The sequence below is a fragment of the Hyperoodon ampullatus genome (genome assembly GCF_949752795.1).
Source record: "Hyperoodon ampullatus genome assembly, chromosome: 4".
NCBI lineage: Eukaryota > Metazoa > Chordata > Mammalia > Artiodactyla > Ziphiidae > Hyperoodon > Hyperoodon ampullatus.
The window spans coordinates 31,328,974-31,399,791 of NC_136917.1; the positions used below are offsets into that span (position 1 = coordinate 31,328,974).

The 70,818-nt window shown below is 49.8% G+C and overlaps 4 protein-coding genes across 5 annotated transcripts in view; 3 read left to right on the forward strand and 1 right to left on the reverse strand.

Annotated features, from left to right (window-relative positions):
* KANK3 (KN motif and ankyrin repeat domains 3) overlaps nt 1-1,507 on the reverse strand; it is a 9,625-nt gene extending 8,118 nt beyond the window's left edge. The window contains exons 1-2 of the mRNA XM_079703189.1: nt 1,312-1,507; nt 1-539 (exon numbers count right to left, since the gene is read on the reverse strand). The exon at nt 1-539 is cut by the window's left edge and continues 736 nt beyond it. Coding sequence (XP_079559315.1) covers nt 1-539; nt 1,312-1,345 — 573 coding nt within the window. The 5' untranslated portion in view covers nt 1,346-1,507. The remainder of the gene's footprint in view (nt 540-1,311) is intronic.
* A 31,493-nt stretch (nt 1,508-33,000) lies between these two features.
* On the forward strand, nt 33,001-38,342 carry ANGPTL4 (angiopoietin like 4; the record flags this gene model as incomplete). Of its 2 annotated transcripts, XM_079703834.1 has the most annotated exons (7): nt 33,001-33,336; nt 33,512-33,622; nt 33,749-33,866; nt 36,066-36,179; nt 36,507-36,602; nt 36,691-36,972; nt 37,694-38,342. In XM_079703834.1, the coding sequence occupies 7 exons, from the start codon at nt 33,001-33,003 to the stop codon at nt 37,873-37,875; spliced, it is 1,239 nt and encodes a 412-aa protein (XP_079559960.1). In that variant the 3' UTR covers nt 37,876-38,342. The 2 variants fall into 2 exon arrangements, with proteins under 2 accessions (XP_079559960.1, XP_079559961.1); XM_079703835.1 differs by lacking the exon at nt 36,066-36,179.
* A 9,757-nt stretch (nt 38,343-48,099) lies between these two features.
* RAB11B (RAB11B, member RAS oncogene family) lies at nt 48,100-58,534 on the forward strand (the record flags this gene model as incomplete). Its single annotated transcript, XM_079703471.1, has 5 exons — nt 48,100-48,139; nt 55,166-55,361; nt 56,223-56,416; nt 56,768-56,848; nt 57,503-58,534. 5 exons carry the CDS (start codon nt 48,100-48,102, stop codon nt 57,646-57,648), a joined length of 657 nt encoding a protein of 218 aa, XP_079559597.1. The 3' UTR covers nt 57,649-58,534.
* An 8,740-nt stretch (nt 58,535-67,274) lies between these two features.
* Nucleotides 67,275-70,818, forward strand: part of MARCHF2 (membrane associated ring-CH-type finger 2) — a 14,272-nt gene continuing 10,728 nt past the window's right edge. Inside the window, exon 1 of the mRNA XM_079702937.1 lies at nt 67,275-67,359. The gene's annotated coding sequence lies outside the window, so the exon portion shown is untranslated. The remainder of the gene's footprint in view (nt 67,360-70,818) is intronic.

The following is a 70,818-nucleotide window of genomic DNA, read 5'->3' on the forward strand; positions in this document are numbered from 1 at the left end:
CGCTGCCATCTGCTCGCGCACCAGCTGCAGTTGCGCGGGGCCGGGCGAGGCCAGGGCCGGGTTGGGGGCGGGACTGCTGCGGCCGGACCCGCGCGGGCTGCGCGGGATCGCGCGGCCGGGGCTGGGCACGCACTCGTGCGCCTGCGCTAGCTCCAACCGCCGGCTGGTCTCCAGGAGCGTGTGCTCGACGCGCGGATTGCGCACGGGTGCGCGCGGCGATAGCGGCGGCAGCATCAGCCCCGACGGCGCGCCCGGGGAGAGAGCGCCCGGTGCTCCGCCATCGTCACTGGCCAGGGACTCGCAGGATGTCCAGGCGCCTGGGCTGCGCGCGCCTGCGAGGCCGGCCCGTGGCGCGCGGGGGCGGCGCGCGGGCTGGGGGCCCGGGGCGCGGCGGGCGGCGGGGCCGCGCTCCAGCTCCTCCACGTACTTGAGGAAGTCCAGGTCCAGGTGGAAGCCATAGGGCGTCTCCACCGAGTAGGGCGAACTCGGGCTGCGAGCTCCCCCAGTCACGCTGGGGTACAGGCGAGGGCCGCCCAGGTCTGTGGGCATGACAGGGGCGTGGAGGGGCGTCAAGCCGGAGAGACCCGGAGAGGGCGTCCCCACTGCCCCAGGACACGCCTGCACGACTCCACCTGCACCAAACCCTGCACACCTGGATTGCACACCCAAGACTTAAACGCCTCTCTGCTCCCCAAAAGTCGAGGGTTCACGCGTTAATTGAGCACCTACTATGTACCAAGCACTTTTCTAGGTGCTGCGGACATAGTGAACAAGACAAGCATCCCTGCCCTCTTGTAGGAGACAGATAAACACAATCGTACCAAATGGTGCTTAGGGCAATAATAATAATTCCAAGATGAAATAGAGAATAACTGACAGACTTGGGCTCTGACTGTCAGGGCAGATTTCCTGAGGAGGGGACTTACAAGCTGAGCCCTGAATGAGGGGGAGGAAGCAGCTGAGACAGGAGGTTCCTAAAAGAAAACAGCCCATGCAGAGGCCCTGGGGTGGAATGACCAGGGTGGGCCTGAGTAAGAGCCAGGTGGAGGCGAGGATATGCAGAGCAGAGTGAAGGAAGGGAGTGTGGGGAGAGGAGTAGAAGATGTGGGGAACCTTCTGGGCCACCATGAGGAGATGGAGTTTTATTCCACCTGTGACAGGGCACCAGAGGCAGATTTTAAGCCATGATATTATCCACCTTTATAAAGGGCCCTCTGGCCACTCTGCAAAGGAGGGAGCTGCAGGGCTGTGTCTGCCTCTGGGTACCAAGTGTGGATCTGTACACATGCAAATCCCATTTTGCACACTTACCAGGCAGGTTCTGATTCAGGGCAAACTTGGCCATGTTTCCTGGAGTTAGCCCCCAGAGGGGGTGAGAGTGGGACTGGGCCCTGTCCCTCTGGCTGTGCCTCTGGGGTCAGTCCGGACTCTGAGTGAGTAAACAGACCCAAGAGGTCCTCTCCACCACCACCCCAACACCCCCCCACACAGGCCCTCTCCTCCCTCCTCCCTCAAGTGGCCTTGAAAGTTTGGAATGGGGACTTCCCTGGTGGCGCAGTGGTTACGAATCCACCTGCCAATGCAGGGGACACAGGTTCGAGCCCTGGTCCAGGAAGATCCCACATGCCGCGAAGCAATTAAGCCCGTGCACCACAGCTACTGAGCCTGTGCTCTAGAGCCCATGAGCCACAACTACTGAAGCCTGTGCACCTAGAGCCCGTGCTCTGAAACAAGAGAAGCCACTGCAATGAGAAGCCCACGCACCGCAACGAAGAGTAGCCCCCGCTCACTGCAACTAGAGAGAGCCCGTGTGCAGCAATGAAGACCCAACGCAGCCAAAGATAAATAAATTAAATAAATGAATTTATATTTTAAAAAAGTTTGGAATGAATGACTGTGGGGACCCTCACATGCCAGGCCTCAGCCTACTGGGCAGGAGGAGGCAGGAAGGGCATCAAAAGGAGAAGAGAGGGGAACTCCCTGGTGGTCCAGTGGTTAGGAATCCATGCTTCCACGGCAAGGGCAAGGGTTCGATCCCTGGTTGGAGAACTAGGATCCTGCATGCCACATGGCGTGGCAGAAAAAAAAAAAAAAAGAGGATGATGATCAAGAGAACAAGAGCAGGGCTTCCCTGGTGGCTCAGTGGTTGAGAGTCCGCCTGCCGATGCAGGGGACACGGGTTCGTGCCCCGGTCCAGGAGGGTCCCACATGCCGTGGAGCAGCTGGGCCCGTGAGCCATGGCTGCTGAGCCTGTGCGTCCGGAGCCTGTGCTCCGCAACGGGAGAGGCCACAACAGTGAGAGGCCCGTGTACTGCAAAAAAAAAAAAAAAAAAGAGAGAACAAGAGCAGCTGGGGCGGGGACAGGGTGAGGTGCATTCCAGACCTGCTGAAGGTGAGGGTTGGAAGCCCTTCGAGGGCTCATGTACATCTGAATTTATACCAGGGTCACTTGTGAGATCCTTTAGGAATGACGGAGAGTTGTGGGCCAGATGCACCAAGGATGCAAATCAATGGATACCAGTCTTCCTGGGATGTCTCTACTGGAGTGCCACAGGGCTCTGCCCTTGGCTTGTAAGGGATTGTAGTGGAACCACAGGTACCCAGGTTGTCAGAGCTGTGGCTAGGGAATTCCCTGGTCGTCCAGTGGTTAGGATTCGGTGCTTTCACCGCTGAGGGCCCGGGTTCAATCCCTGGTCAAGGAACTAAGATCCCACAAGCCGTGCCATGTGTTGAGGCCAAAAACAAGAAAACAAAACTACAAAAACAAACAAACAAACAAAAAACCCAGAGCTGTGGCTATGCTTAGGGCTAAAGGGATAGAGACACTTCAGGTGATGTGATGGAAGCTCTAAGAAACTGGGGAGATTGAGCCACATCTAATAATGTGATATTTAACAAGGACAAATATTGAGTCCAGAAATTTGATTCAGAGAGCATAGGGCAGGAAAGATGGGGCTTTGAAGAGCTCACGTGAAAAACCCTCAGGGAAGGGAAAGCAGCTTGTATCGAGTGCCTACTCTATGCCTGGCCTGACTAAATGTAACCCTCCCCCCCACAAGTATAACCCTGCAAGGTAGGATGTTTCCCCGTTTTCCAGATGGGGGAAATGAAGGCATAAAGCAGTTAAGTCAATTGCCTATGGGAAATGCCCTCAGACTCGGCTTTCATCTTCTGGGGCGGACCTCTTGCCTGCCCAGCCCTCCACCAGCAGGTGCCTGCCAGACCCGATCTGTACTCTTCCTGACCTACTGCCCATCTGTGCTAAAACCTTCCCAGTCACCCTTCTGGTCTCTTGCACTCCAGATGACCACCTGCGTGCGTAATAACCACCAGCAACTGAGCACCCATTGGTCTACCTGACTCATCCTGCTCCACAGCTGGAAGAACCCTCCCACTCACCACTCTGTCTAGCCTGGGTCCCTGACACCTCCCCCAACCCACCCCAAGGAGGGAGAGTGACGGGGAACTTCCAGTCCTGAAGCAGCTGTTTCCCGTCCCCTCACACTGGCTGTAAGGGGCCGGCCAGCAGGGCAACACGGAGGACAGCCAGTACCTCTCAGGACTTGTTTTCAGGAAACTGCCAGGGAAGAGCTGGGTCATGGAAAAAACCTGGGCTGGGGCTTAGGGGTCTGGCCTTGCCTCACACACAGCTGGCTGTGTGACTCCGTGGGGTCAGCCCCCCCCCCCTCCAGGGACCTGGTTACACCCAAATCTGAGACCCTGGGAATTCAAAAAAACAGCTGTGAGTCATTCCTGAGACCCAAACCAGCTGGAGCAGCCAGACCCAGAGACTGACCTGAAAAATGGGTGGATGCCCCAAGAATGGTAAATAAAAATATGCCAATGACTTTTGCCATTTACAATGGGCTAGCCTCTATTCTAAGCAATTTATGGGAGTTAACTTAAAAAAAAATCCTAGGTAAACCCTTTGAGGTAGGTTATTCTTTCCCCCATTGTGCAGATGGAGAAACTGAGACACAGTGATTAAGTGACCCAGCCAAAGTCGGACATGGGCAGAAACAGGATTTGAACCCAGCAGCTTTGCCAGTGTTTCTGCATTGACCCCTCCACTAGATGGCTTTCTATAAACAGCCCTCCCCTCCCCAGGAGGGGCAAAGAGGCAGAGGGGGTCGGCCCTCCCAGCCTGCACTCCTGCCTGTCCCCTGCGTGTGTCCCCGATGGAAAGAGCAGGCCCAAACCGTGGCGGCTCCAGGGGCTGCAGTCTCACCGGAGTGGAGGCGTGCAACTGCCCTCCCCTCTCCTCCGCTCCCTGCCCGAGCTGGCAAGCTTAGATCCGGATCCTCTGCCTGAGACCCCCTTATTAGGCCGTCAGAGCCGACGCCACACGCCCCCACTCCCGCCCCAGGGACTATGTTGGGACTCAGAGTTGTGCTCACAAAACCTGAGGGGTGGGGTACGAGGCGGGCAGTGCAGATCCCGGTCTTGGGGAGGGGGCGTCTTCCCGGACTGAGGCTCTGGGTGGTGGCACCCCCTAACTTTGGGGCGGGACTCTCAGACCCCTGAAGTGGGAGTGGAGGCTGATGATGGGGGGAGGGGGAGGTACTGAGGTCAGCACCCCCAACCCCCCTGTCCCCTCAGGACGGCCTCACGGAGACAGAGCAGTTTCCTACAGGAAACGCTGCCGGGCGGTTCCATCCGTTGTCCATTGTCTGCCGGCCCAGGGGCCATCCGTCCCTCCCCCAAACACCGTTTCCGAATCACCCCCCGCCACACACACACACACACTCAGGTCCAGCGCGAGGGGATGGACCCGGGTCCCCAAGCTGTCCAGGAGCGACTCTGTGAAAGCATCCCGAAGTCGGTTGCGGCGCCAGGGGGCGAACAACCCCCACACACACACACTTCGCTCCTGAAGGGCGGGAAGTAGGAGACCTCAAGAATCCAGAGCCCCCCAACTCTGCTCGCCGCCCACCCGGGACTCCCAGTGTGGGAGGGGCCCCAGCCAGAGGACACAGCGCCCGCCCCGTCGCAGTGCGCTGAGCCCTCAAAGGGGCCAGAAGCGCAGCGCCCCGTCCCGCTGCGTACCCTGACCCCGCCCAGGACCCCATCGATGCCCCGAAAGCTGGCGCTTTACCTGAAGCCGCAGCCGCGCCCGCACCCGAGCCCGCCCCCTCGAAGCTCGGGGACCGGTTATCAAGGCCTTAACCCTAACTGACGGCCAAGTCAGCCAACCAGCGTTCCATGCTCTCCGAAACTGTCCAATGGTGAGGCGGGGTGGACCGCACTGTCCCGGCGCTGAGAATGTGGGGAGTGGCTTAGGGTGGGGCCTGGAGTGACTGCCCTTGAGGGCGTTCGGGTCCGTAGTGGGAAGAGCAGAGGCCGAGTGGTGCCCAGCTCAGCGCTAAAGGGCTTGGATATGATCCACAGGGGACAGGGAGCCTCGGGAACACTCTAAGCAGGACAGTTACCCGGTGGGATTTGTGTACTTGGAAGATACCTTGGGTGGAAGCTGGAAAGACTGACGCTCCTGTTCCAGTGTCTGGGTGAGGGACCTGGACCCTGGATCTTTCCCACCGCAGCGCCTTTGCGCATGCTGCTCAATCTTCCTGAACTGTTCTTCCCTACACCTGTTCACTTGGCCACCTTCTCCTACCTTTGGGGGCTCAACCTGTGTGTTCCAGTCTCCTAAAGGCCTAATGTGGACCTTCTCCAGTCACAATCTTTCCAGTCACTCTGTTTTATGAATCTAATATCTACATACTTTCAATGTCTGAAAAAAATCTATTTTTTATTTGCTTCTTTGTTTGCCATCTGTCTCCCCATAAGGACAGGGAACTGATTGATTTGGGCCACTGTTTCATCCAGTGCCCCAAGCACACAGTAGATACTTAATAAATGTTTGTTGAAGAAACAGACTCACAGACATAGAGAATAGACTTGTGGTTGCCAAGGGGGAGGAGGGGTGGGGGAGGGAAGGATTGGGAGTTTGGGATTAGCAAATGCAAACTATTATATATAGAATGGATAAACAACAAGGTCGTACTATATAGCACAGGGAACTATTTCAATATCCTGTGATAAACCATAATGGAAAAGAATCTGAAAAAGAATATATATATATATATATATATATATATATATATATATATCTGAATCACTTTGCCGTGCAGCAGAAATTAACACAGCATTGTAAATCAACTATACCTCAATAAGTTGTTTTGTTTTTTATAAATTTAGTATTTATTTTTGGCTGTGTTGGGTCTTTGTTGCTGCACGCGAGCTTTCTCTAGTTGCGGCGAGTGGGGGCTACTCTTCATTGCGGTGTGCCGGCTTCTCATTGCGGTGGCTTCTCTTGTTGCGGAGCACAGGCTCTAGGCGTGCGGGCTTTAGTCGTTGCGGCACGCAGGCTCTAGAGCGCAGGCTCAGTAGTTGTGGTGCACGGACTTTGTTGCTCCATGGCATGTGGGATCTTCCGGGACCAGGGCTTGAACCCGTGTCCCCTGCATTGGCATGCGGATTCTTAACCACTGTGCTACCAGGGAAGTACTACCTCAATAAAATTTTTAAAAAATATTTGTTTAAAGGATGATTTGAAATTACATTGAACTCTTTAACCCATTTGGAAAATATGATCAAAAGTGAATCTACAGATTTTTCCCCTATTAATTTAGCATTTATTGAGCACCTATGGTGTTCCAGGCACTGTGCAGGTCCTTGAGGGGAACATAATCCCTGCTATCCTGGGCCTCAAAGCTGAGAGGAGGAGACAGATTTTCAAGCTATGGTTTATGGTAAGGGGGTAACAGGGATGGGAGTTGGAGTCTATGGGAAGAGAAAAGGGGACACATCATTGTCGTAGAGGATCTGGGGAGACAGCCTGTAGGGATGACACTTAAGGAAAGGTACTGCAGACAGGAGAAAATGCACATGCAAAGGAAGATATGGTGAACTTTGACTAAGTCATGATGTTGGCGGGAGGGGAGCATGTCACCAGCGACCCCAGAAGCCCCTCCAACAGGCTGCATCCCAATCACGGTGCCTCCTCGCTCCGCAAAGTAACCACTGTTGTGACTTGTGTGATAATCACTGCCTGGCATTTCTGAATAGTTTATCATGGAAGTTTGAATGTCTAGACACTGTGGTTTAGTCTTGCACATGCAAAAAGAAAATAATATATCTTTTAAGTCTCTTAATTCATGGGTTCCCCTCTATCCCTTCCCTGCCTTGCAATAAATCGATTGCACAACTCAGGCTGTTTCCCACGGTCTGGGTGGTGCTGATCCCATCCTCGTGGTGCACGCTGGCATGGTTCTCTGTCCTTCATCTTCCAGGCAAATTTGCAGTTGTTTCCAGAACTGGGATTAGACTAGGGTTTGATGCCTTTGGCCCGATTGTGGGTGCTGTTCGTCCCTTCACCATCAGGATCACACTCTTTGTCTCTCCTTGCATGAGGCCAGCAGCCATTGAGAACTAACTTGGTGGTGAATGCAAAATAGCGATGTCCTCCTCCTCCTCGAATTTCGTCCTTGTTTATTAGCTAAAATTCTTCCCTTGCAGATGTTTCCCCTTATGTTCCATTTGGTTACCTAGTGGCACGTTCATGTAGGAGTGCTTGATTCTTTCCCTTTAGAGACCACTTACCTAAATAGTGAATTAATTCCCCATAATCCTCTGAAAGTGATAAATTAGGCTGGTTCTTTTTTTCTTTTTTCATTTTTTTGATTGAAGCATAGTTGATTTACAATATTGTGTTAGCTTCTGGTGGACAGCACAGTGATTCAGAAATATATATATTCTTGGGACTTCCCTGTTTGAGCAGTAGTTAAGAATCTGCCTGCCAGTGCAGGGAACACGGGTTCGACCCCTGGTCCTAGAAGATCCCACATGCCACGGAGAACTAAGCCTGAGCGCCACAACTACTGAGCCCGCTCTCTAGAGACGGCGAGCCACAACTACTGAAGCCCAGGCACCTAGAGCCGGTGCTCCGCCACAAGAGAAGCCAAGCCACCGAAATAAGAAACCCACACGCACCACAACGAAGAGTATATATATATTCTTTCTCAGTCTTTTTTTTTTTTTTTACCACGCTGCAAGGTTTGTGGGACCTCAGTTCCCTGACCAGGGATTGAACCCACATCATCGGCAATGAAAGTGCAGAGTCCTAACAACTGGACCAGCAGGGAATTCCCCAGATTCTTTTTCATTACAGGTTTTTACAAGACACTGAATATAGTTCCCTGTGCTATACAGTAAGTCCTTGTTGTTTATCTATCTTATGTGTAGCAGTGTGTATCTGTTAACCTCAAACTCCTAATGTACTCCCCCCTTCCCCTTGGTAACCAAAAGTTTGTTTTCTATGTCTGTGAGTCTGTTTCTGTTTTGTAAATAAGTTCATTTGTATTATTTTTTAGATTCCACATATGATATCATATGATATTTGTATTTCTCTGTCTGATTTATTTCACTTAGTATGATAATCTCTAGGTCCATCCATGTTGCTGCAAATGGCAATATATCATTCTTTTTTATGGCTGAGTAATATTCCATTGCATATATGTACCACATCTTTATCCATTCATCTGTTGATGGACATTTAGTTTGCTTCCATGTCTTGGCTACTGTAAATAGTACTCCTATGAACATAGGGGTGCATGGATCTTTTGGGGTTTTTTCCTTTTAATATTTATTTATTTTTTATTTTTTGGCTTCATTGGGTCTTAGTTGTGGCATGTGGGATCTTTCCTTGTGGTGCGCAGGCTCAGTAGTTGCGGTGTGCAGGCTCTGTTGTTGTGGCGTGCGGGCTTAGTTGCCCCACGGCAGGTGGGATCTTAGTTCCCCACCAGAGATCGAATGGGTGTCCCCTGCATTGCAAGACAGATTCTTAACCACTGGACCACCAGCGAAGTCCCACATGTATCTTTTTTGAATTAGAGTTTTCGTCTTTTCCAGATATATTCCCAGGACTGCTGGATCACAAGCTAAACCTATTTTTAGTTTTTTTAGGAACCTCCATACTGTATACTGTTCTCCATAGCGGCTGCACCAATTTACATTCCCACCAGCAGTGTAGAAGGGTTCCCTTTTCCCCACGCCCTCTCCAGAGTTTATTATTTGTAGATTTTTTTTTTTTTGGCTGCATTTTGTCTTCATTGCTGCGCACACACTTTCTCTAGTTGCGGTGAGTGGGGGACTACTCTTCGTTGCAGTGGGCAGTGGCTTCTCTTGTTGCCGAGCACGGGCTCTAGGCGCACGGGCTTCAGTAGTTGTGACTCTCAGGCTCTAGAGCCCAGGCTCAGTAACTGTGGCGCAGGGTTGCTCTGCAGCATGTGGGACCTTCCTGGACCAGGGCTCAAAGTCATGTCCCCTGCATTGGCAGGCGGATTCTTAACCACTGAGCCACCGGGGAAACCCTATTTCTAGACTTTTTGATGATGGTCATTCTGACCAGTGTGAGGTGACACCTCATTGTAGTTTTGATTTACATTTCTCTAATAATTATAGGCTGGCTCTTTCTTTAAGTAGTTATGAGCTTATGGATTTAAATACGTTGTGCTCCAATCCACTATCCTTACTGGTGGGCCCACCTGGCCAGTGGGAGCCTCTACTGGTTGGAACTTTTTGGAGCAACTCTGATAGTTTTCTTGCTGTCTCCTATGACCAGAGGTTCCAGGCACATCCTGGACATTTCCTGTCCCAGACCTGGCATCAGCCAGAAACTCTGGGGGCTTTTTTTGGTGGGAAATTATATTCGTTCGGGTGTTAGAAATGCTCATTTGCTATTGGGTTGGCCATGTGTCTAGACTTTCTTGGTCAAAAGAGCTAAAAGGAGGGGAATATATATATTATATAATATCTATATATATAATATAGAGAGAACATATAATATATTGTCCTATAACACATAATTATATATCATGATATAATCTGTATATAATATATTATAATATGTATGTAATATATTATAATGTACATTTATGCATATACATATGATATATATGTCCATATTCTATTATGTACAATACTTTATGAATTCATTCTCATATTTCCAGTTCAATTTCAGGACTACATGATTTTTACTCAACCTCTTTCTGGTTGGTAGAATAACATCCCCCCAAAGATGTCCATATACTAATCTCTGCCACCTATGAAAATGGTACCTTACCTGGCAAAAGGGACTTGCAGATGTGATTATGTTAAGGATCTTGAGATGGGGAGATTGTCCTGGATTCTCCAGTGGGCCCAATGTCATCATAAAAGTCCTTATAATTGTTGGCAGGAGGATCAGAGTCAGAGAAGGAGATGTGAAGACAGAAGCAGAGGTGAGAGTGTTGTGATTGCTGGAAGGGGGGCCACCAGCTGAGGATTGCAGGCCTCTAGAAGCTGGAAAAGTCAGGGATATGGACTCCCCCCCAAGAGACTCCAGAAGGAATGCAACCCTGAGGACACCTGGATTTTTAGCCTGGTGAGACCCATGTTGGACTTTTGAACTCCAGGACTGTAAGATAATCAATTAATGTTTTGAGCCACTAAATTTGTGGTAATATGTTACAGCAGCAATAGGATACTAATACTATCTGTTTCTTCTTTCTTCCATAAAAATCCTGGTTCTTAAGAACACAGATGAAAACAGAATTAGAATGTCTCAGAATCATTCATTTGCTTTAATGAACACTGCTCACACGGTGGTCTCAAAAAAACAATGCAAATACTACCATCAGTATGTTACTAAAACTGTTTTAAAGTATCTCTTGCATATACTCTCCCCTTTTGCCATCATATAGATATATTTGTACTGCATCTACACTGAGAGAACATTTATCCATTACATACATCACCCTTCCTTGTTTAGTGCCCTTCGGTCTTAGGTTTACAAGTAATGTTATGTTTCACACTCTTTGCAGTCATAAACACATGTCTCTCTAGACATTTGTTTATCTGAACTGGAATCCTCAAGACCTCATGGAAACCATCTTCCCTTAGCTCTAACATGTTGATAACAGTCTATATCCTTTATATGTGAAAGTCAATTTTGCTGGATATAAAATCCTTGGCTCCCATTTTCTTTGCTAGAATATCTTTAAAACATGTCACTCCATTTTCTTCTTGCATAAAGCATTGCTGTCAAAAGTCTGATGAGAGGGACTTCCCTGGTGGTCCAGTGGTTAGGAATCTGCCTTCCAATACAGGGGACGCGGGTTCAATCCCTGGTTGGGGAACTAAGATCCCACAGCCGAGGGGCAAGCTGCGTGCCTCATCTACTGAGCTCCCGCGCCTCAATGAGAGAGCCTGCCTGCCGCAAAATACAGAGCCCACGTGCTCTGGAGCCTGCGCACCACAACTAGAGAGACAAAGCTCACATGCCACAACTAGAGAGAAGCCCACGTGCCTCAACACGTGCTGCAGCTAAAACCCAATGCAACCACAAAACAAAACAAAACCTGTATATTAATTTAGATATAATTGACATTATAAAATAAGATTCAGTCATTTCATCCATAAACATGACATATCTGTTAATTAATCCAAGTCTTATTTTAACCTCCTAGTAAAGTTTTAGAGTTTTCTTGAAACAGACCACACCCTCCTCCTTAAGGTTATTCTCTTTGGGGGAGAAAGATGGCTGCTTTTTTTCTTTTTAATGTTTATTTACTTATTTATTTAGGCTGCGCTGAGTCTTGGTTGCGGCACATGGAGTCTTTAGTTGTGGCATGTGGAATCTTAGTTGTGGCATGCATATGGGACCTAGTTCCCCAACCAGGGATCGAACCCAGGCCCCCTGCATTGGGAGTGTGGAGTCTTCCCACTGGACCACCAGGGAAGTACCAAAGATGGCTGCTTTTGTAGACAGAAGCTCTGTTTCTTATCTTTTCCTAATTGGCTGCTTTCACCATATTGGAATGCTATTGGTATTGTGTATTTGTGTTCATTTGTTGTGTCCTACCTTTCCTAGAAACACTGAACGAGATAAAAATGGGGATGTGAGAGAGAGATGGAGCTGGAGGTGGAAGGGAAGCCAGATGGAGGTGAGACTTGGGAGGTGAGAAAGACAGGGCTTCAGCCTGGGTGGAACTATAACCAGGTCGAAAGATGGAGGGACCAGTCTGGGGGCAAAGGCATTATCCCTCCTCTGTACAAACCCTCTCACGGCTCCCATCTCACAGAATGTAAGAACTAAAATCCTTAGAGTGGCCCACAATGCCCTGCATGACCTGCTTCTGTCACCTCTTGACTTCCTTTCTCCTCCCACTCACTCTCCTGCTCACTCCTTCTGCTCCACTAGGAATAGTTCTGCCTCAGGGCCTTTGCACCTGCTGCTCCATCTTCCTGGAATGCTCTTCCCATAGATGTCCACACAGCTTCTGCCTCACCTCTTTTGATCTCTGTTCAAATGTCACAATGAGGCTCCTCTGGCCGCCTTCCCATGCTTTCTCCACTCAAGACACCTCTTTGGCCTGCACTAATTTTTTTCCCCAGCACTTATAACCTTATTATACATGTCTATCTCTTCCTCACTGGTATGTCAGCCCCATATGAGCAAGAACTTTTCAGTCTGTCTTCTACACTGCCTGGTCCCCAGAGCCTCAAACAATGCTTGGCACACAGAAGGTGCTCTATAAATACTTGTTTGCTGAATGAAAGGAACAAAAGGTGAATTGGGACTCCATGTGGACCAAGGATATCCGAGCAGCATTGGAAGAATGTCCCAGCCTCTCCAGCTAGTGTGGAAGTATGTAACAGGGAGAAGGCACTTTGATTGGGTGGGTGAAGAGGAAAGGTGTAATTATCTTTGATCTCTCTCTCTCTTTCCCTTTTTTTTTTTTTGCACAAAGTGTAAAGGTTTTTTTTTAATGTGTAACATAGGCAAAATTATTTGTCAATAAATTTTTAAGGAATTTCACATGTTCTGATTCTTTCCACTGCCAATCACCTTAGTGCCTCCAAAGTCATAATCTTCAAGATAAGACAGGCCTTTCAAAAAGAACAGTTGTCATGTCAGTTGGTCCACAATTCTTTTAGTTGGGCTTCTTTGATCTCCAATGGAATATGGACACACTTCAAAATTCCCCACCTGTAATCTTTAGGATCCAATTTCCTCAAGCAAGTTACTTTAGGACCACGGTTAGGGTCAGGAGATGGATCTGCCTGGTTCTGAATTTGACACTCTAAACATGCATTATGTTCAAATTATACTCACTTCTAAGCTATCACACCCTAGAACAGTACAGATCTTTGGGATATGCCAATAACTTTTTAAAGTCCAGACACTGTGTTCTGAAGGTAAAGAAAATGGCCTTAAAGAAAAAGCCACTTCAGGGACTTCCCTGGTGGTCCAGTGGTAAAGAATCCACCTTACAATGCAGGGACTCCGGTTCGATCCCTGGTCAGGGAACTAAGATCCCACATGCCGCGGGGCAACTAAGCCTCCAGGCCACAACTACCGAGCTCGCGCACCTCAAAGAGAGAGTCCATGCGCAGCAAATTACAGAGCCCTGGGGCCGGCTCACCACAACTAGGGAAGAAGCCCATGCACCACAACCAGAGAGAAGCCCACGTGCCACAACAAAAAGAGCCCTTCGCTGCAAAGAAAGTTCCCGCACGCCTCAATGAAGACCCCGCGAGCCGCAATTAAGACCTGACGCAGCCAAAAAAATAAACAAAATAAATAAAAATTTTAAAAAGCCATCGTTATTTCATATCAACATTAAAAATAGAGCACTAGGGGCTTCCCTGGTGGCGCAGTGGTTGAGAGTCCGCCTGCCGATGCAGGCGACACGGGTTCGTGCCCCGGTCCGGGAAGATCCCACATGCCGCGGAACGGCTGGGCCCGTGAGCCATGGCCGCTGAGCCTGCGCTCCGCAATGGGAGAAGCCACAACAGTGAGAGGCCCGTGTACCGCAAAAAAATAAAAAACAAAAAATAAATAAAAATAGAGCACTAAATCAATGTATCTGATAATTTCCCTCATATCTTAAGCTTTCAAATTATCAACTCTATAGTGCCGGAAGCAATCTTTATGTTTATCAATACACCCCCATCACTTGAATCTGTTTTAGGTATCATGTTCCTTCTTATCCGTATGAAAACTCATACTGAACAATGAGTTCTGGGTCTCAAAAGAGGATTAGATCTCTTAAATAATCTTTTTTTTTCTCCAGATTCCTAAGACCATTGATGGTAGAACACGTGACCCTTCTCTGTTCCACCCTATACCAGGCTGAGGCTTGAGCCAGAGGAGAGGAGAGCTAGTCTCCTGGCCACTCCATGACGCACGTGAGCCTCTTGGGAGCCACCTTCAGCTCCTTCGCCAGTTCAAGGGCCTATTGGAAACTCCGAAGCAGCCCCCGCCCTGGTCTGGAATGCCCAGCTGTCCCAGGGAGTCTGTGTCTGCCCCTCAACACTCACATCCCCACCCCTGAGGGCTCATCAGCCCCAGTTGAGGGTCTCAAAGGGCAGCATCTCCTTCTGCCCAGTCCCCCGCTTCGCCCTCCACCCTCCTCCCCAGGCTCAAAATCTAACTGGTCCGTCCACATCCTATTAGTTTCACCACCTGAGTAGTTCTGGAATTTATCCCTGTCTCCCCATCTAGTTACTCAAAGACCCCACCATCCCAGGCCTCCCTGCTGCCCTCCTGCCCCCCACACCCGTCCCCAGCTTTGAACAATTCATATTTATCCCCAGGCAGGAACGTGCTGGGGTTTCACATATGCCGATGTATCTCTTTCTGAGCCTGGTTGAAATTTACATGGATGTGCATTTCATTGTTACTCTTCCCACTTCACACATATGTTAGAAGCAACCTTTTCAGCCTGTTCAGTATTTATTTAAAGCAACTATTAAGGGACCTCCCTGGTGGCACAGAGATTAAGACTCTGCACTCCCAATGTAGGGGACCTGGGTTCGATTCCGGTCAGGGAACTATGTGCCACGTGCACGGTGCAACAGAGTTCGCATGCCACAACTAAGACCCGGCACAACCAAATAAATAAATAAATAAAATAGATATGAAAAAAAAAATTATTAAAATCAGGACAATTGATTCAGGCCAGAATCCTCAATGGATGAGATAGTCAGTGAAAGTTTCATGAGGAAACAGGATATTTGTGTAGTTTCAGTGTAACCGCCCATAAAATACACATTCATGACAGAGGAAAAAGCTGTTACTTCACAGAGGAGAAACAGACAGATAATGCCTTCATCAAGTGATCATAGTTAAAATGACCAGGAATGGGGCAAATGGACAAATCAAATCCTAATATACTGCATAGAGAAGGACGCACCATCACTTCTGTGGTATTTCTTCCAAAGATGCTTAACCTGAATCTAATCATGAGGAAAATCAGACAAATGCAATGTCCCAGACAGGGACATTCTACAAAACGACTGGCCTATGACCTTCAAAAATGTCAATGTCAAAAAGTCTACAAATAACAAATGCTGGAGAGGGTGTGGAGAAAAGGGAACCCTCCTACACTGTTGGTGGGAATGTAAATTGATACAGCCACTATGGAGAACAGTATGGAGGATCCTCAAAAAACTAAAAATAGAGCTACCATATGATCCAACAATCCCACTACTGGGCATATATCCAGACAAAACTCTAATTCAAAAAGATACATTCACCCCAATGTTCATAGCAGCACTATTTACAATAGCCGAGACATGGAAACAACGTAAGTGTCCATCAACAGATGAACGGATAAAGAAGATGTGGTGTATATAAATATAATGGAATACTACTCAGCCATAAAAATAAGTAAATAATGCCATTTGCAACAGCATGGATGGACCCAGAGTTTATCATACTAAGTAAGCACAGTAAGTCACAAAGGGAAAGACAAGTACCATATGGTATCACTTATATGTGGAATCTAAAATACCACACAAACGAACCTATCTACGAAACAGAAACAGACTCACAGACATAGAGAACAGACTTGTGGTTGCCAAGGGGGAGGGAGGTGGGGGAAGGAAGGATTGGGAGTTTGGGATTAGCAGATGCAAACTATTTTATACGGGATGGATAACAACAAGGTCCTACTGTATAGCACAGGGAACTATATTCAATATTCTGTGATAAACCACAATGGAAAAGAATATGAAAAAGAATATATATATATATATATATATATATATATATATATATATATATATATATATATATATATATATAAAACACTGAATCACTTTGCCGTGCAGCAGAAATTAACACAGCATTGTAAATCAACTATACTTCAATAAAGTTTTTTTAAAAAGTCAATGTCATGAAAGACAAGGAAAGGAGAAAGGACATTCCAGGCATGACATCTGTCTGCAATGTGTGATCCTGGATTGGACCAGAGACCAGAAAATAAAAATTACTAAGATAGACATTATTGAACCTTTGATAACATTTGAATATCTGTAGTTCAGGTAGCAAGATTAGATCAGTATTAAATTTCCTGATTGTGAGCATTATACTGTAGTTATATAAGCAGTGGTTCTCCACTGGTGGGGGGAGAGGCACTGTCTGTCATCCAGGGGACATTACGTAATGTCTGAAGACATTTTTGGCTGTCACAGCCAGGGTGTGTGTGCTACTGACACCTAGTAGGTGGAGGCCAGGGAGGCTAAAAATCCTACAGTGTAGGACAGCCCTCCACAGCAGAGAATTATCCAGCCTTGGTGTCAATAAGGTAGAGAAACCCTCCGTAGGAGAAGGCCCTTTTTCTCAGGAAATATAAATTGAATTATTTAGGAATAAGAAAGAGTCATGTCTGTAACCGGCTCAAAAAAGGTTCAGAAAAAAAATGTGTATCTATATCTATACCTCTCTCTATATATACACACCTAGATGTGTGTGTGTGTCTTCCTTACAGCAATTCCTCAAATGTTAACCTGTTGCCACATTTGCGTATTTTTTTCTCTGTCTGATTCCGCCCCCAGCCCCCCACCACCAACCTGAACTTCTTAGTGTTCTTCGGACTCATCAGGAACATTCCTGACTCAGGAACCTCAGGGCCTTTGCACTGGCTATTCCCTCCTCCTAGAATGCCTTCCCCCCTGATATCTGCCTGACTGACCTCTTCACCTCCTTCACTCACTACTCACACACCCAGTGAGACGATTCCTGACCACTCTAGTTAAAATTGCCAACATCCCCCCATTCCGTATCTCCCTTCTTCGATTTATTTTTCTTTTTAGTACTTATCACCACGAAACATGCTATATATTTTCTTTATTTGTTTACTGTGTCTCTCTCACACAGCCATTGTGCCAGCTCCATTAGGGCAAGGCCTTTGTCCCCGGTGCTTAAAAAGGGACCTGGCACACAGTAGGCGCTCAGTTCATTGATGAACGGATGAATTGCTGGGAAGTAAAAGAGATGGCCTGAAAGGAGGAGGAAGTGGGGGGCGGGGAGGAGGGAGTAAGAGGAAAGTTGCTACTCATCACCTCCACATCTCCCTTTGCCTCCTCCTGTGAATCCTTCATCTTCTAGGACACGCCCTTGAGGCCACTTCTAGGGGGCCCCTCGGCCCTCAGGAGTCGCGCACAGGGGGCGCTCAGCAGCCAGGGGCACTTTCCTTCCCTCCCGGGTGCCCGTGACAGCGGAAAGGAACGCGCATGAGCTGCTCTCTGATTCGCCACCAGGGGGCCGCTTCGGCTAAGAATTATTCTTCAGAAAATTTTTAAAAGAAAGGAAGGAGAAGGAAGGAAGGAAGGAAGGAAGGAAAGAGAGAGAGAGAGAGGGAAAGAAAGAAAGAGAAAGGAAAGAGAGAAAGAAAGAAAGGAGGGAGGGAGGGAGGAAGGAAGGAAGGAAACAAAGAGGCAATTTCTAGCTTTTTCTTATTGTTACAAAAATACTTTCTTAAAATTAGCACATTCATGGGATTTCCCTGGTGGTCCAGTGGGTGAGACCCTGCGCTCCCAGTGCAGGGGGCCCGGGTTGGATCCCTGGTCAGGGAACTAGATCCCTGATGCCACAACTAAAACCCGGCACAGCCAAATAAATAAATAGTGGGAAAAAAAATTGGGGACTTCCCTAGTGGTCCAGTGGTAAAGAGTCCGCCTTACAATGCAGGGGATGAGGGTTTGATCCCTGGTCAGGGAACTAAGATCCCACTAAGATCCCAACTGAGCCCCTGGGCCACAACTACTGATTTTGGAGAATTTTAAACCAAAAATAGTAGCAAAATGTACTTCATGCCACTAAACTGTACACTTCAGAATACTTCAAATGGTAAATTTTATATGATGTATATTTTTCCACAATAAAAAAAAAAGTAGATTGTATAACATGAATACCAGTTATCAACTCAGTCTTGTTTCATCTCCTCCCAGGTTCCCACTTGCTCCCATCTGGATTACTTTGTTTTTGTTTTTGTTTGTTTTTAAGTGTTATTTTGGTGAAACCACATACAACTTTTTAAAAATAAACTTTTTTTAAATTTTTTATTTATTTATTTACTTATGGCTGTGTTGGGTCTTCGTTTCTGTGCGAGGGCTTTCTCTAGTTGCGGCAAGTGGGGGCCACTCCTCATCGCGGTGCGCGGGCCTCTCACTATCGCGGCCTCTGTTGTTGCGGAGCATAGGCTCCAGACGCGCAGGCTCAGTAATTGTGGCTCACGGTGCTAGTCGCTCTGCGGCATGTGGGATCTTCCCAGACCAGGGCTCGAACCCGTGTCCCCTGCGTTGGCAGGCAGATTCTCAACCACTGTGCCACCAGGGAAGCCCCTAAAAATAAACTTATTCATTTATTTTTGGTTGCATTGGGCCTTCATTGCTGTACGCAGATGGGGCTTAGTTGCTCCGCAGCATGTGGGATCTTCCCGGACCAGGGCTCAAACCCGTCTTCCCTGCATTGGCAGATGGATTCTTAACCACTGTGCCACCAGGGAAGTCCCTGGATTATTTTGAAGCAAATCCCAGTTGTTCCCTCACCTATAAATATTTGAGCATGCATTCTAGGAGATATGGACTTTTTTTTTTTTGGAATCATTTCTTTTTAAAATACCCATAATAGCATTATTATACTTTAAAAACTTATTATCATCAAATGTCCAGTAAGTGTTCAAATTTCTAGTTGTCTCATAAATGTTATAATTTGTTTTGTTATCTTTTGTTTTATTATTTTATAGATGTTTTGAATAAAGATACTTAAACATACATTGCATTTGGTCAAAATGTTTTAAAATCTCTTTTGATCTAAAAATTTTCTCACCATCTTTTTATTTTTTATTTCTTATTTATTTATTTATTTATTTATTTGCAATTTACTTGTTACAAAGAAAAAGACTTATCCCCTCACAGTTTGGATTTAGCTGACTGCACACCGGTGGTGTCATTTAAGATGTTCCCCTGTCTTCCATATTTTGTAAAATTTGTTATCTAGATCTAGACCAATGTTATCTAATAAAAATATAATGTGAGCCACAAACATGAATGACATGCAATTTAAATTTTTCTAGTAGCCACTTTTTTTCTTCTTTTTTTTTTTTTTTGCGGTACGCAGGCCTCTCACTGTTGTGGCCTCTCCCGTTGCGGAGCACAGGCTCCAGACGCGCAGGATGAGCAGCCATGGCTCACGGGCCCAGCCACTCCGCGGCATGTGGGATCCTCCTGGACCGGGGCACGAACCCGTGTTCCCTGCATTGGCAGGCGGACTCTCAACCACTGCGCCACCAGGGAAGCCCTCTAGTAGCCACTTTAAACACAAAAACAAAGAAGATGAAATTTATTTTAATCATTTTTTATAATTACTTGTATTGAAGTATAGTTGATTTATTTATTTGTTTCTTTACCCATTAAAAAAATTTTTTAGCCGCACCACTTGCCCCCAAGGGATGGAGCTCTTGCCCCCCTGCAGTGGAAGCGCAGAGTCCTAACCACTGGACTGCCTGGGAATTCCCAAGTATAGTTGATTTATAATGTTGTGTTAATTACTGCTGTACGGCAAAGTGGTTCATTATACATATATATATATATTCTTTTTCATATTCTTTTCCATTATGGTTTATCACAGGATATTGAATATAGTTCCCTGTACTATACAGTAGGACCTTGTTGTTTAGCCGTCCTGTATATAATAGTTTGCATCTGCTAATCCCAAACTCCCAATCCTTCCCTCCCCTATCCCCCTCCCCCTTGGTAACCACAAGTCTGTTCTCTATGTTTGTGAGTCTGTTTCTGTTTCGTAGATAGGTTCATTTGTCATATTTTAGATTCCACATATAAGTGATGTCATATGGTATTTGTCTTTCTCTTTATTTTGATCAGTTAATTTTAACCTAACATATCCAAAATTTGATGATTTCAACATGCAATGAATATTAAAAACTTAGATATTTTAACACTTTTTTTTTTAACCAACTCTTCCAAATCTGGTGTGTTGTTTACATTTACAGCACATCACATGTCAACTTGGAATGGCCACGTTTCAAGTGCTTGAGAGCCTCATTGCTGCAATTTTGGATTTTGGACATTCTAGAGATTTTTTTAGGTTCAAGTTCGATTTTTCAGCACAGTGACTTCATTGGTGGTGATGGGCACTGCCAGTAAGAGTTGCAGAGCTGCCTCCCTTTTGTGATCTGGGCATCAACAAATATCTTAATGAATAAATGAATGTTCCCACAGAAACCCTGCCTGAGATTATTAGTCCATTTCTCTGTTTCTCGCCAGCCTCTTTTCTCATAAATACGTTTAAAAAGAAACATTGGAACTGAATCACTTTGCTGTACACTTGAAACTAACACAACATTGTAGATTAACTGCACTTCAACTAAAAAACAGGAATGGAAGAAATATTGGAATGCTACTGGATACACAGTTTGGATTTCTTGTTTAACACACCCTATATTTTTTCTAGGTCACTAAGTACTTCCTTGAAACAGTTTGCAATTTGAAATCTTGTTGCACTTGGTGGCTGTTCCTTAATGTTGGAACACTTAGGTTGTTTCCAGACTGTCAGCCAATCACTGTTACAATAAGTCATTGGTTAGGGAAGTGGTGTAACTGATTCATTAAGATGTTGTAATTTCAGCCAAATAACTAAGCATGAAAATAAAACCATAAATGTTCTGCAAGGGAAAAAAAGGGAGAATTTTATCTTGCAATAAGGATTTCCTGTGACAAAACCTAGAAGACCTTTTCTTTTGGTCTTTATTTTTTAAATTGAAGTATAGTTGATTTACAATGTAGTGTTAGTTTCAGGTTATAGAAAAGTAACTCAGTGATACATATATATGTATACATATACATTTGTATATATAAATGTATACATATACATTTTTATATATATATTCTTTTTCAGATTCTTTTCCACTATAAATTATTACAAGATATTGTATATAGTTCCCTGTGCTATACAGCAGGTCCTTGTTGGTTATCTATTTTATATATAGTAGTGTGTATCTGTTAATCCCAAACTCTTATTCTATTCCTTCCCATGCAATCTAGAAGATATTTTTAAAAATTGATGTTTTCTCTCTCTCATACGCACATAAAATTTCTGTATGGCAAAAAATATTTAAAGCAAAGTCAGAGATAAATGAAAAGCTGAGAAAAAAAGTTTGCAATTCATATCACAAAGACTTAATCTGCCTAGTAGAAATCAATAACAGAAAGAACAGCACAAGAATTTTTTTAATAGGGCAAAGGAAATACAAATGGCTATTAAGCATCTGAAAAGGTCATCTCATACTAAGACAGATGAAAATTTAAACTATGTGAGGTGCCGTTTTCCACGTATCAGAGTGGCAAAACTCCAAAGTTTAATAAGGTAATTTATTGGCAATGCTGAGAGAAAATAAGTGCGCTCATAAGTGGTCTCTCATTGTTGGTGCCAGTGTATACTGGCCCAACTCCATGGAGGGCAATTTGGTAAAATTCATCAAAATTACGAATATATATCCCTTTTGACCTAGTAATTCCACTCTGGGAAATTCATTCTCCAGGTATAATTGCACAGGTACAAAATGACAGTCTGCAAGGTTATTCATTATTGTATGGTTTGAAATAGCAAAGGATTAGGGACAACGCAGGTCCTTAATAGGGACCTGGTTAAATAAATTATAGTACAAGCATAAATGGAATACTATTCAGCTACTATATAAAAAATGAGGAACCATCTATGGGCTGATAAGAGCTCTGAGATTTATGTCAAGTGAAAAAAGACACAAAACAGTGCATGTGACATGCTATCTTCTGTGTAAAGATAGTGGGGAAAATTGCTTATATCTGTATAAATAAATGCAAGAATGACAGAGGAGAAACTATTGACAGTGATTTTGGGTATGAGGGAGGGGAACTGGACAGATAGGGGACAAGAGTGTTAGGGAGATTGAAATTAAAAATTTTAATTAAAAAAAATTTCCGGACTTCCCTGGTGGAGCAGTGGTTAAGAATCCGCCTGCTAATGTAGGGGACATGAGTTTGAGCCCTGGTCGAGGACAATCCCACGTGCCACGGAGCAACTAAGCCTGTGTGCCACAACTGCTGAGCCTGCATGCCACAACTACTGAAGCCCGCGCACCTAGAACCCATGCTCTGCAACAAGAGAAGCCACCGCAATGAGAAGCCCACGCACCACAACGAAGAGTAGCCCCTGCTCACCGCAACTAGGGAAAGCCTGCGCACAACAACGAAGACCCAACGCAGGCAAAAATAAATAAATAAATTAATTAATTAATTAATTAATTTAAAAAAATTTCCTCCAAGAGAAATGAATGTACTTTCCCATCAAAAACTTGTATGTGACATTGGATGCAACTAGAGATTATCATACAAAGTGAAGTAAGTCAGAAAGAGAAAGACAAATACCATATGATATCACTTACATATGAAATCTAAAATATGGCACAAATAAACTTATCTATGAAACAGAAACAGACTCACAGACATAGAGAACAGACTTGTGGTTGCCAAGAGGTAGGGGGGATGGGGGAAGGAGGGATTGGGAGTTTGGGATGAACATATGCAAACTATTATATATAGGATGGATAAACAACAAGGTCCTATTGCATAGCACAGGCAACTATATTCAATATTCTATGATAAACCACAATGGAAAATAACATAAAAAAGGATGTATATATATGTATAGCAGAATCACTTCGCGGTACAGCAGAAATTAACACAACATTGTGAATCAACTCTACTTCAATTTAACAAGAAAAAAAACTTGTATGTGAATGTCCATAACATCTTTATTTTTAATAAACAAAGACTGGAACAACCCAAATGTCCTTCAACAGATGAATGGATACAGAAACTGTGGTTTATCCATATCAACATTAAAAATAAATATACTATTGATACACACTCCAACAGAGATGAATCTCAAAATAATTGTGTTAAGTAAAAAAAAAGCAGGCAAAAAAGTACATTCTCTGTACTCTATGTGATTCCGTTTATATAAAATTCTAGGAAATGCAAACTTACCTGTAGTGACGGAAAGCAGGTCATGGTTACCTGGGGAAGGTGGGAGGAGCCAGTGGGAGAGGTTCTTAAGAGGCACAAGGAAGCTTTTGGGTGTGATAGAGATTTCCATTACCTTGATTATGGTGATAGATTAACAAGTGTTTACATAGGTCAGAGTTGATTAGATTGTGCACCTGAAGTATGTGCAGATTATGGTATGTCAATTACACTACAATATACTGCCAAGATGTTTTCCCCACCATTTTTGTCTTAGTCCTCTTGGGCTGCTATAACAAAATGCCACAGGCTGGGTGGCTTAAACAACAGACATTTATTTCTCACAGTTCCGGAGGCTGGGAATTCCAAGATCCAGGTGCTGGTATATTCAGTTCCTGGGGAGAACTCTCTTCCTGGCTTGCAGATGGCCACCTTCTCGCTGTATTCTCATATGGTGGAGAGAGAGAGAAAACTCTCTTCTGTCTCTTTTTCTAAGGGCACCAATCCCATCATGGGAGTCCCATCCTCATGACCTAATCATCTCCCAAAGGCTCCACATCCAAAGACCATCACACTTGGGGGTTAGGGTTTCAACATAATGAATTTTAGGGGAACACAAACATTCAGTCCATAACAATTTTGAAAAGGAAAATGTTTAGACATACAAAAAAACTTCAAAAGTGATTATGAATAAACCTGGATAAGCATTCTCAAACAAAGTTTTAGGTGGACACACAAGTAGGAAAAGGGAGACTTCTCCAGCTATGGTTTTTATTTTTTTAATTTTATTTATTTTTAAAATTAATATTCTCTTTTTTAAAAAAATATTTGTTTGTTTGGCTGAGCCAGGTCTTCGTTGCCACATGCGGGATCTTTAGTTGCAGCATACAAACTCTTAGTTGCGGCATGTGGGATCTAGTTCCCTGACCAGGGAGTGAGCCCAGGCCCCCTGCATTGGGAGTCTTAGCCACTGGACCACCAGGGAAGTCCTCCAGTTATGGTTTTTAGACTTTTGGAGTTTGGCACAATGCAAATGCCTTCCCCATTCAAAATTGTAACTTACAAAAACAGACAGGATTAAAAAAAAAAAGATTCATTAGTTTGGAACTAGAGAGAACTAGGTTGAAATCTTGGACCTTTCTAAGCTGTCTGTCTTTGGCCAAGTGTGTGAACATCTCAGAACCTCACAGTTTTCCCATCAGTCCAAAAGGGAAAGGAATGCTTTCGTTTTCAGGGCTGATTAAAGGGTGACAAAAGATAGACTATGCACGTGCCTAATGGGATAAAGGTGAGTGCAAAATTAATGTGCACTGTTATAATTATTATTCTTACCTTAGTGAGTTCAGGGTTGTTTGCCCTGGTGTCCAAAGGCGGCAGGTTCACACACACGCAAGCTCCCAGGCTGGGAGGACTCTGGGAGACGGGTGGCGATGGGGAGAGTGTCTTGGGCAGAGGCCACTCCATTCCTTTCTGGAGCCCCAGCCCAGAATCTGAGTCATTCTTTCTGCTCTGAGACTCTGAGGTTCCTGCCCTAAAACTGACCTCTCCTGATGACCTGATGTGACTAAAGGCTGACAGGAAAGGGCATGGGCCGTTGCCAGGGGTGGCGGGGGCCACTCCTGGGGGGGCCAGCAGCCTTGTTTTGGAATGTCCACATACAATGTCCCTCTGGGCTCGTCTGGGAAGAATCAGTCACATATCCCACGCTACAGTGCATTATTCATGCTCTTCCTCAATCTGGGTCACCCATTCCATATCCTTTTCATCTGGATAATCTTACTGTTCCTCAGCCCCAGGGCCCCTGCCCAAAAAGCCTTACCTGCTGGGATAGGTCCCTTCTCTGACCTCTTCTAGGCTCCTGTGCTTCCCCATTACAGCACTGATCATTCAATATTAAAGTTAAGTGGTTAAACAGACATAGAGAATGGACTTGTGGTTGCCAAGCGGGAGGAGGGGTGGGACAGGGAAGGACTAGGAGTTTGGGCTTAGCAGATGCAAACTATTATATATTGGAAGGATAAAAAACAAGGTCCTGGGCTTCCCTGGTGGCGCAGTGGTTGAGAGTCCGCCTGCCAATGCAGGGGACACAGGTTCGTGCCCTGGTCCAGGAGGATCCCACATGCCGCGGAGCGGCTGGGCCCGTGAGCCACGGCCGCTGGGCCTGCGCGTCCGGAGCCTGTGTTCCGCAACGGGAGAGGCCACAGCGGTGAGAGGCCCCTGTACCGCAAAAAAACAAACAAACAAACAAAAACAAGGTCCTACTGTATAGCACAAGGAACTATGTTCAATATCTTGTGATAAACCATAATGGAAAAGAATATGAAAAAGAATGTATATATATGTATAACTGAATCACTTTGCTGTACAGCAGAAATTAACACAACATTGTAAATTAACTATACTTCAACAAAATAAATTTAAAAAATAAAAATGCTTAAAATAATCAAAATTAAGTCAAAAGATACAAACTTCCAGTTATAAAATAAGGAAGTCTTGAGGTTGTAACATACAGCATAGCAACTATAAATAATAATACTATTGTATATTCAAAAGTGGCTAAGGGTAAATCTTAAAAGCTCTCATCATAAGAAAATAATTTTTATTTTTTGGCCACTCTGTGTAGCTTGCAGGATCTTAGTTCCGTGACCAGGGATTAAGCCCAGGCCCTCAGCAGTGAAAGCACAGAGTCCTAACCACTGGACCACCAGGGAATTCCCAAGAAAAGAAATTTTGTAACTCTGTATGATGATGAATGTTAACTAGACTTATTGTGGTGATCATTTGGCAATGTATATAAATATCGAATCATTATGTTGTACATCTGAAACTAATATAATGTTATATGTCAATGATGTCTCAATGAAAGAATTTTTTTTTCTGTGTTGGGTGTTCGTTGCTGCGTGCAGGCTTTCTCTAGTTGTGGCAAGTGGGGGCTACTCTTCGTTGTGGTGCGAGGGCTTCTCACTGCGATGGCTTCTCTTGTTGCAGAACACGGGCTCTAGGCCCGCGGGCTTCAGTAGTTGCAGCACGTGGGCTCAGTTTTTGTGGCGCTCGGGGTTAGTTGCTCTGTGGCATGTGGGATCTTCTCAGACCAGGGATCGAACCTGTGTCTCCTGCATTGGCAGGAGGATTCTTAACCACTGAACCACCAGGGAAGTCCCAAGAATAAATCTTTTTTAATCACAATTAACGGTGCTGATATGGGCAAACAGATTTGCCCCCTGGTACTATGCCCGGAGGTCACAATATCACTGCCGAAAAATGCATAGTAATCGTGAGGAAGCATCAGACAAATGCAAAGTGAGGAACATTCCACGAATAACTAGTGTGTGCATTTCAAAAAAGTCAATGTCAAAAAAAATGGTACAGGGCTTTCCTAGTGGTTCTGTGTTAAGACTCCACCTTCCACTGCAAGGGCCATGGGTTCAATCCCTGGTCGGGGAAGTAATGCAAGTCGCAAGGTGTGGCCAAAAAAAAGAAAAAAAGGTACAAATGAACTTATTTACAAAACAGAAATAGAGTCACAGATGTGGAAAACAAACTTATGGTTACCAAGGGGGAATGGAAGAGGGATAAATTGGGAGATTGGGATCGACATATACACACTACTATATATAAAATAGATAACTAGTAAGAACCTACGGTATAGCGCAGGGAACTCTACTCAATACTCTGTAATGACCTATATGGGAAAAAATCTAAAAAAGAGTGGATATACGTATATTTATAACTGATTCACTTTGCTGTACACCTGAAGCTAACACAACATTGTAAATCAACAATTTTTAAAAAGTCAATGTTGTGAAGGACAAAGAAGGATTGAGGAACTGGTCCAGATTATGGAGGACTAAGGAGACACAACAAGGAAATGCACCATGTGATCCTGGATGGGACCCCAGGGGGGGAAAAAAAGCTGTAAAGGACATGATGAAACTGGAATCTAGACTGAAGACTAGATAACAGCATTACGTCAGGGTCAAACTTCCTCAAGTTGCTATCTGTGCTGCAGTTACGTAAGTGAAAGTCCTTGTCCTTAGGAAAAGCACTAATCATGTCTGCAGCATACCCTCAAATCATTCAGAAAAAAAAAGTGTGTGTGATTATCATTTTTTCTATGTGTATTTTATATATACATATATATGTGTGCATTATATATGTGCATGTGTATAATAGGTGCGTGTGTGCATATTATATGTATATACATGTGTCTGTTTTTTTTGTTTGTTTGTTTGTTTGTTTTGCGGTATGTGGGCCTCTCACTGTTGTGGCCTCTCCCGTTGCGGAGCACAGGCTCCGGATGCACAGACTCAGCGGCCACGGCTCACGGGCCCAGCCGCTCCGCGGCATGTGGGATCTTCCCGGACTGGGGCACAAACCCGTGTCCCCTGCCTCGGCAGGCGGACTCTCAACCACTGCGCCACCAGGGAAGTCCACATGTGTCTCTCTGTATATAAATGTTTCTCTCTCTCTCTCTCCTCCTCCTCTCTCTTTTGCACAAGAATCATCTGTTTTATTTATTTCACAGAGTAATGATTTTAATTGAATACATTTGGGCACAGTAAATATTTGACATGAAAAGTAGTTGTATCAGAATGGGCATCAGAAAAATAGCAACTCATCATTACACATAATAAGTAGAAAATATTTTTTCTGTCTGTTCATGTAAGTGTTACAAATCCTGAGAATGTTATACACTGAACAAGCTAGGTACTACCTTATAATTAAATCTTGCATACATATACATATATATAGAGAGAGAGACAGAGAGAAGAGAGATATATATGGAATATATATATATATATATATATATATATATTTGTGTGTAATATATATATGCCTCTCTTCCTTTACGTGAGGCAGGATCACCAGGGAAAAGGACTGCTCAGCTGAGTCCACTGGATGTGGTTTTGAGCCACTAAGTTTGGGGAATGTTTGTTACACAGCAAAAGAAAACTGATACAGTAATGCTGTTAAATAATAAAATATGTTCTATCCTCCCAGTTTTTAAAATATACCTTCAAAACAATATGAAAGGCCAGATTCAAATTTATTATTTCTTTTTTGTTTTAATAAGATTTGGGTGTTTTTAGATTAGAGTTTTTAAATTGTGGTAAAACATACATAATAGAAAATTTTTAACCATTTTAATGTATACAATTCAGTGGCATTAAGTACACATACAATGTTGTACAACTTCTACCTAGTTCCAGAACTTTTTCACCAGCCCAAATGGAATGGCCCAGTGGCCTAAAAGGAAGTCTGTGGGCTCCAGTAAATATACCCATTGCTCCCACAACTCCTTGCCTGGTGGAGGCATTCACCTTCCAAAGTGCAGTGCCATAATAGAGGTCCCTTTTGCCCTGGTCTGAGGCTGGCACTGGCAACAGAAAAACAACAGCCCAAAGGCAATGATCAGAGGCTTAAAGGATCTGCAAAAAAACACAGCATGGAAGGGCCTGTGTCACACAGCAGTGATGGGGCGGGAGGGCTTCCCTTGGCCAAAGCGGGCAGCTCCCCTTCAGCTTTGGACCGTTGCAAACAAGCAGGACTGCAGACCACTCCTGTTGGACCTTCCAATTTTGCAGGAGAAGCAGAAATTCTAGACTTTCATTAGAAATCTCCTGATACTCAAAATTCTGGGCAGAACAAACCAAGCATATCTTCAGGTGGAGTTTGGCCTGTGGGGTCCAGCATAGGATCATGCAGGATCTGTGCCTAAAACATGGGTGAGGGGGACTTCCCTGGTGGTCCAGTGGGCAAGACTCCATGCTCCCAACGCAGGGGGCCTGGGTTCGATCCCTGGTCAGGGAACTAGAGCTTGCATGCATGCTGCAACTAAGAAGTCCGCATGCTGCAACTAAAAAGATCCCATGTGCAGCAACGAAGACCCGGCTCAGCCAAAAAATAAAAATAAAAAATAAAGGGTGAGGGATGGGGTGGGTGGGAGAGCAGAGCTGGCAGAGGGGGCTTGGCTTCTGTGCAAATTTGAGCAGGAGACAGGATTGAAACTCATGGGAGCAGCACTAGCTGCACTCCATGTCCGCCACTGGCAGAACTCAAAATAAAGCAGGTTGGAGCAGGTTTAAGCTCAATAATAATCCTAGTCTTCCTGGGAAACTTTATTCCCCCCACACCTCCTCTCTCAGACTATGTGATCTCTCTGCACCTCTGTTTCCCCTTCTTTAAAATAGAGACCTTACAGGATATATTAAGTGAATGAATATATGTAAAATACATAAAATAATGCCAAGTGCAGGGTGGGCACTACTTAAATGTTGGCTACTGTATTAGCTGCATAATGAGTGGCTTAAAACAACAAGACACATTTATTATTTCATAGTTTTCTGTGGGTCAGGAGTTTGGGAGCAGCTTAGCTGGGTGGTTCTGGCTTGGGGTCTCATGAGGTTGGTAACAGATGCCAAGTGAGGCTACATCATCTGAAAGCTTGACTGGGGTTGGAGGATCTGCTTCCAAGATAGCTCCCTTGCGTGGCAGACAAGCTGATGATGCTGGTTGTTGGGTGGAGGCCTCAGTTCCTCACCTTGCAGATCTCTCCAAAGGGCTGCTTGAGTGTCCTCACAGTATGGTGGCTGGCTTCTCCCAGAGCAAGTGAGCTAATCAAGAAAAAGGCAGAAGTCACATGTTTTTTATGACCTAACCTCAGAAGTCACACACATTGTCATTTCAACAATATCCTCTTGGTTATATGATGGAGAGGAACTACACAAGGGTGTAAATATCAGGAGGCAAGGATCACTGTGCTATTATGAATAAAGTTAGCATGGCTGCTAAGAGCAGAGCTGTGAGTCAGGCAGCGTGGTTTCAAATCCTAGCTCTGTCTAGATAACTGTGAGAACCTGGACAAGTACTTAACCTGTCTTTCATTCCATCCTCATTTATAAGATAGAAAAACAGTACCTGCTTCATTTGGAGTTGTTATTGGGATTAAGGGAATATATAATCACTTTAGAACAATTCCTGGCATATAACAAGTGCACAATAGGTGTTTGCTGCTACTTTTTTTTTTTACTTGAGTTGTACACTTCATTATTTATTTATTTATTTATTTGGTTGTGTCAGATCTTAGTTGTGGCACGTGGCTCCTTAGTTATGGCACGCAAACTCCTAGTTGCGGCATGCATGTGGGATCTAGTTCCCAGACCAGGGATCAAACCCGGGCCCCCTGCATTGGGAGCACGGAGTCTTAACCACTGCACCACCAGGGAAGTCCCTGCTGCTACTTTTTTATAGACAGCCCCTCCACTGACAGATCAGCTCCTCCCATACAACCCACCAGAAGCCCCAATGATTGAAGACTAGTAGAGAGGGACTGAGGGGCCCCCAGTAATCTAGGTCCTAGAGATACAGATGGAAAGACACTGTTCATGAGACTGTGTCCTGCTCCAGACTGAAATCTCCCAAAGGCAGGGATTTCCTTCAGCTGCCCACAGACAGGCAAAAAAAAAAAGTCAATTTTACTGCTTCGCTTTCTGATGAGAGACTCCAGCCCGCATGTCACCTTTCTTTTTTTTCTTTTTTTTTTTTTTTTTTGCGGTACACGGACCTCTCACTGTTGTGGCCTCTCCCGTTGAGGAGCACAGGCTCCGGACGCGCAGGCCCAGCGGCCATGGCTCACGGGCCCAGCCGCTCCGTGGCATGTGGGATCTTCCCAGACCGAGGCACGAACCCGTGTCCCCTGCATCGGCAGACAGACTCTCAACCACTGCGCCACCAGGGAAGCCCCGCATGTCACCTTTCTAATGCCATTTACTTTGCCCAGAGTAGCCTACATTGGGTGGAGGGGGCATCTTGCCCACCATTATGGACCCAGCATAGTAACCAGCATACAGCAGGTACCAAAGAAACAATTGATCACGGTGATATGTTATTGCTGGGTCAAAGGTATATTCCACAGAGCAGTTTTTTAAGATATAATCCAGGGCCAGCTCTGGGTCTCTGGACAAATTCTTTTGTAGCCTGCTCACAGCAGGTGCCTCTAAGAGGCTTGGGTGTACTTTGTGCCCTCTGAAACACAGCACAGAGGTAGAAGCCCCTTAAAAGTGGATCAGAAAGAGGCCTTCAGGTTGGGAAAGTAATTGATCATTTTTCTCAGTGCAAGAAGCCAGGGAGGAGGAGAGCTCACTCTTGGATAGCTATGTCCCCCACTCAGAAGGAGGCCAGGGGCTGGGGGCTGGACAGGCCGGCTGCCAGGGCAAATGGTGGCTGTCTGGATCTATTCCTTGCCAAGGTTTTCCTCTCTGCCCTTCCCACCTGCCTGTCACTGCTGCCGGGATCTGCTATCCTGGCATCTGGCCCAGCCAAGTGTATGAGACGCACAGTTTTGGATTCCAGAGACTGAGCTGGCTCAGAGCCCTGCTGAGTCAACTTTGTTTTTCTTGCCTGTTCTCTGAGCCATCGTGCCCTGGGTTTTTCCTGGCAGGCAGGTTTTCTATGCCAGCCTCAATTTTCAGGCAAGGTATAGGGAAGTTGGTGGGAATGGAGGGGGAGAACTTTGGCAAAAGTTTGTTGAATAAATGCTTAGCCTTGTGAAATGAAAGTGGTCCACCTCGCAGCCTCACTCAGTTCTTTCTCTGTCCCAACTCTGTCCCTACCCCAGGCTCGGAGTGTTGGGGTCTCTCCACCAGCCTGGGAACTCCATGTAGGAGAGCAGAGGACTGTTTGTGGAATGAATGAATGAATGAATGAATAAGGGAGAAGGGGGAGACCTTCCTTCCATGTATCCCCTCTTTCTGTACCAAGGTTCCTGCTTTGATTCAGGCAAACACTCTGAAGACCCTGAGGGTAGACAGTGGGCAGTGGGGAGAGAGGCACCCGCTGGAGACTGAACAAGACAAATCTGGTCCCTGCCACCATGGCATTAAAGTTGTGCGGAGTGGGATGAGGGACGTTAAAGAATCCCACAAACACATCTGCAACGACCAAGCCTTGAGCGGGAAGGAGCGCTAAAGCCCAAGATGTCTCCCTGGGAGACCAGCCTGGTCTTGGGATGCTCTCCGGGAGGCGTTCCGGAGGCGGAGATGTTTGAGGGGTCCCGGGTTTCCGCCTAGCCCTGCTGGACTGAGCAGGACCCTCTTCCTCAGCTTTTGACTTGGGGAGGGGGTCAGGAATGCAGCCCGCACGCCCCGTCCCCGCTGACACCAGCGCCTTTTCCCCACTGAGCGCGGCGGGGGCTGGGGGGGGCTCGAAATTCCGCGGTGAAAGGGTCCGCGGTGAGAGGAAGTCACATCTCTCACGGTCAGTAGAGAAGGCACGGCTGACCAAGCACGTCCGGGCCTGGTGGGAGGAGCCAGAGTTTTGCACCTCCCAGGGCGCCCCTCACCCCCAAAACTACCCGGCCTCCAGCACACTGAACCCCACCCCCGACCCCACGCCCCGTCCCCGGAACTCCACGCGCCCCGCCTCCCAGGCTCCGCCTTCTACTCCCGCACTGTGCTTATAATAGAGGGCGTAGCGGGCACAAGCCAAGCTGTGATTCGAGTCTTTGCTCTGGCTTCTGCACCCAAGCGAGTCTCCACCAGGGGCCCCCGCGTCTCCACCCCTCTCATCTCGACCTCCGAGTCCCCCTTGCGCCCCCTCACCCCTGCCTCTCCGATTCCCCGCGTCGCGGCGTCCACACCACCCGGAAGGATGCGCTGTGCGCCAACAGCCGGAGCAGCCCTGGTGCTGTGCGCCGCCACCGCCGGGCTGCTGAGCGCGCAGGGCCGCCCGGAGCCTCCCGAGACGCCGCGCTTCGCCTCCTGGGATGAGGTGAATGTGCTGGCGCACGGGCTCCTGCAGCTCGGCAACGGGCTACGCGAGCACGTGGAGCGCACCCGTGGGCAGCTGGGCGAGCTGGAGCGGCGTCTGGGCTCGTGCGGGGCCGCCTGCAAGGATCCTGAGGGGTCAGCCGCGCCTCCGTTCGCCCCGGAGAATCTGGTCCCTCCCGGCGGCGACGCAGTCCCGGAGACCCTCCAAAGCTTTCAGGTACGTACGCTCCTACTGCCCTGGAAGGGTGTGGACGGGAGGGGGCACATCCCGGACTCCCTGGGCTCTCGTGCCCGGGCCTCAAAGGATGGAGAGTTGGGAGTAGGACCGGGGATGAATGGAGAAGTTGGCGGCGGAAGGCCAGATCCTCACCAAGGTTTTATACTCTTCCCAGACTCAGCTCAAGGCTCAGAACAGCAGGATCCAGCAACTCTTCCAGAAGGTGGCCCAGCAGCAGCGGCACCTGGAGAAGCAGCACCTGAGAATCCAGAATCTGCAGAGCCAGGTGCCCGATGCTTGCCCCAGATGGGGAGGGAGGTTGAAGTTGGACCTATGGGTCTGGACGTGGAGCTAAGCAGGTCGAGCAGCCTGAGCCAGCCAGACCTGACCCCCTCCTCCTGTCCTGTCCCAGATGGGCCACTTGGCCCCCATGCACCTGGGCCACGGGGTGGCCAAGCGTGCCAGGAGGAAGAGGCTACCCAAGATGGCCCAGCTTGCTGGCCCAGCTCACAATATCAGCCGCCTGCACAGTGAGTGTCCAGACCTTTGCTGTTCTCTGGAAACCACGGCCCCACTATTCTTGCCCCCCCTTCTCAGGTCCACCTTACTGAGAAGGAGAGAGGCCCCGGCCTTGCGTTCCTGTGGGCTGATGGGTCTCTGGTGAAGGGGTGACTGGGACACCCCCTCCTCAGCCCTCTCCCTGCCCCACGGGGCCACCCCACCCTTCTTCCCAGCAAGCCACTGGGATTTCCCCAAAGCCTCACGGGCCACTAACTGGAGCAGCAGGCGGCTGGGAAAGAGGGTCCAAGGGGGACTTGAGCTGCAGAGGTGTGGGAAAAGGGGTGGTACAGCTCAGGGACACCTTCCTGCAGGTTGGAACCTTTTAGGAGGACAGTTTGGGGGACAAAAGGGTGCCAGCTAGGGAGGCTGGAGCCCTCATTGGGTGAAGAGAGAATGGCGGCCTGGGAGGAGAGGTTCTGATGTTTGGCCACCACTTACCCACCGTGGGCTTTTAGAGTGTGGATCTAGGAGGGGAGGCTAGGGCAGGGAACCCCCATCTCCTTGGCCAGACGCACCACTCTTGCATCTCTTACAAATCCAGGGCTCCTGACTCACACACCTCTTCCGTCCCACAATCTTCTATTGGCCCGGAAGTTCCTGATCAGCCCTTCCCACGCACCCCCCCCCCCAAGTTCTGGTTCCTTTATTGTGTATGCCCCATAGCATCCCAGATCTCCTAACATGTCTGTAGGTATCTGACACAGATTCCCAGCTCCCGGTGTCTCTGTCCCACTGCTCCAGACCTGGCTGGCTTCCCTGTGGTCCTTCTACCCCATCACCCAGCCTGGCATCTGCAGCAGTCTGCAGCCAACTGGGTGAAAGTTCAGATCTCCCTCTTCACACCCTCGGGCTGGTTGCTGGCTTCCCGCCCTCTAGTCTTGAGGGCTCTGGCACCTCCCCGTCCCACCACTCTCCCTCCCCTCCCAAACCGTAGCCCTGGGATGAGCGGCTTCTGGGTGGGGCCCGCAGGCTTAGATCCAGGCTGGGGAATGTGATGCGGAAGGGGGGTCGTGTGTAGGTTTGGGGACTCCAGGCTCGGCCCTGCCAAGTATGGGAAAGTTCAGAGCTGAGGAGACAAACAGCTGCTGTTAATGGAAGCCACATTAGTGGTTTGGCGGGCTGCCTGTTGTGATTGGAAGAGAGGAAAGTAGGGGAAAGGGGAGCTGCCTCAGGGGCCAGAAATGCCTCCAGTCATCTGGGCCCGCCCCCACTCCCACAGTGTGGACACGTTCACCCCGCGACCTGAGCCTTCCCCTCCCGCTGCGACCTTTCCCCTACTTTCCGGGCTGGGCTGGGGCTGGACTGGGCTGGGGGCGGGGCGGGGGCGGGGACTTCCCCGGTCTGCAGATGTGCCCTGGCCATCCCTCCCTTTTTTCCTCCCTCCCTCCCTCCTTCACTCCTCAATCCTTCCCCCTCCCTCTCTGATACCTGGGACCCCAGGCAGGGCCTCTGTGGTGTCCCCAAGCCCCATCCAGGCCTGATTCCCCACCCGCCACTGGACAAAGCAGAGCCCCCTCCCGTTTGTTGCAGTTCTTGCCCCATCCCCACTCTGGTCCAGCTCCTTCAATCATTTCTCATGGCATCTTTAGTAAACAGCTGCTGTGGGCTGGGATCAGCCTGGGCACCGGTGCCAGATGGTGGGCAAAGAGCCATTCCTTGTCCCTAGCCTCATGGACCTCCTTCAGTGTGGGAAGTTGGAGAGAGACCATCAGATGACCCCAGTGTTGGGGAGTAGGAAGTCCTCAGTGCCCCTAACCTGGTCTGGGGGGGGGGTGGGTCAGGGACATGAGCCCTTTCAGAAGCTGGGATCTTTAATATGAGGCAAGGAAAGGCATGAGGGAAGTGGGTCTCAGAACACTAGCACGTGCAAAGTCCCTGTGGCAGGAGGGTGTGTGGTACCAGGAAGGCTATGTGGCCAGAGGGTGGGCGTGCAGTGCAGGAAGAGGGAGGATGGGTACAGCAACCAGTCCTGGGGTGCCTTGTAGATTGTGTTGAGGAAAGGCATGGGGAGCTATGGAAGACTTTAGGCAAGTGGGGGGGGTGTCATGAGCTCTAGATTGCCCCCTCCCGTCCCTGTCACCCGCTGCCCAGCCCCCAGACATGCCTATTTCCTGGAACCCCCAGGATTGCTCTCTGCTTCAATCCTCCCACCCTTGTCTGCCCTGCAGGACTGCCCAGGGACTGCCAAGAGCTGTTTGAAGAGGGAGAGAGGCAAAGTGGATTGTTCCAGATCCAGCCCCAGGGGTCCTCCTCATTCCTGGTTAACTGCAAGATGACCTCAGGTAGGGATGCTCTGGCCCCCCAGGTACCCCAAATATCATGGGCCCGGTTGTCTTTCTGTCAAATGCAGCTCATCCCCCTCCCTCCCTTGCTCCCTGCTTTCTCCTTCCCTGCTGGATCCTTGGGACAAAGATCTAGGCAGGGCCCTCCGCCTGCTGACCCAGCCCATCTTCCTCCTTTGACCATCTTCCTCCAGTCCTGCTGGGATGGATGAAAGGAATATTGCTCTCCCTTGGTTTAGAGGTGGTTTGGGGTTTGGGAGCCAGATGGGGGAGTCAGGGTCTCTTGTAAGAAGAATTCTCCTGGTGACCTTGCACCTTTCTGGGCAGATGGAGGCTGGACTGTAATTCAGAGGCGCCAGGATGGCTCAGTGGACTTTAACCAGCCCTGGGAAGCCTACAAGGATGGCTTCGGAGACCCCCAAGGTGGGTGTTTCCTGCAGGCCAGAGGCACAGGGGGAGGAGGGGGCCACGGAGGTGGGTCATTCTCACAGATGGGCCTTTCCCACTGTAGGTGAGTTCTGGCTGGGCCTGGAGAAGGTGCACCGCATCGTGGGGGACCGTGGCAGCCGCCTGGCTGTGCAGCTGCAGGACTGGGAGGGCAATGCCGAGTCATTGCAGTTCCCTGTCCACCTGGGTGGCGAAGACACAGCCTACAGCCTGCAGCTCACGTCGCCTGTGGCCAGCAAACTGGGTGCCACTGCCTTCTCACCCAGCGGCCTCTCCCTGCCTTTCTCCACTTGGGACCAAGACCACGACCTCCGCGGAGACAAGAACTGTGCGAAGAGCCTCTCTGGTGAGCAAGCAAGCTCTGTTCCTCCTTGTCTTGCCCTTTGCCACACAGCTGGGACCTCCCCTCCCTACCTTTCTGCATCCGTCCCCTGCCTTCAACTCCATCTATTCCCTCCCCACTTTTCTCCTTATGTGCAGCATACCCTTGGGCAACTGACTTAACACTTCACTTACTCCATCTTCAAAATGGGTATAACCATACCATCCACACCATAGGATTATTATGAACATATGATGAGATGACGTTTGTGGGATGGTGGCTGGTGTGTGGCAAAGCCATCGAGACAGACCCCATCTTGTTCTAATGAAATCGGAGGCAGAGCCCGGGCCCTGTGAAGTGAAACATATGAAACTGCCTTTTGGTGGGTCAAAGAAGGATGGAATAATGGTTAATTTCATATGGTTCAATCTAATATAAACTAGTGAGATGCACGACAGTCATAGAGAGGCTTTAATAAATGTTTGCCATGTGCCGGGTACAGAGAAGTCACTCGCCAGGGTCACAGACATAAAAGCTGCAGTTACCGGGAAGGGGGGGTGCCCAGAGCCCCTGAGGTGCCTTTGTCACAACCTGGGGTTCCTCAGAACACAGTTTGACAACCACTGCCAAAGACATCTCCTAAAGTGTGTGACGTCCAACACCCAGCCTCATCCCCATCCTGGCCCCAATGGAGGCCCAAGGACCCATGGGCCTGACCAAGTCCCCTTTTTTCTGACCCCGGCAGGTGGCTGGTGGTTCGGTACCTGCGGCCACTCCAATCTTAATGGCCAGTATTTCCATTCCATCCCGCGGCAGCGGCAGCAGCTTAAGAAGGGCATCTTCTGGAAGACCTGGCGGGGCCGGTACTACCCGCTGCAGGCCACCACCATGCTGATCCAGCCCACAGTGGCCGAAGCAGCCTCCTAGCCTCCTCGCTGGGGCCTGGTCCCAGGCTCCTGGAGGACAGTGACTCTGATTCTGGCCCAGCATGTGGCCACTCCCTGCCGGGGCGGGGGCTCCGAGCAGGGGCCATCTGAAACCTCATGGACAGAGATGTCCACGACTGGAGATGCCCCCGCGATGAGTGGGGGCTGCAGGAAATGCCTTCTGAGAAGAACAGAGCTGCAGGGCTGCAGGGCACAGACCCCGAAAGCGTGGGACACGGGGGCATTGAAGCCCACTCCTCGCCCGCCCGAGGAGTAGGGGACGCAGAGGGACCACTCGGGGGCAGCCAGGCCGGCCCTTGATGGCGGATTCAGTCACGTTGACTGGCTGGGGGACCAGGACTCCCATAGGCCCCGGGCGCCCTTGTGCTGTAGCGTGTGGGTGCTATAGGCGAGCCCGCGCTGACGGCATCTGGGCTGAGCCCACGGAATTCTTGGAATAAAAGCAACCTCAGAACATTTCGTTCCTTTTCGTCCTTTGTTTTTGTTTTAAAAAGTGGACAGTTTTCAAAGTCCACATAAACATGTTCCCAGGGTGGAGTGTGAATGCTTCCGGGGCTCTTGAGGACAACTCTGGTTATCCCTACCACCTCCGACAACTGATTTCAGTTTCCTTCACTTATGATTTTATGATACGTATCTCATTTTTTATTTTCAAAGTTACAAAATAAAACCCTCATTCAGTCCTTCTGGAAGCAGGCAATAGAGAAAATAAGCCCTTCCTGACCATACTTAAGCGTATGAATCACTATTAACTTTTTAGTGTCCTGCCATCTGATAGAAATATGATGTGAGTTGCGTGTTTAATTTTATTTTTTTGTAGCCACATTTTTTTTAAAATTTATTTATTTATTTTTGGCTGTGTTGGGTCTTCGTTTCTGTGCGAGGGCTTTCTCCAGTTGCGGCGAGCGGGGGCCACTCTTCATTGCAGTGCGTGGGCCTCTCACTGTTGCGGCCTCCCTTGTTGTGGAGCACAGGCTCCAGACGCGCAGGCTCAGTAGTTGTGGCTCACAGGCCTAGTTGCTCCGCGGCATGTGGGATCTTCCCAGACCAGGGCTCGAACCCATGTCCCCTGCATTGGCAGGCAGACCCTCCACCACTGTGCCACCAGGGAAGCCCTGTAGCCACGTTTTTAAAAAAGAAAAAAAAAGAAAAGTTTTAAAAGTAAAAAAAAATTTTAGGAATATACTTCATTGAACCCAACATTTCCAAAATATTACTGTTTCAACATGTGGTCAATATAAAAGTTATTGATGAGTTTTTTTGTGTGTGTGTGTGGTACGTGGGCTTCTCACTGCTGTGGCCTCTCCCATTGCGGAGCACAGGCTCCAGATAGGCAGGCTGAGCAGCCATGGCTCACGGACCCAGCCGCTCCGCGGCATGTGGGATCTTCCCGGACCGGGGCACGAACCCGTGTCCCCTGCATTGGCAGGCGGACTCTCAAACACTGCGCCACCAGGGAAGCCCTGATGAGATATTTGACATGGCTTTTTGTACTGAGTCTTCCAAATTCAGTATGGATTTCACACTTATGGCACATCTCAGTTTGGACTGGCCGTATTTAAGGGCTTAGTATCCACAGTGGCCAATGGCCCCCATCTTGGACAGCCCAGCTCTACTGTGTGACATTAATGCAGTGTTTTGGGTAAATTCTTCCCATTTTTGGCCATGTCTGCAGAAGTTTTCCTTTAAATTGGCTTTAAAAATATATATATATATATATGTATCTTGGGACTTCCCTGGTGGTCCAGTGGTTAAGAATCCACCTTCCAGTGCAGGGAACGCAGGCTCCATCCCTGGACAGGGAGCTACCATTGCACATGCCGCAGGGCAACTAAGCCCGAGCGCCACAACTAGAGAGCCTGTGTGCTGCAACTACTGAGCCCACGCACTCTGGAGCCTGCGTGCCACAACTAGAGAGAAGCCTGCTGGCTGCAACGAAAGGTCCCACACGACGCAACTAAGACCTGATGCAGCCAAAAATAAATAGATATTAAAATATATATATGTATCTAAAATTCAGCTAATATTTCTTGAGCACTTGCTACAGGTCAGGCCCTGTCCCAAGTGCTTGGGATACTCTAGTGAACAGAAAGATCACTGCCTGCACCATGCTTGCCTTCAAAGCCCCTCCCATTACAGAGAAGGTGACTTACAATTGATGGTCCAAACTGGAGACACTGTTGAGAGTGAAAGGGGGGTGTTAATAATTAAGCCAGAGGACAGATGTAAAGCAGCTCACTCCCAGGCATATAGGGACTTACTGACCCAGTTTCTAAAAATGTAGTCACATATCTTACAGCATGTGGAAAACCCTGCCATAAATAGGTTAGTAAAACTAAACTCGGTGAAAACAAAACAATGCAAATGCTTTCAAATTCCAGCTAGAGGGAATTCCCTGGCCATCCAGTGGTTAGGACTCCATGCTTTCACGGCTGTCAGTGTGGGCTCAATCCCTGGTGGGGGAACTAAGATCCCACAAGCCCTGCCACTGGGCCAAAAAAAAAAAAAAAAAAAAATCCAGCTAGAAAACTGATCTATGGTGAAAAAAACCCCCCACAATAAACGAATAGTGGTTGCCTCTGGAAGGGTGGGAGGTGGGTTAGGGATTGACTCGGAAGGGATATAAGGGAACTTTCCCAAGTGAAGGTGATGTTCTGAACCTCAATAGAGGTGGGTTACTCCCCTATTCACCTTTGCCTTGGTGAGTATACACTTAAGATTTGTGCATTTCATTGTATGTAAATTTCACCTTAAAAAAAGCTACAACGGTCATAAAAAGACATAGAACTCTAGTTAATGGTATGCATGCTGAAGTGTTTTAGAGGTGCAGTAAACAGATGTCTTCAATTTGGTTTTTTTAAATTTTTTTCCAGCTTTATTGAGATGTAATTAACACACAACAGGACTTCTCTGATGGCGCAGTGTTTAAGAATCCGCCTGCCAATGCAGGGGACATGGGTTGGATCACTGGTCTGGGAAGATCCCACATGCCGCGGAGCAACTAAGCCCGTACTGAGCCTGCGTTCTAGAGCCCATGAACCACAACTACTGAAGCCCACGCGCCTAGAGCCCGTGCTCCACAACAAGAGAAGCCACTGCAGTGAGAAGCCTGCGCACTGCAACGAAGAGTAGCCCCTGCTCGCCGCAACTAGAGAACACCCGTGTGCAGCAACAAAGACCCAACGCAGCCAAAAATAAATTAATTAAAAAACATAAAACATTGTGTAAGTTTAAGGTGTACGACATGTTGACTTGATACACATATACTGTGAAATGATAAGCACCCTAGCATTAGCCAATGCCTCCATCACATCACACAATTACCTTTTCCTTTTTGGTGGTGAGAACATTGAAGATCTACTCTCTTAGCAGCTTTCAGGTACACAATACAGTATTACTTGTAATCACCATGCTGTCCATTAGATCCCCTAAATCTTCAACTTCCTTTGAAATGCATCAAAAAATTAGATGACGGGTGGCTAGAGAAATGGATATGGAGTAAAGCAAAATGTTAATAGTGTGATCTGGGTCTGGGTATTCTCTGTACAATTCTTTCCGTTTTTCTAAATGTTTAAAAAATTTCACAGTGAAATGTATGTAGGGAAGAAAATCCTAACGAGATCCTGTTGCCTTCTAAAGGCTCTCTCATCCTTCATCTGAGCTCAAAAAGGGAGATGAGGATTAGATAATTGTTGAAGAGATATGAGCAAGAGAGAGTGAGCCTCTCTCCTTGATGGGTAATAAAGGTCTTCAAGAATTGAAAAAAAAGGGAGAGGGATAAATTAGGAGTTTGGGATTAGCATATACACACAACTATATATAAAATAGATAAACAACAAGGACCTACTGTGTAGCACAGGGAACTCTACTCAATATTTTGTAGTAACCTATAAAGGAAAAGAATCTGAAAAGGAATATATGTGTGTGTGTGCGTGTATAACTGAATTACTTTGCTGTACACCTGGAACTAACACAAAATTGTAAATCAACGATACTTCAATAAAAAATTTAATTCATTAAAAAAAAGGAATTGGGCTTCCCTGGTGACTCAGTGGTTGAGAGTCCACCTGCTGATGCAGGGGACATGGGTTCGTGCCCCAGTCCGGGAAGATCCCGCATGCCGCGGAGCGGCTGGGCCCATAAGCCATGGCTGCGGAGAGGCCACAACAGTGAGAGGCCCGCGTACCACAAAAAAAAATAAAAATAAAAAAATAATAAATAAAATTAAATTAAAAAAAGGAATTGAGGGCTTCCCTGGTGGCACAGTGGTTAAGAATCTGCCTGGCAATGCAGGAGACCTGGGTTCGAGCCCTGGTCCGGGAAGATCCCACATGCCATAGAGCAACTAAGTCCCTGCGCCACATCTACTGAACCTGCACCCTAGAGCCCGCGAGCCACAACTACTGAGCCCATGTGCCACAGCTACTGAAGCCCGTGCGCCTAGAGCCTGTGCTCCACAACAAGAGAAGCCACCGCAATGAGAAGCCTGCACACCGCAACGAAGAGTAGCCCCCTCTCGCCACAACTAGAGAAAGCCCATGCACAGCAACAAAGACCCAGTGCAGCCAAAAATAAATAAATAAATTTATTTATTTATTTAAAAAAATTTTTTTAAAGGAATTGAAAAAAGGTAGGACTTTCACAGTATGTGGTTCAATGTTATTTAATGCACTGCTTGCAATTATCACCCGTATCATATGGCACATTATCATAGGGCACGTTTGGGAGAAACAGCATCTGCCTATGCCCTGAGCCCCAGCTGCTGTTTTAATAGGAGAACCTATTTTTCCAATATTCCTAGGGGTTCCTTGGGAAGGTAGTGGGGGCCTCTTTCACTAGAGGAGAGTCTCTGTGTTGGGGACACACTAGCTTCCCTGGGGCCCTGGCTGAGCATGGGTGACGAACTCCTCAACACTTGGAGGCCAGACCCTCTCCAGGATCCTTGTTTGGGGGTGTCCTGTATCAGGCAGGCTTGAAGAGTCTCCCTTGAGACCACTGTGGCTGAACTGGTGGGGAGTCCATTCTGCTGAGGTGGGGGCAGAGCCCTCCCAGTTATGCACTCTTTATTCTCAGGTTCTGCCAAAGAGGGCTGATGGCTCCAATCCTGCTCCTTCTTCTGCTATCACCTCCTCCTCCAACACAGCATTTCCTGCCCCTCCATCACTGGGAATGACAGAAAGAGTAACCACCATGGCTGGGAACCCAACAAGAGCCAGGAAGTGAATCCTGACTCAGCCAACTTCAGAGCTGGGGCTCTTAACCATGTCACTCTCCTGGGGAGGGGCCAGGACAGGACACTCGAGCTCTGTGGCCTCAGCTCCTGCATCCGGAAAATAGGGATGGTCTGGTACCTCACCCTCCCATCTGCACCACCCCTTCCTGTTCTCCAGGTTCTGTGAGGATTTCATGTAGCATTACAGGAAAAGCAGTCTGAGCAGTGTCTGGCTCATGGTGAGCACACAACATAAACGTGAGCCATCACTACCAACACTGTCATTACTATGAGCCGTGCTGGGTGGGCGCGGGAAGAACATGACCCAGACAGGAGAAATGCCTTCATGGCGGAGGTCACTTTTGAGTCAGTGTTTATTTTTTTTTCTTCTTATTTAAAATCATGTTTATTAAGAAGGTTTACTTTTTTAAAAAAACATTTATTTTATTGAAGTATAGTCGATTTACAATGTTGTGGGGTTTTTTGTTTCGTGTTTTTTGGCCATATGGCTTGTGGGATCCTAGTTACCCGACCAGCGATTGGACCCACACCCCCGGCAAAGAAAACACGAAGTTCTAACCACTAGACCGTCAGGGAATTCCCTACAATGTTGTGTTAATTTCTGCTGTACAGCACACTGATTCAGTTATACATATATATGTATAATTTATATATATATACATATATATAAGTTCTTTTTCATATTCTTTTCCATTATGGTTTCTCACAGGATATTGAATATAGTTCCCTGTGCTATATAGTAGGACCTTCTTGGGTTTTTTTTTTTTTTAAGGCCTTTATTGAATTTGTTACAATACTACTTCTGTTTTATGTTTGGTTTTTTTGGCCCCAAGGCATGTGGGATCTTAGCTCCCTGACCACGGGTGGAACCCACACCCACTGCATTGGAAGGCGAAGTCTTAACCACTGGACCACCAGGGAAGTCCCGACCTTCTTGTTTATCCATTCTATGTATAATAGTTTGCATCTACTAATCCCAAACTCCCAGTCCATCCCTCCCCCATGAGTCAGTTTTCAAAGGATAAAAATTCTACAAAGATGGGGGAGGGGTGTGGCACCGCAGGAGGAAAGCACCGTGCGACCAAAAGCCTGGCTGCCTTGGAAGGAAGCACAGCTCCTGTCTGGGGAGCCAGTGCATCGCCCCACCTGGCTGCAGCGAGAGGCAAGAAGCTTCGGTGGTGAATGGGTGGGGAGGGGGTTTGGGCGGGAAAGTGCTGGGCTTCAAGCCTACAGCCCAGGAGTGTGCAAAGGCCACTAGGGTCCTCCCTGGTCTGGCTTCCAGCCTGCCTCATCTGTTCCCCTAATCTCATCTCTGGGCCCTTGGACTCAACTCTCCAGCCACTGTGGCCTCCTGGATGTTCAGAGCCATTGGGCTCTCTCTCACTTCTTTATTTTGTCTGTCTAAAATGCTGTTCCCACCACCTCCTCCCCCTCCCTCAGACTCAGTGCAAATGCCACCTCCTCCTGGGATGCCTTCCCTGCCTCCCTAACTAAGTAGATCCACCGTCACATAGCCCAGTTTATTCCTGGGCTCACTGCACTCTGAAATTTCTTGTGCGTGCTGTTGTTTACTTGCTTCTTGTCTACCTGTTCCACTAGACTGTCAGCTCCCCAAGGGCTGGGACTTGGTCTCCTTCAACTCTGCATCTCCAGCCCATAGAGCATTGCCTGGCCCAATGTAGGTGCTCAGTAAATGCTCACTTAAGGCAGGACTAAAAGATTTTTAAACAGGGGAGTGAGATAACCTGACTTATGTTCTAAAAGACTCTCGGGGTGGGGGGGATAAATTAGGAGTTTGGTATTAACATATACACACTACTATATATAAAATAGATAACCAGGGACTTCCTTGGTGGTCCAGTGGTTAAGACTCTGCACTCCCAATACAGGGGGCCCAGGTTCGATCCCTGGTCAGGAAACTAGATCCCGCATGCCGCAACTAAAAGCCCACATGCCTCAAAGAAGATCCTGCACGCTGCAACTAAAACCCGGTGTAGTCAAATAAATAAATAAATAATTTAAAAAGTATATAAATAAATAAAATAGATAGCCAACAAGGGTCCACTGTCTAGCACAGGGAATTATATTTAATATCTTGTAATAACCTATAATGGAAAAGAATCTGAAAAAGAATATATATGCCAGTGAATCACTTTGCTGTACACCTGAAACTAACACATTGTAAATCAACTATACTTCAATTTTTAAAAAATAAATTTATTTATTTATTTATTTTTGGCTATGTTGGGTCTTCATTGCTGCGCACGGGCTTTCTTTAGTTGCGGCGAGAGGGGGCTACTCTTCATTGTGGTCACAGGCTTCTCATTGTGTGGCTTCTCTTGTTGCACAGCACAGGATCTAGGTGTGCGGGCTTCAGTAGCTGTGGCACGCAGGCTCAGTAGTTGTGGCTAGTGGGCCCTAGAGCGCAGGCTCAGTAGTTGTGGTGCACGGGCTTAGTTGCTCCACGGCATGTGGGATCTTCCCGGACCAGGGCTCAAACCCGTGTCCCCTGCATTGGCAGGTGGATTCTTAACCACTGTGCCACCAGGGAAGTCTCCCCAATTAAAAAAAAATATTTATTTATTTATTTGGTTATGCTGGGTCTTAGTTGCGGCAGGCAGGCAGGCTCCTTAGTCGTGGCATGTGGGCTCCTTAGTTGCAGCATGCAGGCTCCTTAGTGTGGCACACAAACTCTTGGTTGTGGCATGCATGTGGGATCTAGTTCCCTGACCAGGGATCAAACTTGGGCCCCCTGCATTGGGAGCACAGACTCTTAACCACTGCGCCACCAGGGAAGTCCCTATCCTTCAATTTAAAAATACATAAATAGGAATTGCCTGGTGGTCCAGTGGTTAGGATGTGGTTCTTTCATTGCTGAGGGCCCAGGTTCAATCCCTCGCTGGGGAGCTAAAATCCCACAAGCCATGCGGCATGGTCAAAAAAACCTTAATTTAATTTTTTAAATAAATAAATAAATAAAAGACTCCACGTGGCTGCTATGGGAAGAACAGACTGTGTGGGGTGAGCTCAGAGCAGGGAGCTTTGGGAGCAGGAAACTACACAGGTCCGTGAAGTGATGACAGGGCCAGTGTAGGGGTGGTGGCAGTGGTGTAGGAGGGAGGAGGGACAGAGTAAGGCAACTGAGGGAGGGATTGGGAGAGAGGGGCAGGGGAGTAAAGGACGAGGAGGAGAGGGGAGTCCACCACCTCTGGCTTTGATGATGTGGGTGAAGGGACGGAGTCACAGGAGGAGGAGAGGATATGGGAAAAAGAGGCCAAATTTGTGTTTGGGATGCCTGATGACCCAAGGATGAGGTCCAGGAGGCAATAATTATTATTATTATAATTAGCACATGAGCTATACTTACATTATCACTAATCAAACATTTCTGGGACTTCCCTGGTGGTCCAGTGGTCAAGACTCCACACTCCCAATGCAGGGGGCCTGGGTCTGATCCCTGTTCAGGAAACTAGATCCCGCATGCCGCAACGAAGATCCCACGTGCCACAACTAAGACCCGCACGGCCAAAAAATAATAATAATAAATAAATATTTAAAAACAAAACACAACGTTTATTGCCCAATGGGGACACAGCAGCGGCTGCCACAGACACAGCCCCTGCCCTCACAGGGCTGATGTTCTGTTGGTGGGGGACAGAAACTAAATAGGATTGTGAAAATTTAAAAGAGGAAACCTCAACTAAAATTGGAGTCAGGAAGTCTTGCAGAGGGAGTTCTTATGCCCTGCTACTCCTCAGTTACCCCAAACAGGAAGACATCAATTACAGACCCCAACCAGAAGAGATGTATGTACCTTGCACTCCCAAACAGTAACTGCAATTACTTTACTAAAGCTGAAGAGATTTTCTTCCCTCCCAGCAACAAGCCCAGCCAATGGAAACACCACAACTTAGCCAATGAGAAGCTGTCCTCACATGAACGCTTACTTTCCTCCGAATTAACTTTCATTTTACTATTGTCCATGACTTCTTGTCTCACCCGCTTTTCTATAAAAGTCTTCCATTTTGTACAACCTCTGGGAGTATCTCTGCTTGACAGATGAGATGCTGCTTGATTCATGAATCTTTTAATAAAGGCAATTAAACCTTCACACTCAGTAGAAGTTTGTTTTTTAACAGGATCGAGAAAGAAATGCATACTTTAATGTAAAGTAGGGATAAATCCTTAGGGTGGGAGATGGAAAAAAACAGGATAAGGGGACAGAGAATGGGAGACAGTCTGACACCCAGTAAGGATTTATAAATATTTGTTAAACAAAGACTTAATGACAGACAGTGGGTGGTTGATTTAGTATGTGTTTAGGTCAATGATCTACTCATACTCCAAAGATTCCACAAGGTGAGTTTCTCCCGTTTTACAGAGGGAGAAAACTGCAACCCAGAGAGGAGAGGAGACCTCTAAGCTAAAAAAGTCCCCACTCAGATGTCCCCTCAGAAACTGTCATTTCTGGGGCAGCGGGGGTGGGGTGGGGATGGGCGGCCCGCAGAGCAGCGTGCATTGACCTATGACGTCATCGGGACGGTAAATAGCGTAACACTACCTGGACGTAGCCCCATTTCCCCTCCCGGACAGGTCCTCTGCTGGTCCGGTACTGTCTGAATCAAACCTCTCATTGGCTACTCGCTCCGTCAATCCGTTTCATTCTTCCAGTTTTTCCGCCCCGCCTTCCAGAGCTCGCCTGTGATAGGCTGGCGAGGCCGTCACTTCAGAAAGGTCCGCATTCCTTCCGCCTTTCTCCAGGAGACCGAGGGAGAAGAAGGTGGATCTCCGGCGGCGCCCACCCCGGGGGCTCTGCTTCCGCCTCTTATTGGCTTCTCTGGGTGCCGGTCGCTACGCCACCCATCGCTGATTGGCCATCTGGCCGCCGCTCTGCGCGGCGCCGGCTCCGCCCCCGTCGGGTGTTTGTGGTGGGGCTGCGAAGTCGCCAATCCCGCCGGAAGCGCCAGGACAATGGGGACTCGGGACGACGAGTACGACTACCTATTCAAAGGTGCGGTTGGTGGGGCACAGAAGGGCGAGCGGGCGGCGGCGAGGCGCCGGGCAAGCACCCAGGCTGCGCTCCAGGTCTCTGGGCCCAGGCCGGAGCCCGAGGCTTGGGACCTGGCAGGCCAGGCAGCCGGGATGGCCAGTGCAGGCCGGGCTTGGTCAAGTTCGGGCCGGGATGCGCAGCCATGCGGGGCAGGCTGTCCAGAGAGGCTTGGGGGCCCGGGATGCTCCGAGGCGGGGCCAGGGCCCCGGGGGGTGGGGCCCGGGGCAGTGGGAGAGGCCGTTAGGGGCGGGGCATTCAGGGGGGCGGGGCCGCCCCAGCATTTGGCGGGCCGGGCTGAGTGGAAAGCTCCCTTCGTGATGGGGGCGCGTCCGTTAGAGGCGGGGCTAGGATGTGGTGGGTGTGTCCAATAAGTGGGCTAGGGTGGGCGGGTGGGGGTGGTGCTCTCATGGAGTAGGAGGGGCCAGTCTTGATTGGTGGTAGTGCATCTGGGGGCGGAGCCCGGGAAGGGAGGGGCGGAGCCCGGGAAGGGAGGGACGGACAACGGGGGTTGAGGTGCGTGTGTGGCGGGGGTGCGGGGGTGGACCCTGGGTTGGGGAGCAGAGTCGGAGTTGCGTGGAGTGGCACTTGGCGTGGTGGCGGGGGACTGTGTGTGCTGAACCCAGGCCTGGTGGTTAACAGCAATAATTATGTCTTAACTCTTAAATCTCTTGAGAGCGCTGTCCAAGCACCCGCGCTTTTCTAAGCACTTTACACACATGAATTCATTGAAATCCTCACCACAACCCTGTGAGATCCATATTATCCAGCATTTCTCTTTATGGACCTGGAAACTGGAGGGACAGTTTAAGTATTAAAGCAGGATTTGAAGCCAGACCACTTAAGGAGTGTATCTGGGGGAGCTTGTGGCCAAGATCTGGGACTGGGGTTGTCAGACGGTCTCCTCCAACCTGCTGGAGGATCTTCCCTGCCAAGGCAACAGAGGGCTCTAGGAGCCTCAAGTAAGGCCTAGGAAGGTCAGGCAGCTTAGGGGTCACTGACTTTCCAGTGCCTTTTGTGCCAACCTAGGCTTTGGCCAGGTCCTGTGCTGCTGTGCTGGGCTCCCTGGCTGGCATTGGTCACCCTTGAGAGCTAACCCCTGGACGCACACAGGACACCTTTGCCATGTTGCCTGCTGCGTGAGGGTGTGCTTCCCATGCCAGCCATTGACATCTTTCCCTCGTTGGGGGAGCTTGGCCATCCCTGGGAGTGTGGCCTGTGTGACACTGTGTGTCTATGGTATTATCCCTGGTTGGGTCTGGGGTTCTGGGGACCTTGGGAATGTAGAAAATGGGATGGAGCACTTCCTACCTGGGATATCCACGTGGTAAAAGGTTTCTGGGCAGGGCGAGTCCCCATGCAAAGGTCCGGAGTTGTCACACAGCACCATGGGCTCGAGGAGCTGCCTGCAGGCTGATACGTTGCTGGCAAGTGAGGTTGTGTGGTCGGCAGGCATTGGGCCCAGGCCCTTGTGCCCACTGAACCTTGGGGTCTCACTTTAGAGGCAGAGGAAGCTCTGCCAGGGCCTTGGGGACGGGTGACAGGTGGACTGGACGCCAGTCCTGCTGCAGCTGGTGCCTGTCTCTACTCAGCCCACCCTGAGGCAGCTGCTCCCCAGGTCCTGGCTAGCACCCACCTGGATGTGTTACTACAAGGTCAGGGGGCGTTCCTCCCAGTGCTTCCGTGGTCATTCCCCACTTGTTATTTTCAGCCGTTTGCTGTTGTAAATAACCCAGCTCCAAGTGTTTGCACGAGTCATCTTTTGCCCTTTGGTTTATTTCCTTGAAGTATGTTCCCAGAAGTCCAGTTATTGGGTCAGGGGCAATGGAGCAGGCTGTGCGCTTCTCAGGATTCATCTCCGGAGTCCTCTTCCTGGAAACACTACTGCCACAGCTGGGGGGGGGGGGGGCGGGGGCGGTGCCTGCCTGCCCCGCTGCCCTCTCCCACTGGGCTCCTTTTCTGAGTAGAGCAGGTGCCCTGCTGACTGTCTCAAGCCAGGTCAGAAGCGAAAGTGTAACTCACAAGGTCAGCGTTTACCAAACTGGTCCTCTGAGACCTCACCTTCACACTTAACGCCTTGTTGGAGGACCCTTTATTATCTTTTAATATTTGTTTGTTTTTATAAATTTATTTTTAATTTTTGTCTGTTTTGCGTCTTTGTTGCTGTGCACGTGCGGGCTTTCTCTAGTTGCGGCGAGCGGGGGCTACTCTTTGATACAGTTCCCGTGCTTCTCATTGCAGTGGCCTCTCTTGTTGCAGAGCACAGGCTCCAGACGTGCAGGCTCAGCAGTTGTGGCTCGTGGGCCCAGTTGCTCCGCGGCATGTGGGATCTTCCCGGACCAGGGCACGAACCCGTGTCCCCTGCATCGGCAGGCGGACTCTCAACCACTGCGCCACCAGGGAAGCCCCTAATATTTGTTTTTAAATCCACTCAGTTTTTGTCTCACTTAAATAGGAAAAGGAAATTCTTTCTGACTCATAGAAGGAAGGAAGGAAGCCAGCAGGCAGGCAAGCCGCCACCATGGCATCACTGGCCATAAATATGGCAGGTAGACTGAAACATGAATACACTGCACCCCTCCTGAGACCCCGTGGCCTGCAGAGGGTCAGGCCTGGGCAGTAGAGAGGTGTCCAGGACACAGCTGTGCCAGAAGGGTTGACAAGGACCGGTACTCTCACCGTACATCTCCCCAGCCCTGCCGCCTGGTGCGGGGAGTCCTTCAGGAGTGGAGGGGGGCTGTGATCCTCTCATCCCCCATCCCGCGCCCAGCCTCCCCCAGGCTTCAGTCACCTTCCCCTGGCCCTGCCCTGGGCACAGAGGGGCCACACCTCTCACGTGGGACACTGGCTGCCCCCCCTCTCCAGCCTTCCCACCACTGACTTGCTTTTTTTGGCAGCCATGTCACAGGTTGGCTCCCCTGACCTCCCGGCAGAGGCCAGCAGATCCCCCTGGGTGTTCCAGCCCCCCCCAGCCCCCTGTGCGGTTTGTTTTCCTCCCTGCTCATCTCCCCCCCAGGAGTGAGGTTGTTTATTTGTACCTAATTATAGATCGTCACATTTATCCTGCTAACATTTTATCCTTTTCAGCGAAGGGCCATTTTCCCAGCCTGCCGATAAATCCCTGGGGGCGCCCCAAACTCTCCTCTGATGGACTGGGCGGCAGGGGCCACAGTGCGAGCAGCTAGGTCCCCAAGGGCCAGCAAGGCCTTCCCAGAGCTCCCCCCACTCACTCCCAGGGAACAGGCCGGCCCCAGTGCTCACCAAGTACTCCCGAGGCAGCCTCCTGGCTCTCCAGCCTGAGCAGGCCTCACACCTGGCCAGCTGGTCTGGGACCCGAGCACACCAGCCGCCCCCATTATGAATGGTGGCCCTGCCTGTGCCCTGGTTTGGGGCACCTGTCCTCTGCTCTCTGATTCCCCTGGGGAATAGCTCTGGCTCTTCCTCCCCCTGCCAGTCCCTGGGGCCTGGGATCTGCAGGGCCTGCTTCCTCGGGGAGGGGTGGAGCCCTGCTCTGCCTGGAGTTGGGGAGCCAAGCGCCCCCAATGGCCATTCGGTGACCTGAGTGTCAGAATGGGGGCCCCAGTTGTGCCACACTGTCGTGGGGCGGGCCAGAGGACCAAGGGCTTCCAAGAGGTGCCAGCTCTTTGTTTTTGCCAACTGGGCTTGCCTGATCTGCCAGCCAACTGGTGTGCCCAGGGGGACCGTGTCCCGGCCAGTGATGCCACCAACTCCTGTGGAAATGCTGGGGGCTGTGTCCTCAAGGGCCCTTTCTTTCCCGGAGACAACAGATGACTTGTATCTTGGACAATGCCATTCTCATTCCATCCTGCACACGGGACCAGCCCGGCCGCTGCCCTGCCGGCCACTTCTGCATTGGGCACTGCGTGCCAGGGACCGCGGGGGCAGCCCCACCTCCCCGCCGTTTGTCCGGGCAGCAGCTGGTGGCTGTTGTTCTGCTCTGGCCCCCACTGTTCTCACTGGGTGACCTTGGGCCAGGGAACTTGGTCACTCTGTATTGAGTGTCTCCAACTGTACACGATAACGTGAACATCTGTCCCTGGGGTGGCCCTGAGAACTCCGTAACAAAGCCTTTAGGGCTGGGCCTGGCCTGAGGGGCTGAGGAAATGGTTGGCTGGGCTGGGGCAGAACCCTGATGCGGCAAAGGGGACCCCGAGGCTGGACAGCTGGACAGGGCTGGGAAGGGAGTGAGAGGGTGGGGAGGATACAGGCAAGGGCCCAAAAGGACCCTCCTCCTCATTTCCTGTTCTGTTCCTGAGGATGTGAGAACTATATGCAGACCTCCCTGGCTTTGGCCAGCTTTCTGCAGCTGCCATGGGCACGAGGTGACGGGGTGAGAGCGTGGACAGTGGGCCCTATGGTCAGTCTAGTCATGGCCCTACTGGCATGGCTGGGCGCCCTTGGCCCTCAGCCCCAGGCCCATGTCCATTCACCTCTTTCCACCTTTCTCTGAAGTCAGCTTGGCATTCTTATGCTGGGTGCCCCCAGTGTCAGGGGAGGACACTGGCACTGTCATCACAGGTGTTGTGGGCTAGGTCACGTGGTGGTTTGGGAGAAGAGGAGAAGCCTGAACCCAGGGATTTTGAAGGACAAATAGGAGTTTGCTAGCTACTCTAGGGGTTCAGGATACCCCAGATGGTGGGAGAAGAGGAAGCGGAACCCAGACCCCTGAGCTCAGCCCTGGATCCAGAAAACCTGGGTTCACATCCTGCTGGACCACTCTCCAGCTGGGTGGCCCTGGGCAAGTTGCTGCTTGCTGAGCTTGGTTGGGGGGTGGGAGCGAGCCTGCAGCTATGCACGGGCTCAGACCCCACCTCTACCTTTGGTGACCACGTGCCTTAAGCTGGTCATTCCCCTGTCTGCACCTCAGTTTCTCATCTGTAAAATGGGTCATGTGATGCATATGTGAGGTGATGGCACATCCAGAGCTTTCTCAGCACGGAACGTTCTTCCTGTTCTTGTTGTTCTTGGCTCTTAAAGCAGCCTGTCCAGAGAGGGTGCTGGGTCCTGGGGGCTGCCTGGCCTGCCCCCTCCTTACTTGTGGCCCAAGGATGGTGACCTGGGCATCTTCCAGTGTGGGGGGAGGTGGGCCTGGGGAGCTCCGCCAGCCACTTTGGCGTTTGTTCATTCGACAGGCATTGCTCAGGTGAGTCCCGTGCGCCGGGCAGTGCACCAGGTCCTGGGGATACAGCAGGCAATCGGACTGAGATGGCTGCCCTCGAGGCACAATGACAAAAAAAAAATCTATAAGGGAAACCTGGTGAGTGTGGGAGGGTAGGGAGAACTATGGGGGAAAGGTAGGGGAGGGGAATGGGGAGTGTTGGGGGGAGTGGGTTTTAGGGGTTTTTAAAAATCATTTATTTATTTATTTGGCTGTGCCGGGGTTTTAGTTGCGGCGTGCGGGATCTTTAGTTGCGTCATGCCGGCTCGTAGTTGCAGCACGCGGGATCGAACCTGGGCCCCCTGCGGTGGAAGCGCGGAGTCTTAACCACTGGACCGCCAGCGAAGTCCTGGGAGGGGGGTTTTAAGAGGGTGGCTGCAGGGAGCCTCCTCGATCAAGTGCCATCCAAGGGGCCACACAGAGGAGATGAGGGCAGGAGCCTGGTGGGTACCTAGGGAAGAACACTCCAGGCAAAGGGTAACGTTGCAGGGAGGCCCGTGTGTCTGGAGCAGAGTGAGCAAGGGAGAGAGAGGGAGGAGGTGAGGGCAGGGAGGGGACGGGGCAGGTCATGCACGGCCCTGTGGGCTGCCAGGAGGACTATGGAAGTGGGAGCCCTGGAAGGCTGTAGGCAGAGGAGGGATGGGACCCACTCAGGGTGCTCACAGGCACCCTCTGGCGGCCAAGAGGAAAACAGCCTGTTGGCTGAAGCTTAGAGTAAATGTAAGGGCGGGCCCCAGGGAGGAGGCTGTCGCAGCAACAGGGAGTGACGGGAGTGATGATGGCCTGGGGTCGGGAAGCAGTGAAAGTGGTAAGAAGCAGCAGGAATCTGAACACATACACATAGAAGTTCTCATCAAGGAAAAACTTTTCATCGGGGACTTGGGTGACCAAGTCTGCAGCCCCCATGGCTCCCCACGAGCCAGAGCCACCCTGGGGTGCCAGAGCCTAAGGCCCACACTTGGGGGTCCCTGTGGTTTCCAGCTGGGGCATCCGGAAAGAAAGGCTGTTTCTTCTGCGCCGCACACACACCTATGCACACACTGACACAAGTCCCCATTGTGTCCTGGGTCAGAGCACAGCCCTCCAGGCCCAGGCCCCTCCAGGACCCTCCAGCCTAGAGCTTGGAGCGGCTGGCCCCTAGAGGCAGGGCTTCTACAGGTGGCGGCAGGAAGCTCAATAAAGGGAGGGATGGAGGGTAAGACCCGCCTATGCCTGCCCTGCTCTGCCCTGCGCTGCTCAGGAGGGCCCTTGTTCCCATCTCCCTGCAGGATGATCTGACCCGCCCCCCGCCCCGCCCCATCTTAGCACACGAGATGCTGGCTGAGTTCTGATCCCAGGCATTCCCGTGTCCCCTCCCTGAGGTGGCTCTTGTTACTGTCTCCCTTTTCACACCTGTGGAAAAGGCAGCCCAGAGACGTTAAGTGACTTGCCCAAGGTCACCCAGCCCTGGGGCTTTCTCAGGCATGCCTGGCTGCCCAGGTCACCAGGCTGCAGTGGAGGTTTGGGAGTTGATGGATCCCCAAGCTGCCTTCTGCCGGGATGCCTGGATCCCTGTGTCCCATCAGAGCAGGGGCAGCCCTGCTCTGAAGGACCCTATTCGCTTCTGTACCAGGAAACGTGGTGCCTTGGGCCAGGGGCCCCAGGACAGCTGCAACTCTGCCCCGTCACTGGCTGTCGTGTTTCTGCAGCACCCGGGGCGCCACTGTGAAGGTTCTGTGGGTGGACGTGAGCAGCATGTGGGGTCTTGGCTTGGGGGCACTGCACCCCTCTGACCCAGGGAGGCTTACTCATGTCCCTCCCCGCCCCCAAAGTGGTGCTCATCGGGGACTCGGGCGTGGGGAAGAGCAACCTGCTATCGCGCTTCACCCGCAACGAGTTCAACCTGGAGAGCAAGAGCACCATCGGCGTGGAGTTCGCCACCCGCAGCATCCAGGTGGACGGCAAGACCATCAAGGCGCAGATCTGGGACACCGCTGGCCAGGAGCGCTACCGCGCCATCACCTCGGCGTGAGTGGTGGGGCCTGGGGGGCCGTGGGCCCCAAGAGATGGGTAGGAGTTGGGCTGGGGGGGGCGGGGGAAGGGGAGAGCACAGACCCGAGAGCAGGGGGCACAGGGTGGAGGGACAAGACCCCCAGGAGCTGTGGGACCCTCTGAAAGGCCAGTGCCCAGGCTTGGTCACGCTGTGACCCCAGGTGGGCATGTCCCACAGCCCCTCTGACCCCTGGCGTCCCATTGAGGCACTGGAGTGTCGCCGGGCGCTGGCTACACGGTGAGGGCTGTTATCAGGCTCTACCCGCTCCCCAGCCTGCCTGCTCGGCCCGCCCTGCCCAGCCGTGTTCCCAGCCTTCCTTTTCCAGGTGCAGCCCTGGCACCCCTGGCCCTCCTGTGGCCACCCCACCATCAGGACCCCCTCGACTGCCTCTTCCCTGACCCTCCCAACTCCTGGCCATTCCCTGTCGGTCACTTGCTGTCTTCTGGAATCCCTCCACCGAGGCCTGGTCACCTTCTTGGCTCCTTGATCCCTTGGAGTGGATGTGTGTCCATCCATCTCCTTGGTGCTCTGGGCGGGCAGGGCCACGGCAGGCATTAGAGCTTCTGCCCTTTCCCTGCACAGTCACTGTTTTCCTCCTCCCCTTTTGGTGGCTGACCCCGTGGGTGTCTTCTGACCCCAGATCCCAAACTCCCTCCTTAGGCCTCCCCATTCCTGAACTGAATCTGGGGAGTGGAGCCAGGGCCTCAGGACACGCACCCCTCCCTCGAGGCCCTGATGGCCATCCCTCGGGCCAAGGAGCCACTGCCCACAGAGCCTGGGGGGCCCCCAGGGACGCTGGCTCGGCTCATGCCTGGGCCCTGCCCCCATCCCTGCAGGTACTACCGTGGTGCCGTGGGCGCGCTGCTGGTGTATGACATCGCCAAGCACCTGACTTACGAGAACGTGGAGCGCTGGCTGAAGGAGCTGCGGGACCACGCCGACAGCAACATCGTCATCATGCTGGTGGGCAACAAGAGTGACCTGCGCCACCTGCGGGCCGTGCCCACGGATGAGGCCCGCGCCTTCGCAGGTGAGCGCACGCTGGGCCAGAGGGCGTGGCCAGAGGGCTGCTAGGTGTCAGTCCGGGCCATCTGCTCTGGCCAGGGCCTCTAGGTGCCACACTCCTGAGAGCGAGACTCTGACTGAAGCATCCGAGAAGCATCTGGAATGCAGGCAGCTCCCCTGCACCAGGTGCATCTTCCCTGGCCGTGCCCATGGCTGCAGGGGTGGGCATCTCCGTCCTACCCCTTCAGCCCCAGCCCTTCATTTCCTGGGCCAGGTGAGCGGACAGGCAGCCACGGTCCCCAAGAGGAGGGTATAGGGGACCACCCTCCCTCTCCTCCACCAGCTGACTCACCTGTGCAAATATTCTCTCCTTCAGAAAAGAACAACTTGTCCTTCATTGAGACCTCAGCCTTGGATTCCACCAACGTAGAGGAAGCTTTCAAGAACATTCTCACAGGTGGTCACAGGGCCCAGCTGGGATCACAGAGGGTGGGCGTGGGAAGGGCACCAGCCACACGGGTCACGTGCTCCAGAACGCAGCCCCTGAACCTTCCTTCCTTAAAACTGCTGTTCAGTCTGGACATGAGGACAAACAGGGCACCCTCCACAGCGTCAGGCCAGATCCCACCCCTGCTGGCACTCAGAGCACAGAGACCCTCTAAGCCCAGCTCCCATAGATGGGCCTTGCCATGGCTTCACTAGAGAACAGCCCACAGGGTCAGCTGGGGAGGCAGGTGGTCTCAGGGTCCCAGAGCCCCTGGGCTTCTGGGAGTTTCTCCTGAGGGAGGAGGGCCTCTGATCTTAAAGAATGAGAGGCCTGGGCTGGGAGTTACATCTGCAAACAGATATGGGTCCTTCCCTCGCTGAGTACACAGCATTGGGGATGGGCAGGGAGCCTCCAGGAGCCCAGCCCATGGCATGGCTCCCCCTGACGTGATGGGGGTGCACAGGGCACAGTGGGAGCCTTTGGAAGGGGATCCAGCTCAGCATCCAGGACGCTACCGTGAGGAGGTGACATCCAGATGAGTCCTGTGGGAGGGGGAGGTAACCGAGATTGGGGGCACGCAGCGCATTCACCCTGTGTCGTTCTCCCCGCCCCTGCCCGCCGCAGAGATCTACCGCATCGTGTCACAGAAGCAGATCGCGGACCGCGCAGCACACGACGAGTCCCCCGGAAACAACGTGGTGGACATCAGCGTGCCACCCACCACCGACGGACAGAAATCCAACAAGCTGCAGTGCTGCCAGAACCTGTGACCACCCCGCGCCTGGTCTCAGCGTGCGTGCACGTCCTCGTCCTCCGCCCACCCCTCCCTGCCCTGTCCTCCCTGCCCACCCCCTCCGCCCCTCTGTGACTGGCTCCTGCCCTCCCATCGAGCTCCGCACAAAGAACAGGAGTTGAGCGGCATCTCCTGTCCCGCCCAAGGAAAGCTAGAAGCCCCGGCTGCTGCACCTGCTCTCCTTGGGTCCCAGTGGGCATCTCAGCGGGGCGGGGAGGGTGGCAGGATGGACCGGGCCGGCCAGAGGCCAAGAGGATGGGCACACCGAGCAGGCTTCTCCAGTTTTCCACGGTAGCCTCCGGGGAGCAATCGCCGCCCTCCCTCTCTGGCCAGCTGGCCCAGCTGGCCCCCGGTTCCCAACCAGAACCCCATTCCAGGCTGAAGCCCGAAGAGCAAGGCGCCAGGGGCCAGGCAGACGGACACTCTTGGCTCTCGGCATCCCGCTCCCCCGCGCACAGCCAGCAGCGCACATGCCTTCGACCTCTCCCGTGCGTGCTCGACTCCAGCTCCTGCCTGTAGATTGATGCTGGGAGAAGACCCTCTCCCCACCTCACCCTCCTTTTTGCACGCGGCGCGCTCTCCACCCACCACCCCCTCCCTGTGCCCTTCTCTCTGTCTTGTCTCCTTGTCTGGTCAGGAACCTGTTTGCAAGTGAAGCAATATCTCCGTGTTTTGTATATACAACCGCTCTTGTAGCCTTTGGTTTTTTTGTTATTGTAGAGAAACACAAATTCTTTATACACTTTGTAAGATTTATGCCAAACCCTAGCTCTCGATCTCTTATTCTTCCTGTGGCCCCTGCACTGTTGCCCCGATGCCTCGTTTCTCTCGCCCGGTTACTAAAATGTATAATCCGACTTCCTGTACAGAAACCTGCCGCTGCGCCTTTGTCTTCTTTCTCTCCACCAGGCGGCGCTCCCGAGCCAGGGTCCCTCGCTGCAAGCTCCAGCCGCCCTGGCTCAGCCCCCTGCCCAGGACAATGCGGAGCACCCTGAGCTGACCACGGGGGTCTTGGGGTGGGTGAGGGTGTGGTTGGGTGGACCTTCTTCTTGCTGCCCGTGTGGCAGGGAGGAAGGGAAGGCGAGGGCTTGGGCAGGTAAACTCCCTGGCCCTAGGACAGCCAGCACCTAAGACCGGAGGGTGCCCCTTGGGAAGGGGTGGGCTGTGCCCGCTGCTCCCTGTTCTCAGCCCCCCGGTTGGGGTTCACTGCTTTCATCCACTGCCCACCCACCTAGCCACCACCTCACCTGTCACCTTGCCCAGGGAGGTTGGCGATGCCAGTCCCACCCCAGCTCCTTCCATCCCAGACTGACCTTTGAGGAGGGCCCACGGTGGGAGGGGGGCACTGGTGATAGAGGAGAAGCGCACAGGCGGGGGGGGGCAACTGTTGCTCTGCCTCTCCTCAGGACCCAGCTTCTCCCGCTGGTCTGGGTGGCAGGGCTGGCTTGAGGGCCACTTGCCACTGCAGAGGAGGCTTATAGCCATCCCCCCAGGCCTATATGGGCCCTCCACCCTACCCTGCACTGATCACATGACCCAATGTGTGTTTCCTCTCACCTGAGTGCCGGCAGCTGTTCTAGAAGCTCCAGCCTCTGGCTAAAGCCACTTGTGCCCTTGGCCCCTAGGAGAGTCACCAGAGAGGGGGATGCATGCCCTCCAGGCTCTGGCTACCCTGCCTGGAGGGATGGGCGAGCCCAGACACATCTCTCCCAAAGAGCTCAGAGCCACAGGGGCTGTTCCGACAGGGGCGGTGGAGTAAGTCAGGGTGCGTGATCCAGGCCAAAGGGGTATCCAGGGCCAAGGCCGTTGGTGGGAGAGCTGGGGGTCTGGTGGGGGCCGTTCATAACAGCCCTTGGGGGCGCTGAGTCACCTGGGTTTGGACGGGGCAGGGCGTGGAGAGGGCGGATGGTGGAAGGAGAGGTCGGGAGGGCCAGGAAAACTGGTGAGGCACCCTGAAGGGTTTCAAGCAGTCAGAAGATGAAATCTGAGACTTCCCTGGTAGTCCGGTGGTTAGGACTCTGCACTTCCACTGCAGGGGGCACGGGTTCATCCCTGGTTAGGGGAACTAAGATCCCGGATGCCCTGCAGCATAGCCAAAGGAAAAAAAAAATCAAATCTTTCTGGAGCATCTGTGATTGGCCAGCCCTGGGGCACATACCTGAGAACAAGAATGATGTGACCCTCTGCCCTTGGGGGTCACAGTACAGCGATGTTGTTTCAGTTACTCTACATTCAGTGATTTACTAAGCACAGTGTGTTCTCTCTGTGCCAGGCACTGTTTTTTTTTTTTTTTTTGCATTATGCGGGCCTCTCACTGCTGTGGCCTCTCCTGTTGCGGAGCACAGGCTCTGGACGCTGATGCGCAGGCCCAGTGGCCATGGCTCACAGGCCCAGCCGCTCCGCGGCATGTGGGATCTTCCCGGACCGGGGCACGAACCCCTGTCCCCTGCATCGGCAGGCGGACTCTCAACCACTGCGCCACCAGGGATGCCCTGTTTTTTTGTTTGTTTGTTTGTTTTTTTAATATAAATTTATTTATTTTTGGCTGCGTTGGGTCTTCATTGCTGCACGCGGGCTTTCTCTTGTTGCGGTGAGTGGGGGCTTCTCATCGCGGTGGCTTCTCTCGTTGCGGAGCACGGGCTCTAGGCTCGCGGGCTTCAGTAGTTGTGGCACACAGGCTTAATTGCTCCGCAGCATGTGGGATCTTCCTTGGACCAGGGATCAAACCTGTGTCCCTGGCACTGGCAGGCGGATTCTTAACCACTGAGAAGCCCCAGGCACTGTTCTTAAGTCTTTTTTCTCTTTAATGGTAAAATAAACATAATTACCATAAAATATACATAATATAAAACTTACCATCTTAAAAACAAAACCATCTTAACTATTTAAGTGTACAGTTCAGTGACATTAAGTATCATATTGTTGTACTAGCATCCGCACCATCCATCTCCAGAACTCTTCATCTTGCAAAACTGAAACTCTGTCCCCATTAAACACTAACTCCACCTCCCCCCTCCTCCAGCCCCTGTCAGCCACCATTGGACTTTCTGTGTCTATGAACCTGACTCTTCTAGCGACCTCCTATAAGTGGAATCAGACAGTATTTGTCCTCTTGTGACTGACTTCATTCACTGAACATCATGTCCTCAAGGTTCATCCATGTTGTAGCAGGTGTCAGACTCTCCTTCCTTTTTTTTTTTTTTTTTTTTGCGGTACGCGGGCCTCACGGGCCCAGCCGCTCCGGGGCAATGTGGGATCTTCCCAGACCAGGGCACGAACCCGTGTCCCCTGCATCGGCAGGCGGACTCTCAACCACTGCGCCACCAGGGAAGCCCTCTCCTTCCTTTTTAAGGCTGAATAATATTCCGTTGTGTGGATATTCCATTTCTTGTGTATCCATTCATCTGTTGATGGGCACTTGGGTTGCTTCCATCTTTTGGTTATTGTGAATCATGCTGCTATGAACATGAGTATGCAAATATGTTTGAGTTCCTGATTTTATTTCTTTTGGGTCCATACCCAGAAGTAGAATTGCTGAATCACATGGTACTTCTGTGTTTAATTTTTTGAGGAACTGTGTTAACCTAAATAAATTATGATACATAAAAGATAAGAACATGATTCCACACACACACACAGAAATGTTTTGGACTTCCCTGATGGAGCAGTGGTTAAGGATCCACTATAGTGGCATCCCTATAGTGTCTTTTTGCTTTTTTAAAAATTGACATAAAATTCATATAAAATTCGCCATTTAAGTACCACTTTAAAAAGTACATTCAGTGGTTTTTAGGATATTCACAGTGTTGTGCAACCTTCACCACTCTGAAGTTTTCCTCCACTCTGAAAAGAAACCCAACATCCATTAAGCAGTTACTCCCTCTCCCCCCATCCCCCATCCCCTGGCAACCACTAATCTGCTTTCTGTCTCTATGGACCCAGAGTGACATTTATTTTTTTTTGCAGTACACGGGCCTCTCACCGCTGTGGCCTCTCCCGTTGCAGAGCACAGGCTCAGGACGCGCAGGCTCAGCGGCCATGGCTCACGGGCCTAGCCGCTCCACGGCATGTGGGATCTTCCCGGACCAGGGCACGAACCCATGTCCCCTGCATCGGCAAGTGGACTCTCAACCACTGCGCCACCAGGGAAGCCCCCAGGGTGACATTTAATGTGTCCTGTTTTCCCCTGAATTTCCTGTAAATGAATAGTTAGATCTAGAGGTTGATCGGATTTAGGACTGGACACTTCATAGGTGGTATCATGTACATAACCCCAGGAAGCAGGTAATGTCAGCGCATTTCTCATTCGTGGTGGTAGCGCCTGCTGATAAGCATCACCTAGATTCATAATCCATTAAGAGTTACAAAGTGGTGGTAGTCAAATCTGCCACTTCTTCATTTACTTTTGGAATAGGTCTGTAAAGAGAAATTTCCCCTCATCTATGTGGTTACCCCGAGGTACAGATGGTGTAAGTTAGCATAAATACTTAATTCTCTTGTTTGCTTGTCTATTTTCAAACTTCATAATTGTCAAGATTTTGAGTTGGTTCCCAAGTACACTTCAAGAGTGACTGGTTGGACGGGGGAGGGATAAATTAGGAGGTTGTGATTAACATATATACACTTCTTACATAAAATAGATAACAAACAAGGACCTACTGTATAGCACAGGGAACTATACTCAATATTTTGTAATAAACTATAAGGGAAAAGAATCTGAAAAAGAATTTATATATATATATATATATACACATATATATGTATATATATATGTATATATATATATACATATATATGTATATATATGTATATATATACATATATATGTATATATATATATACATATATATGTGTATATATATACATATATATACATATATATATCTGAATCACTGTGCTCTACACCTGAAATTAATATGACATTGTAAATCAACTATACTTCAATTTAAAAAAAATACATGGAAAACAGTAAAGTAAGCAAAAAATTGAAGAAAAGATAAGCTAGGGATAACTGCCAATCAGTTTTTGATTGACATATGATAACCAGTGTTACTGATTTTATATATAATGCCATAAAAATTGAACAGAACAAAATGAAAGAAAAAAATAGGTTTTCCAACCTGTACTCCTGTAAAATAAAATAAAAAGGAATTACTAGAAAAATGAAAAAAAACTTGCTGGTTATTTATTTTTTAGTTAAAATGCATAGATTTAGCTCCTCTGTCGGGGCCAAGCTTTCAACCAGTGTGCCCCATGGGGGTGGAATTAAACAGGAAGTTTATATCTGGGACTGGGCCTTGGCCAGGGTGTCTAGGGTTTGGTTACACACTGGGTGGGGGTCAGGGGTGGGGTGGGGTGCTGGGGAATGAGCACTGAGTGTCACGGGAACCAGGTTTTTAATTTTATTTATTTTTATTTTATTTATTTATTTATTTATTTATTTATGGCTGTGTTGGGTCTTCATTTCTGTGCGAGGGCTTTCTCTAGTTGCAGCAAGTGGGGTCCACTCTCCATCGCGGTGCGCGGGCCTCTCACTGTCGCGGCCTCTCTTGTTGTGGAGCACCCGCTCCAGACGTACAGGCTCAGTAATTGTGGCTCACGGGCTTAGTTGCTCCGCGGCATGTGCGATCTTCCCAAACCAGGGCTTGAACCCGTGTCCCCTGCATTGGCAGACAGATTCTCAACCACTGCGCCACCAGAGAAGCCCTGGGAACCAGGTTTTTCACAGTCACAGAAGGACTTTAGAAACATGTAAAGGGGCTGGGATAAACCTTGGTGTTGAATTCAAATCTGAGATATTGGTGTGCACTCATGGGTTTAAAGATATAAGATAATATAGGGACATATTGTAACATATTACAATGAGAGAAGCAAGAAATAATGACACTGGCCTTCCCTGGTGGCGCAGAGGTTAGGAATCCGCCTGCCAGTGCAGGGGACACAGGTTAGAGCCCTGGTCCGGGAAGATCCCACATGACGCGGAGCAACTAAGCCCGTGTGCCACAACTACTGAGCCTGCGCTCTAGAGCCCCGTGAGGCACAACTACTGAAGCCCGCGTGCCTAGAGCCCATGCTCCACAACAAGAGAAGCCCCCGCAATGAGAAGCCCATGCACCGCAAAGAAGAGTAGCCCCCGCTCTCTGCAACTACAGAAAGCCTGCGCACAGCAAAGAAGACCCAAGCAGCCATAAATAAATAAATAAATAAATTTGTTTAAAAGAAATAATGATACTGTGGTAGCAATGAGCCCACCTGGCACCCAGATCTTGGTTTCTAAATATCATTCCCCACTAAACAGAAGGAAAGCTCCTTGGAGAAAGGGTGGAGTCCAGAGCTGGGGCAGGTAAAATTTCAAGAAAAAACCACCCTGGAACATCTTGTTGAGCCAATAAGGAAGGAAGTGCCAAAGATGGAATTAGAAAACAATCATCATTTAGCAACCATTATTTGATAGAAGAGACAGACATGGTAGACACCTCCGTGCCACTCCCTTTTTCCTGCCTTCATTGAGGATGTGCTGCCTGGAGCCACAGCAGCCATCTAGCTACATGAGAAAAAGGCCAAGAGAATCTACGTCATTAACCCTAATATCATTTGACCAAATCAATGCCAGCAGCCATCCTCCTCCAGAATTCTTGTAAATAAAAATAAAACCCTCTTTGCTAACAACAGCAACAAAATTTAATTCAGGCAAGAATCATCAATGAATATTAAATCTGGTGGGTGAAGGTCTGTTGAGGAGCGGATATTTAATTAGTTTCATGGTATTTTCCAATAAGGCACTTACTGATAAGTGCAACACTAACTCATGCTGGAGAAACCTGGAAGACACCATTTAATTAATTAATTAATTTATTTAAAAAATATATTTTTTGATGTGGACCATTTTTAAAGCCTTTATTGAATTTGTTACAATATTGCTTCTGTTTTATGTTTTGGTTTTTTGGCCGTGAGGCATGTGAGATCTTAGCTCCCCGACCAGGGATGGAACTGACACCCCCTGCATTGGAAGGGGAAATCTTAACAACTGGACCGCAGGGGAAGTCCCTGGAAGACACCGTTTTAACATAATCAGGTTAATATAATTAGGGTAGGTTATAAGTAGTGGAAGAAATCAACATTCTTTGCCTCCTGATACATGCACTGAGAACACAACATCACTTCTGTGGTTTCTGTCCTAAATGCATGTCATGAGGAAATATTAAAGAAAAGCAAATAGAGAGGCTTTCTACAAAATAACTAGCCAGTAATCTCCAAAAATATCAAGGTCATAAAAGACAAGGAAAGAATGAGGAATTGTTCCAGACTGCAGGAGACTGAATTAGACAGCAAAATACAACATGGGATCCCGGGACGGATGCTGGAGCTTTAAAGAACTTACTGAAACTCTGAATGGGATTTGGGAATTACCTGGTGATATTGGATCCATATTAATTTCCTGATTTTGAAGATCATACTGTGATTATGTGGAAGAATGTGCTTTACTTAAGAAATAAACTGGGACTTCTCTGATGGCACAGTGGTTAAGAATCTGCCTGACAATGCAGGGGACACAGGTTCAAGCCCTGGTCCGGGAAGATTCCCCCGTGCCGTGGAGCAACTAGGCCCATGTGCCACAGCTACTGAGCCTGCACTCTAGAGTCTGCAAGCTACAACTACTGAGCCCATGTGCCACGACTACTGAAGCCTGTGCACCCGAGAGCCCGTGCTCTGCAACAAGAGAAGCCACCGCAGTGAGAAGCCCGTGCACCACGACAAAGAGTAGCTCCTGCTTGCCGCAACTAGAGAAAGCCCAAGTGCAGCAATGAAGACACAATGCAGCCAAAAATAAAAATTAATTAATTAATAAATTAAAAAAAATTAATAAAACCAATCGGTTAAAAAAAAAAAAGAAAGAAAGAAACACTAGGGACTTCACTGGTGGTCCAGTGATTAAGAATCGGCCTTCCGGGGCTTCCCTGGTGGCGAAGTGGTTGAGAGTCCGCCTGCCGATGCAGGGGACACAGGTTCGTGCCCCGGTCTGGGAAGATCCCACATGCCGTGGAGCGGCTGGGCCCGTGAGCCATGGCCGCTGAGCCTGCACGTCCTGAGCCTGTGCTCCACAACGGGAGAGGCCACAACAGTGAGAGGTCCGCGTACCGCAAAAAAAAAAAAAAAAAGAATCGGCCTTCCAATGCAGGGGATGAGGGTTTGATCACTGGTCAGGAAACTAAGATCCCACATGCCTCGGGGCAACTAAGCCCGTGCACCTCAACTACTGAGCCCACTTGCCACAACTAGAGAGGAGCCCGCCTGCCTCAAAGAAAGAAAGAAACATGAAGAATTAAGGGTTAATGAGACACCATGTGTGTATCTTATACTCAAAGGATTCAGAAGTGTTAACAATTGGGGAATCTGGGCAAAGTGTTTATGGGAGCTCTGTGCATTTTTTCTGCAACTTTTATGTAAATTTGACTTTTTTTTTTTTTTGCAGTAAGCGGGCCTCTCACTGTTGTGGCCTCTCCCGTTGCGGAGCATAGGCTCCGGACGCGCAGGCTCAGCAGCCATGGCTCACGGGGCCCAGCCGCTCCGCGGCATGTGGGATCTTCCCGGACCGGGGCACGAACCCGTGTCCCCTGCATCGGCAGGCGGACTCTCAACCACTGCACCACCTGGGAAGCCCTTACTGTTCCATTTTTGAAAAATGTAAGCTAGTACAGCACAAAAGAATTTAAGGTAATTGAGCTGATCTACATATTCAATAAAGGCAGGGGAAGGGGAAGAAAGGAGTATTGAGGCAATTCTCCATCCCACCTCAAGCTCTTCGCCATTGTCAGTTCCATTGCTTCTTTAGGGAAATATTTTTGGACTTTCCAAATATTCCATGATATGCCTCCCTCACTCGCTATAATTTATCACCTTTGTAATTAATAATTACATAATTGACTGCTTAATGTCTATGTCATTCCCTAGACTGAGGTCCATGAGGGCAGCAATATTTACTCAACATTGTGTCCACAGCGCCTAGCACAGTGCCTGGTTCATAATAGGCCCTATTATTGATGCTTATTACATCTAATGAATGAATTTGTTGTATGTATGAATGAATGTGAATGATAAATAAATGATGTTGGCTTTAGGCTCTTCCACGGCCCCTTAACCTCTCTAGACTTCCGTAGTTCCTCTCTGTAAAATGTGATCGGACGGTTCATCCCTCCCCCAGGATTGGCGAGAAGCCTAAGAGAGGTGACTAACACAAATCCCTTCGCTGGTGTCGCGTTGAATTCTGTAAAGGTTTTATTTATTAACTGGTCTTCTGCAGGTGGCGCCACGTGCCCCGCTCGTGCCCCGCTCGTGCCCCGAGTCGGCATGGGGCGGGACCAGGGGTGGGGGCGGGGCAGAGACTGGGGTGGAGCCAGGACTCAGCAGGGGCGGGGCCAGCAGCTGCGGCGCCGCCGGGCCTGTGCGGCCCAGGACGTCCCCGTCGCCTCTGGCCCCGCCTCCCAGGGCGGGACTTCTACGGCGATTGGCCAGTGTAGGCGAGAGGCGGTCGCCATTGGTTCGTGGCGCCGTCTGCTTGGCGGGCGGTGTCCCGACGCAGGTGCCGGCCGGAGCGGAGCTAGCGGCGCTGACGAGACCGGCCGGGCCGGGACCAGGGCCCGGGCAAGCGGAGGGGCCTGCGCGGCCGCCCGGCCCGGCCGCGGATCAGGTAGGTACGGGCGGGAGGATGGGGCCGGCGGGTGCCGATCCGCGGGCCGGCCCCGAGTTTGAGGCCCGAGCCCGGCCCCCAGTCGGGACGGCCGGGCTCGGACAGTCGGCCCCAGCCTTCCCAGGGACTAGGTGATCGCAATTTCCGTCTTTGCAGAAGGCAGGAGGTCCTCTGGGGGCCGGCACACAGTAGGTGCCTCTCCGAGCCTCGGTCTCCTCATCTGTGAAACCGGGTCATCCCAGTACCAACCTAATCGGGCTGTTGGGAGGAATCAGGAGGTAGCAAATGAGGAAAGCGCTCTGCACACAGTAGGTGGTCAATAAATGACCAGGCACCTTCCCCAACCTCCTCCTCAGAGGGGCTCTGCCAGGAAAATAGTAAATATAATGACCCAGGCACTTGCTTAGCAGAGTGCCTGGCTGTTCGTGGGTGCTCAAAACGGGATAGCCAGAATTTATAGGATTAGGTCATTTAGTCCTCTAGCGACAATATCAAGTGGAAGTACTAGAAACGTTCCCTGCTATACGGATGAGGAATGAAGGCTCAGAGAGGTCAAGCCTTTTGCCCAGGGCTACACAGCGAGTAATGATCAGAGCTGCGATTAGAGCCTGGCTTTCAGTGCAGGGCCATGCAAGTACTGAAGGGCATACAGGAGCCTCTCTGTGGTAAGTGAAGAGGAATGAATGCATTTCACAGGCTCCATGTTTATCCTAAAAAATAATAACAGTGAGCATTTGTTGAGCGCTTACTGTGTGCCAGGCACTGGCTGTGCCTTGTCTCATCAAACCCTACCAACAGCTCTGTAAGCTGATGATGGTAATTATCATAAGAGCTAATATTTATCGACTTTCTCATATTTATGCATGTATGAGCTGGGTTTCATTGGGACCCCCATTATACAGAAGAGAAAACTGAGGCCCAGAGAGCAAAGAAGCTGGACTGAGATGACACTCTGGGGAGCTAGGGCCCTCTGACTCTTCTTCCCTTGGTTTCCTGCCCTCAGAAAAAAGGAGTCTGGGTAGGTGTGGAAAGGTTGTGGTTCCCCAGCACCACCCCAGACAAGCCTAGCCAAGGGCGAGCTTCGCTGGAGGAATTGAGCCTGGGTGCTCCTTCCCAGGAAGCCCCTCAGCAGACACAGTCTGCTAGCTTCATCAACTTACTTGACAAAGGAGAATAATGAGGCCCAGAGAAGCCAAGTGTCTTGTTCCAGGACAGACAGCATTAGTAACAGAGTCAGGACTTAAAAGAACCCAGATCTCTTGAGTCCCAGACCCACTCACTGGACTAAGTTCAAATCCTGGCACTGTCCTGACTTAGCTTGTGATCTTGGGCAAGAAGCTGCCCCTCTCTGAGCCTCAGTCTCCTCACCTGTCAAATGGGGGTAATTATTGGACTTACATCATAGTTTTGTTGTGAAGACTCAGTGAAATCCATCTCTCAAGCACTGGGCCAAGTTTGCTTGAGGCATTGGCTCTCTCTGCCATCCCAGCAGCCCCAGAGCTGCAGCCACCCTATCCTTGCATCCAGCCTCGAGTTTGGCCTCTTGCAAGCCCAAGCCTCTGTGCTTTGCACAGATCTCTAGCCTCTAAATATTTCTGATTCCCATCATGGGTGCTGGCAGACCAGGGTCTGGGGGGCGGGGTCAAGAGACCTAGCTCTCCCAACCCTGCACTTACACAGAGGAGGGGCTGAAAAATTAATGCAGGAACTCTGTACTAGACACAGGGCCAGGTGCTGGAGAGACTGATGAATGGAAGACAGACGTGGTTAAACCAGTAGATGAAGAAATAAGAGCATTTCATGGGAATTCCCTGATGGTCCAGTGGTTAGGACTCTGCTCTTTCACTGCTGAGGGTCCAGGTTCAATCCCTGGTCGGGGAGGTAAGATCCCACAAGCTGTGTGGCGCGACCAAAAAAGAAAAAAAAAAGAAAAGAAATAAGAGCATTTCAGGCCCGTAGGCAGAGAGTTTTCTGCGCTGTTCCTAAGGCCGCTGAGTCACTGGACCCCCTGGGTCTGGCCTTTGCCTGGTTCTTGGATGGATCGAGAGGGAGCCCACTGTGGCCGTATGCCTGAGCACCCTCTCCAGTATCTGCTGACTCAGGAATAAAGGCGGCATTGGCCTCTCAAAAAAAAAAGGAAAGAGCATTTCAGAGAGGGGTACATTCTGTAAGGGCAATAACGTGGACACCAATGGCACTTTGACCAGAGTGGTCAGGGAAAACCTCTCCGGGGAGGTGACCTTTGAAGGGGACACTTATAACAACTGTTTGAGTTCAGTAAGCTTAGCACAGTACCCGGCTTGCAGTAGGTACTTAATAAACAGTAGCTGCTATTATTATTTTGGTGATTTGCAGGCCTTGCATTAGCAGATTTTACCAGTGTTTTTTGTTTTTGTTTTTCCCCTGACAGTAAAAGAAATGATAGAACTTAATATACAGTAGCTGTGATGTTTCTTGTGATGCCCAATTACTTGCAGAAATGTGAAGGCCAATCCTTGGAGGGGCAAGAAGAGTGGATTCCCCTCTGCCTGCATTCCCTTGGGTAACCCAGTGACTTCCCTGCTGGCCTCTGAGCTGGAAATTCTGGGTGCAGGCACTCGGAAGGGACAGCAGTGTACACAACATGGCAGGCCTGGCCACTGCCCTGAGGATGTTATCTCAGTCATGCAGCCTTCCTCCCAGCCTCCTCCTGCCTCTGGGCTGACACTTGCTTATGTGGCCAACAGCAGCCCAACTATAGAGGCTCAGAAGGGCCTGCTGAGCCTGGAGGTCTTCTGGCTGAGCTGTTCAGAGACTGTTGATCTGGCAGCAGACTGTCCTGGTGCAAAAAGTTAGCCGATGACTTACACTGCTTCCCTCCCGCCCCTCTTTGGGTCTCAGAGTTTGACTGGCAAGGGTTGGTAAAAAACAACTGTGGGGGGACCTCAGCGAGTGTTTCGGGGGTCTCTGGATCATAGTTCCTAGGGACAAACGGTGGAGTATGAGACAAGTTTGGGACAGAGATCCTTAGCTCCAGGGCACCTGTATTGGTTTCAAGAGTCCTCTGTTACTTTCATGAAATTCTCCAAGGGAAACACACAAGACTTGCTGGCTGGTTCTGTGACCGAAGAAGAGCTTGCCAAGGGTTCCTTTTGGCAGGTCAGACCCTGGGGTGGGGGACAGAATCCTGCTGAAGTCTCCCACCCAGAGCAGACTTCAGATTGCTCTGGTGGCCTCTCCTTGGGGACAGAGGCATGGGTTAGAGTGGCTGCTCTGGTGGGTGGGGACAGAGACTGCCATGGTCCTCCCCAGCCTGGGCCACTTCCTTGATAGCTTGAGTTATCAAGGAGTTCAGAGCCCCACAAGAGGCCGTCAACCAGGAGGGTCAAAGTGACTCACCATCCTGGTCTGCTGGGCCAAGTTTCTAGCTCAGTTCTGGCCCACTCCAAGGTGGGCGTGAGCCCAGGCCTGGCAATCCAA